Raw genomic sequence first — 70,400 nt, forward strand, 5'->3', positions numbered from 1 at the left:
TGACATCATAAGTGCTATAACTTTTATACGGTACTTACTTGAGTGTTATGATTTTTTTTTTTTATTCGAATACTATAACTTCTAAAAATTGTTCACTTCATTCATTCAAGTGTCGGAAATCCGACATGGCATAACCCTTGTGGTGAACGTTTTCAAATAGTTATAATACTCAAACGATCAACTGAAAAATTATCCGACACTCAAAGTAAACGCAGTACATAAACTATGACACTCCACTCAATTAATTGAATAAGAACTTATGACACTTAAGTGAGCGTCGTACGATAGTTATATTATTTGTGGTATCTTTTTCCTGTACATATGTGTTTTTCCTAAGTTTTGCTGAGTTTCTCCTGAAGTTATCCCCGGCGGAGACGTTGACTTGTTCTAGAGAGAGAGAGAGAGAGAGAGGGAGGGAGGGAGAGAGAGAGGGAGGGAGGGTCGAGGAGGTCGAACGCGGTGATTCGTTACGGGTCTCATGGCGATTCCTGTGCCCGTCCAGGCCGGTGTTCACATGATTCATCCGGGGGTCTGCGGGAGCACGCGCTTTTGGTAAAGAAAACTAGGGCAACAGTTCAACCAGCCCGCGACCAATCAAAGTCAACATTCGAGAAGAAAAAACAAAAGAAGAAGAAGCATGTCGTGTTTAATGTTCTCCACATTGGGGTAGTTTCGTGGGGGAAACGAAGACATGCTTAGCCCGTCGTTCCAATTAATTCAGAGTGGGTAAGCATTTACAACCAAGGCCGAGCTCGCGCCCGTCGCAGCCAACCAAGAAAGAACGAGGACAAAGGAAGTACCAATTTTATGATTGTTGGAATAGAAGGGCCGTGATTCCTCCCTAGTACAGCAGCTATGGTAGTCGCTACCAAGCTCGACTTCGACTCGACTCGACTCGTATATTTAGTGCAAAAACCTAAACTTGAGCTTGATCGAGTATTAATCCTCCCGCTTGAGCTTCACTTTTGGGAAATGGAGATGCTCGTGCTCGGCTCGAGTACGATCAACCTTGAGAAATGAAACTCAAGCTCAAGCTTAATAAGCTCAAATGTTACATATTTTTAAGTATTCTGTGTCAATTTTGAATCGATACTTGAATGTTTTTCAGAAATATATATATTGCAAGTTTAAGTAGGCGCGTTTAGGCTTGCGGGGCCTGACGAGCTAGGCCTGACAAGCTCGAGCTTGACTTGAGAAAATATCCGAGTGGCTTGAACTTGAGCTCGGCTGAAAATATGCAAGTTGATCTCGAGTTTGGGGAAATTGTCCAAAAGATCACAACCTAACTGTATGGACAATTTAGCTATAAACTTTTTAATTATGAAAATTATTAAAAAATTCTTAAACATATTGTATTTGTGCCAATTCCTTCATGCCCTTTTCAATTTGACTAATGTTGTCATGTGTCTTTTGACAGTTTACCAATTGGGTCCATCCGGCCAATTTTGGCAAGTGGATTTCGGTTATCTTACATCACACGGCCAACATGGATGTGGACAATTTAAAAGATCTTATATTTTATTTTCGAATTTCTTATGTTCCTTTGCCCTTTTTTATTTGCTTGCTTTTCCTCGTGTTGTCTACGGGCGAGGCTGCCCACGCCCGGTCTAGGCACAACCTTTGTGGCCGATAAGGGTGGACAACGGCACAAGGAACAAAAGGGAAAAGAAAATAAAAAGTTCAAAATCTTAAAAAATATATATATTCAAAAAATTACAAAATTATCTTTGTTAGTGTCGATCACGCTCATATAGGACAACTAGTATCGATGTGAGTGATTTTCAATCGAAATTGGCCTAAATGATTCAATTGACAAATTGCCAAAATGTTTAGGATTAAATAGGCACAAGTACAATAGATTTAGGACTTCTTTGGTCATTTTCCCTTTTCTAATTTGGATAATATAGTCCTAAACCTTTGGATAATTTTTTAGTGTATTTGGGCCAAAAATGGCTTGCGTAGTGGTCAAATCGGCGTCGGCTATCCTACATGGCACGATTGATAATTGACATAGATTATTTCTTTCTTTCTTCTTTTTTTCCATATTCCATCACTGGCGGGCCGCATGTGACCCTCACCCGATGAGAATTGTGATGTCCAGACCTGGATGAGGGTCACGCTCACCTAGATTTGAGCAAGGGCCATGATGCCTTGCCTAGATGTGGTCGAGGGTCACTGTCCATTACTAAGGCCTTGATGACCTCGCCCACTGGAACTTGCGAAGACGAAGGATTAAAAGAAAAGAAAAGACAAAAAAATTGAAAAATTTTCTCAAAATGATGTTGTTTTGACCCTCATTGGACATGTTAGCGATTTCTTACCTAAATCGGCCTGGAAAACTATATTGAAAAATTGTTAAAACGTTTAGAATTATATTTGTCAAATTGAAAAATTTATGATTGAATTGATTGCTATACAATAAATGTAGAACTTTTTGGACAATTCTCCCTCTCGAGCAGTCATCCAAATGACTCAAGTAATTCACCAATAGCTTCACTCAATTTCACCCCATGCATATATAATCTCACTAGAGATGGACGCTAGAACTTTTGGATCCCGCAGACCCTAAGAAAATCAACATGGTTCAGTAGGTTCCAGGGGAGTTGTAAGAGCTCGTTTCATGTCCCAAAATTTTAAAGCGAATAAAGGGTACGCCCTAAAGTTTGGTGCCATGCCACCCTTTTATTTGTGTAGGGTACCCTGTAGCATGGTATACGATACCATGTATACTACTCCTTAAGTAAACATACAAGTACTTAAGTATCGAAATAATTAATGTGTAGAAGCTGATTTATATCATTTTTTTCACTTTCTGCGTCAGTATCTTTTGATGATTATATATATGCAATCGATAAGTAATCGATCTATGTTTTGGTTAACCGTTCAATGTGTTAATGACTTTGCAAACTTTTATTGAAAATTAGATTTTTTTTTCTCTTTGGAAAAAGTACAAAAGAGTATAGGATGCCTTGAAACCCAATAGATATCAGAGACGGGGTCTGGTCTTCCACAGATCCGATGCTGAGGCGTGGGAGAAGCAAATCGACGTCTTATAAACAATAGCCATAAAAATATTCAAGCCCCAGTGTAATATATATTCAAGATTGGAGATGTACGTATACAACCCGTCTCATCTTTGACAATCCTTGAATAATCGATCAATCTTGAAGCGATTTCGATCACCAAGTACGTCATTCTTGTTTAGGAAAACCATTACAACTATGCGGTCGTAGATAAATCGTGGGTCGCTAAGTCAACTACTATAACTTGGTTGGAAAATTGAGGCGCCCGAGCTCGGCTCGAGTAGGATCAACCTTGAGAAATGAAACTCAAGCTCAAGCTTAATAAGCTCGAATGTTATGTGCTTTAAGGATTTTGTGTCTATTTTGTATCGGTATTTGAATTGCTTTCAGAAAAATATCGAAAGTTTAAGCAGGCTCATTTAGGCTCACGGGCCTAACGAGCTAGTGTTGACAAGCTCAAGCTTGACTCTAGAAAATATCCAAGTGGCTTGAACTTGAACTTGAACTTGTCTGAAAATATGCAAGTCAATCTCAAGTGTGGGAAAATTGTCCAAAATGTCACAACCTAATTGTATGGCAGGCAATTTAGCCATAAACTTTGTGGTTGAGAAAATTACCAAAAAAGTCTTAAACATATTGCATTTGTGCTAGTTTCTTCATATAACTTTCAATTTGACTATATTTTGTTATGCACATTTTGACAATTTACCAATTGAGTCATTCTGACCAATTTTGACTAAAAATTGTTGAAGTGGATTTCGATTGTCTTCCGTGGCATGGACAAGACCGACGTGTACATTTTTGTAAATTCTAAAAAAAGAAAATTGATTTTTGATTTTTTTATGTTTATTTTCCTTTTTTTTATTTGCTTGTTTTGCTCCTTGTACCATCCGCAGAGAAAGATGGCCCTTGCCCAGTCTAGGCATGGCCTTTGCGGCCGGCAAGGGTGGCCGGTGACCTTTCATGGCACAAGAAAAATAGAGGAAAACAAATATAAAAAATGCGATATTGCAAATAAATGAATCATTAGTGAATATTAAGAAATTACACAAATTATCCACGTCAAGACTGACCGTGCCACAAAGTGTCCATGTTAGCTAGTTTCAGTCGAAATTGGCCAAAATGACTTAATTGGCAAATTATCAAAGGTTTAGGGCTAAATTGACACAAGTACAATAGGTTTAGAACTTCGTTGGTAATTTCCTCCTTTCTAATCTGGCGAATATAGTCCTAAATCTTTTGACAATTTTTCAATATAGTACATCCGGCTAATTTAGGCAAAGAATTGCTAACGTGGTGGTTCAATCAACGCCAACCATCCCATGTGGCACGATTGGTAATTGACATGAATGATCTTTTCTTTCTTCTTTTTTTTTCCTATTCTAATGCTCATATTCTTTTTTGGCGGTCACTGGTTGCCGGTGAGGAATGCTGCAGCCATCATCGACCATAGGCGATCCTCACTTGATGAGAGCCGCAACGCCGAGATCTGAGCTATAGCTGCGCTTACCCTAGATTTGAGCAAGGGTCGTGATGCCTCACCTGGATGTGGGAGAGGGTCATTGTCCATCTCTAAGGAGGACCTCACCTGTTGGAACTCAAAAAGATGAAGGATGAAAATTAAATAAAAGATAAAAAAAAATGGAAAACAAATTGTCAATATAATGTCTTTTTTAGCCTCATGGCTACATTAGCGATTTTCATAATTGTCCAAGAAAGCTACATTGAAAAATCTTTAAAATGTTTGAAGTCTATATTGGTCAAATTAAAAAGTTTAGGACTTAATGGACCATATACAATAAGTTTAGAACCTTTTTAGACAATTCTCCCTCTTGAGTTGTCATCCGGATGAGCCCAAGTTATTCACGTGTAGTTTGATTCGGTTTTACCTGTACGTACATATAATCTCACTAGAGGTGTACACTAGGACTTATGGATCTTGCAAGTCCTAAGAAAATCGACATGGTCTAGTAGGTTTCGGGGTGGTTGCAAGAGCTCACATGGTAGGTTTTATGTTCCAAAATTGAAGGAAACTGAATTCCCAACTACACATTTATACTATGCTATTCTTCGGATTTGAAACCGCTGAAAAATGGATATACCCTAAAGTTTGGTGTCATACCACCCTATAATTTGTGTAGGGTACCCTGTAGCATGATATAAGGTGCCATGTATACTGCTCAAGTAAATATTCGAGTGCTTAATTATTGAAATAATTAATTAGTAGAAGATTATTTGTATCATTTTTTCACTTTCTACGTTAGTACCGTTTTGTGACTATATTAGTATTATATAATTTTATGTAATCGATCTATGTTTTTGTTAAATGTTCAATGTGTTAATAACTTTACAAACTTCTATTCAAAATTAGTTTTTTGTCTTTTGAAAAGGTACATTATAGTATAGGACACATTAAAACCCTATGAATAGCGTCGATTCTTGATCCGAGGATGGTTCCAGGCTAGGTTACGAAAAACTTGAAACCAATACCAAAAATAGGGTAAAACCTTTCCACCTCAAACCTGTATGCTCCTAATTCTCACAAGCAAAATTACTCTCCCGACAATGAATTAGGTTGCGTTTGGGAACGTTTTTATTTCAAGGAACAATTTTTGAGCAGAAATATTTTTTATGATTCTGTTTCTTGGAAAAAGTTTTTGAGCAGAATGATGCGTTTGGTAATTGCACAAAATTTCTATTCCTGAAATAAAAAGAGAACAAAAATGCGTTTGGTACGATCCTAAAGAGTACCATTCTCAATGTTTTTACTTAATTATAAAAAACGTCAATGAAGGAGGTGGGGATCGACGACCGGCGGCCGTGATGATCGGCGACCGGCGTGGCGGTAGGGGAGGTAGACTCATGGGTGTAAAGACAAGCATTAAGTTATAATGAATTTATTTTTCTAAAATGACATCGCTTCTCTTTTTGTTATTGCGAACAAAAAAGTTACTTTTTTTTTTTACTTCTTATTTCTATTCTCGGGAACAGAAGGAATATAAAATCAATTTACATTTTCAAATGGGTTTCTGTTGTTTTTCTGCTCCGAGGAACAAAAGAACAGAAAAATAGAGAATCAGAAAAGCTAGTAAGCGCGCCTTTAGTAGCCATAATTGCCTATTAATAGGATTTCCCTACTCAAAATAATAATACAAAAAAAAAAAAATGTCACAAGCAAGCGATTCCAATATTACATTTTTGTGTCGGCTAGAGCGAATTGTTGTCCAGTTGAGCTTGGTGACATGATGCTGTAACTGGAGATCCTCCCCAACTACTTCTTCAACAGCCCCTTCGCTAATTATGACCTCTACAAAACGATATTTATTACAATTAGTATGCCATAAAACTTATTTAACAAAAATCCCTTTGACAATCTAATTTTCCGTGATTCCCAAGCATTCAGTCCCTTTTTTAATGAAATTTGTGGCACTAATTCAAGATCAGAGACAAGGTCTGGTCTTCCACAGATCCGATGCTGAGGTGTGGGAGAAGCAAATCGACGTCTTATAAACAATAGACATAAAAATATTCAAGATCGAAGATGGAGGCACACAAGTTGTCTCATCTTTGACAATCCTTGATTATCCAATCGATCTTGAAGCTCTTGGGTCACCAAGTACGTCATTCTTGTTTAGGAAACCATTACGGCTATGCGGTGGCAGATCTAATCGTGGGTCGCCAAGTCAACTACTCCACCAGATTAAGGGGGTGAAAAGGATTGTCTTAATAGGGATATTATACACCCCTTCCCTGTTCCCATGTGCTTCATCTTCCATAAGATGAAATGAGCTTTAATACGAGATTAAGTCGAAAGAGCGGAAGATTCTGTCTCGCTCGCTGAACTTGCCGCCCCTAAAATTTCAAACTTACCGCGACGAGCACCAATTTTTTTTTTTTTTTTATCCCCATAAGCTTGGATTATGCATAATGTATGGACAAGAAAATGACTCCCACAGAGGATAAAGATATAGGATGCCAAGACTTTTTCCTCGATTTTTTTTCTATCAAGGTTTCGCTCCCGGGATAGCGAGAACCAACATCTACACACTCCGTGGAAGAACTCAAAAAGACTGGCGTTTTAAGTCTCGAGAAAGAAACAAAATTTGGAGATATTTATTAGATTCCGTTTGGTTCGCGTAAAATGAATAATTCGAAAAATTATATTTTTTAAAAAAAGTGATTGCTTATATCTCTTAAAAAAATAAACAAAGGAAAATGTTTTCATTATTTAAGAAAATGTATAAACAACAAATTGTTGTCGATATTGAAAATATTTTTTATTAACTAATTATTTCAAAAAATTATTTTTGAGAAAATATTTTTCGGGAAATAAATTGAGGCTTAAAGTGCTGATAAATGCAATTTGATGGAGATAGGTCGTAGGATCATACAGTGATGTGATATGTGGAAATGATGTAAATCTTGGAATTTTTTGAGTTTACACGTGTCAGGCCAATCCGCATGAGATAAACACTAAGGGTCAGTATGGTAATATTTCCGTTCTTGGGAACATATTTGGAACAGAAACATTTTTTTTTTGTGTTTCTGTTCTCGGCTACGATTTTCGAGAATAGAAATGCGTTTGGCAAATACAAAAAAAAAAGTACTTTTTTCACCAAAAGGAAGGATCTACAATCGGCGGCGGTGGCGGCGGCTGCCGGCGATCGACAACCGGCGGCGGTGGCTTGCACAAGCTCGCCCTCGAGTTGTTTTTAAAAAGTGTTTCAAAATCTAGAAACAAGTTTTTTTTATTCTTTTTTTGGTTTCAAAAGTGTTTTTTTTTTTTTCAAAAGTGTTTCCCGGAACGCTTTTGGAACATTTTTTAACCATATGCGTTTTTGTTCCAAAAGTGTTTCGGGAATACTTTTGGAACGGAAATACTTTCCAAAGAGTGTCACCATACAAACCCTAAATAGACGGCCTTTCCTCACGGCCATATTCCACGAATAATTCCAGTTTTTTTTTTTTTCCAAAGAATATGATGAACAAGCAACTACCAAGAATGTGGTAATTCAACCTCGAATCATTAATGGGGCACTTTTTTTCTTCCACGGTTACCTTGTCTCCAAGAAAGTCAAACAAGACATGGTCCACTTTGCGAAGCTTCCACCCTAAATTTTTTTTCCATTGATTTGTCAAACCTTTTAGCTTGACCGCGTTGGTTGATCTTGTCTTCCAAGCTGCTGTTGCTGCTGCTCTCTCTCTCTCCCCCTCGACGAGTACTTAAATGGCTCTCCTTTGAAGAAATGAAGCCAACACCAGACGAATCCTCAAGAAACAAAGCTTAGCAGAAACCCAGTTCTCAGATGTTGACCCCTTTCATTTGTGGCGCTTTCCATCCCGAAGAAGACGACCAGCTGTTCGACGGCACGAGCCCGAGGAGATCATCGAGGAGGAGCCACCACCAACACCAGAACAAGGAGAACAAGAACCCGTACTCGGCTCGCGGCCTCGACAAGTTCGAGGCCCTCCTGTCCGACCTCCAGGAGAAGCGGCAGAAGATTTACACCCAGAAGGGCTCCAGCGACATATCCCTCGTCCGGTTCGCTTACACGAGCTCCAACGATTGCGTGCCCATAGTGGTCAAGAAGGACAAGGCTAACAAGACCAAGACCAGCGATCCTGGCGCCACCGGGGACCATGCCGCGCGAAATTCGGACACTCGGGATAAAAAGTTACCTATCGAGCCTTCGAGTGATGTCAAGGAAGTGACTGAAAGGAAGGCGGATGGTCCGGATAAGAAGGCGAAAAACAAGAGCTTCGAGCAGGGATTCATGAGATTGGAGAATTGGAGGCGGCCCTCGTATTACATGCCGGCGGCTATCCTCTTGATTCTGCTGTTCTTGGCCTTCTTTGGGAGGTCGGTCGCGATCCTGTGCACCTCGATCGGGTGGTACATAGTGCCTACTCTCAAAGCCAGGAGCTGGAATAGTTCGCAAAAGCCAGCGACGGCGAAGAAGAAGGAACTTGGCCGAAGATTGAGCGAAAACAAGATGGTGATCAACAACAACAGAAGGTCTTCCTCTCCTCCTACCAATAGGAGCCACAATAATTCCGGGCCAGACAAGTCGCCCGACCGCCACGGTCACCACAAAAGCTGGTGAAGGACGGTCCGAATTCGCTCGATTCACAGTCCCTGCACATTCTTTCTGTTCTTTTTCAGGTGTACAAAGAGCCTTTTGACTTCGCTGATGCATCAACCTTTTTATGCACTCTCAGCTTCATGTCGACATGTGGGTCGGTTTTGATCCGCCCGCTCGAACGGTTCATTCTTCGTTGTGATCTTGATAATCAGTGTAAATTATGAGCATATAGTTGATGTATTAGGACACAGAACACACCCCCATGTCATGTAAGAACTGTAATGGCACGGTGGGTATTGGTTAGAGTCCAGTGAGAAACTGCTGATCATCCATGAATGATGGGATTTTCACCTTTTTATCTTGTGCTTCGTATGTTCTTGTTCGAAACTGAAACTGAAACAAGAATGACAAGAGAGCAAATTAGCGATTATGGCTATGGCATTTCTATCAAGAAAGACACTTCGTGACAGAAGAATCACATTCCAAAGTCAATTATCTTTTCTTTTTTTTTCAAAGGATGGAGAAGGACGATCAGTGTTAGCGACTCATTTCGAGCGATACCATAAGGATCTCGCACCCGTTACGGAATATTCAATTGGATTATTGGTATTTTGCACTGCCGGCAACTTAAACGTTCTAGACTAGGGAGTCTTGTCACCATGGACATAATTAACTGAGTTCAGATATTTCCAATATAAGTATTTGCCTGATATGAAAGGTGGTGATCTGATATGTCTATCCATCTTAGGTTGAGCCGGAGGACAACGATTTGATAAAGCCTAGTTTAAGAGAGGGGGGGACGATTTGTCAATTCCCAAGTGGGACCGTTGCTTCATTATCCTAATTAACAAATGAAAACTAGAGCATACGTTTGTAATTTTGTCAACAAGACACCAAATAAAAGAGGTTATTTTCGTAATTATGAGGGGCTTCTAGAAAGTGGGTGTCTCGTTTTTTCTTTTTGGGGATACACATGGAAGATGTGCATGTTCATTCCCGGAGTCTCTTTTCTAGAACTCCAATGGACTTTCGAGCCAATCGGGTATTACAATAGGCTTGGCGTGGAGAGTTGTGGAAACGACTCTTGACTCGATCACTCCACCTACCAGTCGAATTTTGGCCATTGCAATTGAAATTGGAGGGTTGGGATAAGTTTTGATTTCGATGGAGAGAACGTGCGGAGTTCGTGCCTTTGGGTCTTGCCCGACCAAACTCTCTCGTTGGTTTCTAGATAATTGTCTGTCGATTGTTCAGTTAGCATGTTAAAGCAATTGTTTTGTTTTATTTATTTATTTGTGATGTGAAGATACCAAATGAAGAACGATTCTAGAAGATCACTAAAGAAAGAAGGTTATGACTGAATAATCATGTCAATAGTGTAATTTTGACAGGTCTTGAAGGGCATTGTTTTCACTCTCTCTGCCCATCTCTTGTTGCCGTCCTATCGATACTTGGATTTGTGTCACGTGTTTGCCAACCACCCTATTCAAAAAAGCATCTCTTTCTCTCCTTAGCATGGCCAAGACCAAACAGATAATTAGGCCGCGTATCTCGCTGTCACGCACATCATATCAAAAAATTGGTTGGGTGTGGAGATAATGAATATATTTTAATCGATTCATAACTCATTGATTTAAATTTTTGAATGAAAATAAGTTGATGAACTTAGAGCTTCTCATCAACGAGGGTTTCAAATTCTAACACTGCGCTCACACGTACGGCTGTCAGCAATCTCCCCCAGCAGAGAGTGAGCGTCTGCCCGTGTCAAGCAAGCAATGAGCACAATGAATAGCAGGGGACGAACGTAGTGCGTGGAAAGCGGATTTGGAGAGCCACTCCCAGGAGAATTGAATCGCATGCAGGCCCAATCAGAAGTTCAGGCTCTCAGTTCAATCTCCCAACAGTGTGCCCAATTGGGCCGGTAATTTTCGACCCAGAAAAAGGACAAGCACAAATTGCGATTCTGGCATCAGTTTCTTCACCGTCTTCTTCTTCTTCTTCTTCCTGCGCTTGAACCAGAACATTTCACAGGAGGAAGATAACAGACGTCCAGAATCTCTTTCTTACTTCCCGAGTTCTGAACTCATTCACAGCTTTGGAGAGAGAGAGAGAGAGAGAGAGAGAGCGAGGAAGGACGAAGATGCTCGAAGAATGTGGAAGGAGATCGAGAAGAGAGAATCGGGCAGAGTCCGCCCACGTTCCTTCGCGAACCGGGTCAAATCCAGCCGCGTCGCTTCTCTCCAACTCTCCAATCACAAAGACATTGTCTCTCCCCACAAAGGTTCCGTCAACTCTCTTCAGGTTGGTATTCCTCCCCCTCTTTCATTCGCTCCTCATTGCTGATTGCGGATTGGCTTCTTGTGCATCTTCTTATGGTCGATGCTGGTTCAATTTCGGGGGCTGCTGGTGATTCGACCGAGGTTGACGTTAAATGGAAACTAAGGACTATGAAGAGGTTGTGATTGGAAGTGTTCGTCGCAGAGAATTTTTCTGTATTTCGTAGCTTTGTCTTGTTGAGCTGGAGAACTGCTAAGGAAGGGAAAAGATGTGGTTATAATGTGATGTGATACTGGTAACTTTAGAGCAGCTGCTCGACCCCTCTCTCGTGTTCCAAACTGAAGGGCATTACTGTCGCCGCGTTTCTCGTCTCTGACATTGTGTGTACCCGGCTAATGATGTTGCAATGTTAGGTTGGTCTTGTCAAGATATTAGTATGATAGAATTTATGAGGGGGTTCTATTATGAAAGCAGGTTGATTTGACAGAGGGCCGCTATCTGTTGTCCGGCGCATCTGATGCATCGGCTGCGGTTTATGATGTCCAACAACCACAAAAGCTTGAGGGAGGTGGGCTGATCGCAAAGCACAAACCTATCTTTGTCATTGATAAGCAGCATGAGCACCGACATAAGTATGCAATTTCCTCAGCCATATGGTATCCCATTGACACAGGGCTTTTTGTAACCGGCTCATACGATCACTATATAAAAGTTTGGGATACAAATTCCACGCAGGCAAAGGCTCTTTCTCTTCTTCTTCCGTATGCTTCTTGGAGTTTTTCATCTTGCTTTTGTCTCTCCTATTAATTCTCCTGATAATCTCTGTATCTCACACAGGCGGTGATGAATTTCAAAATGCCTGGGAAGGTTTATAGTACTTCCATGTCCTCATTGGCAACGTCTCACATGCTAATTGCTGCTGGAACCGAAGATGTTCAAGTCCGACTGTGTGACATTGCCTCAGGTGCATTTGCTCACACATTGTCTGGTCACCGAGGTAACCAGTTGTCTTAATCATTTTTTCAACCAATTTCCCTCTATGACAGTTGAACTAGATCTTGTTCCATTCAGGACCCCTTCCAGTTGGTAGTAAATTCGTGTATTGGAGTCAGTTTCTTGTTGTCTTTTTTCTTGTTGCCTATTATCGGGTTACCTGTCGTGAGTATATGGGGTTAAAGAGATACAGTATATAGAAGCTGCCCTCTATTAGTGACCACTCTTAGTTTACCCCCTTGAAGATATGTTCTGGTAGACATGAATCTATAACTGTTTTAAAAGAACCCTCGCCCTTTTCTCTAAAGAGCTAGGTATCTCTCACTGAAACTTGGTTGGTCTAGGATGATATAAGGAGCACACCATTCAGAACCTTCTATAAGCAGGATTTTCATCAAACTAAGACAAGGTGATGGCACCACAGCAAATCTTGCATCACAGTTTCTGAGTGGTTGCTCAAGGTTAAATAAAGGTGTTCCTACGTTTTTACCATTTCATAGTCTCTCTTTCACTGTTTCTGTTAAGTATTTGCAAATTCCATTTATGCTTCACTTTGATTATTGCTTGCATGGATTATCTTCTGGATTTCCATCCTCTCTGCTGCTCTAGCTGTGCTTTGGTGAACCATCTTTAGACAAAAATCTTTATCTCCCTCTAATCTTTTGGCAACTGAAACAAGTACATGTTCATAGTACGTGAATGAATGTTTCTGGTGAAAGGGAAAAACATGTAATGTAGTATGTTGTGCAATAGCTAGGGTACCTAGTGCATATAATCTATCCTTTTCATGGTAGCAGATGGAGTAATGACAGTCCAGTGGTCTAATTCTAGTGAGTATGTACTGGTAACTGGAGGGTGCGATGGTGCAATACGCTTTTGGGATATCAGACGTGCAGGATGCTTTCGTGTCTTAGATCAATCTCACTCTCAACTTGGGAGGCGGCCACCACTTTTGGAGCGCTCTGCAATGACAAAGGTGTTTGTGTCCTGCGTGGTGACTTGCATCTGCATTTTGGTTTGCCTTACTGAATCATAAAGATGACCTTTTTCGTGACAAGTTTTAGGAATTCTTGTGCACTTATTCCTTTTTATGACTATACTACCAATAGAATTGCCTAGAGTGGAGTCCAATAATCCGACATGATGAGAAAACATGCTCGATGCTTATCCTCATATCAGTCTAATATGAAATGTCACAAGATGAGTGCATCAAGTAGTGGGTGTTTCAAATTGAAGAAATGTTAATGGATATCTGACTTAATGTGAGGCTTGAGGAAAATGTCCTTGGTGAGAATCCCATTTTTTTTCATCGTGAGAAAATGATTTTTTATTTGTGAGAACTCCTTTTCAGTATATTGTCCAAATCTTCATTGGAAGAACTGCTCTTGAATTCTGTTTTTAGTTGTTTCTAAGTTAGTTAGCTCACTGCACACTCAATACTCCTCCTCATCACAATCAAATATGAAATCTTACAATATGTGTACATCAGTAGTGGGTGTTCCAAATTGAATAAATGTTAATGGACATCTAACTTGATGGGGGGCTTGAAGAAAATGTCCTTGGTGAGAAATTCCTTTTTTGTTCTCCAACATGGGAAAAAGATTTGTTTATTAGTGATAACTACTTTTCAATAAATTGTCTAAATCTTCTTTGGAAGAACTGCTCTTGAATTCTGTTTTTAGTTGTTTTTAGGTTAGTTGGCAGGAAGGCTGCCCTCTGGATCAAAATTCCTCCTTACCAAGGAAACAAAGAAGGTTTAACATAGTGAATGGATTGTAAATTGCCACAATCACTGAGCATCCAATCAATTGGATTATATTTTGTTTCTGAATTGAAGGAATTAGTCATTTGTGTATTAATCTCAAGCTAGTGGGTTTTTGATGATCTCTATATCTGGTTTTCTTCATTTGATTTTTCCATTTGTTAACAAATTGCACCCTTGCTGGGACATTTGGACAAAGACACTATTTGCTGAATTCTTGCGCAGGGTTCAACTTCTAGATCATCGTCAGGAGGCCAAAATATGTCAAAAGCAACAGCGGTGTCGAGGAAATCTTCCCATGGAAATGGTGCTAAGCATTCAGGTTCAAATAGAATTTCTGCGAAGGGATCTATCAAGCACAGGTTACATCCAGGGATGTTGTCTAGTCAGGATCGTGCTACTGCTCATTATGGTGCTGTCACTGGGTTAAAAATATCAGAAGATGGCATGTACCTCTTTAGTGCAGGTTCAGCTTTGTCCTGTCCCAAATTGAACCTCATATTGCAACTAGCATTAACATACAAGGATTTTAAAGGGCAAGTTGTTTGGTTGGCTAATAGATTTACGATGATATGGTTTTTAAAAAAATATGCCTTCATTCTAAGGTTGGTCATACATTTTGCCATAATTGTGTTTTCTTTGGCGCAAAATGGCCTCGTAGGTGTTCCGCTCTTAAAATTTCTTTCAGAATCAGGTGGTGATCTCTTCTGTATATGTTTATCTCACGTTTTCATGAGTTCTCAGAACAAGCATTATTAATTAGTCATAGAACTTTCTGCTTCATGGGTGTGTTTGATAACGATATTAAGTGCTGAAATTTAAAGTTTTCAGCATGTCATGTCATTAAGTGCATTCGATAATCACTAGCTACACACAACTCAATCGATTGGTTGAAAGTAAAAAATCACTTAATGTGGTAAGTAAAAATGACTGACTTAATTGGTTGATTGATAAAATATATAGTGGAAAGTAAAGTCTTACTAATTATATTGTCAAAACATGCCAATAATGTTCACTATTCCATGTTTAATAAGAAAAAATTTGTTACTTAACTTTCATATGATATCAAACAACTGTTTATTTTTATTTGCAATACTTCAAGACTTCAGTGCTAATTGTTCAGTACTTATTTTTCAGTTTATCAAAAGAGCCAATTAGACATTCACCTAACCTAACTATATTTAATTGATCTTTCTCTCTTTCCCAGGTTCTGATTCAAGATTACGACTATGGGACATTGAATCAGGCTGCAATACGCTTGTAAACTTTGAAACGGTGCGCCTGCAGACGAACAAGCCCATACAGCTGTCAGTGTCCGAGGATTCCGCACTTGTTTTTGTCCCATGCATGACGGTGGTGAAAGTATATGATACCTCCTTTTTCCCTATGATTTACTTGGAGAATCAATGGCACAACTGATTTAAGCTTCCAATTGTATTCAATAGGCATTTGATTTCTGGTCAGGGAAGACATACTTCACATTTCGGGGCCACTATGAGTATGTGAACTGTTGCTGTTATAGCGCACTGGATCAGGTAAAAATGGTCAATCTCTACATTGTCAGTTAGTTGTACCGTATTTGACTTCTTACTCCATTTTATGAATGATAACGTTATCAAGAAGCTGGAATATCCCTTAAAAATGTCTTCTTTTTCCCCTCAAAATCGGCATCTTATCTGCCCCTGTGAATTGCGCCGTGCGCAATTCCTACCTTTTTTCTCCTGTATTAAAGAGAAGTTTTACAGAGATTTTCATTGAACGTTCATTTTTTTCCCCCTTAAGGGGTAGGCATGGCCACGGGCCTTGAACCGCCGGTTCCGGTTCGTGGCCACTATGGAATTGGAACCGAAGGGGCGGTTCCGGGGTGGGGCTCGGGGGGGAGGGGAAAGAGCCGTTGCTCTTTCCCTAATTTTTTTTTTTGGCCGGTTCCTAATTTTTTAAAACCGGAACCGGCCCGTGAGGGGCCGGGCTGGTTCCAGTTCGGAACCGCCAGTCCCGGTCAACGGGCCGGTTCCGGTTCTTCCACGGGCCGGTTCCAGGCCCAAACCGGCCCGTGGCCATGTCTATTGAGGGGTGCTCAATAAAGTATATTACATACTTTCCGATTGTTGACATAGACCCTAATGCCCACAGGAATTATACACCGGCGGCAATGATAGACAGATACTTGTGTGGTCACCATTCATCTCTTATGAAGCAGTAAGACCTCATTTCCAAAGGGTTGAGTGATTAAGTTTGATGGAGCAGTCCATCTGTTATTCACTTGAATAACATACGTGCAGGACGAAGGAACTACAAGGAACGAGGACTCATGGAGCGATTGACATGCATTTCTCCTCTGCCTACATCTGTAAAGACCAGTTCTGTGCATTAAAAGTCTCTGAGTCATGACTGTACATTATTGTAATCTGTGTACATCCAGGTTTAATTTCGCTTTCGTTTATTGCAGCCCATTCTCTCAATTTCGAGGCAGGACAATAAACTTGTCAAAAGTGGAAATATTTGTTACTCTATCGATGATCTTGTTTCATTCTACGATTCATATGCCGGCATCATCTTCAGGGGACTTCCTCAAGTAAATGCCGCATGATGCCCCTCTCATTTCTGTTAACTCAGTTTTCTCCACTGACTTGCCCTTTTTGGTCCCAGTCAAGAAACGAACTTGAGAGGTCTGTTAAATCTAAAAATACTTACAAATGTCGGAACTGTCCAAGAAATAGGTTCCCATTACCTCTCGACTATGATTCTGAAGCTGGCCTGGTAAGTGCCTGAAAGGGCAACATATACATGGATCATTCTGGCGGTTGTGAGTAGATCCTAGGGTAGCAAGAGAGGGATTTGGCAGATGTTTTTGGACCATCCCGAGGATTGTTGACAGATGAATATATCTCTCCCAGTTGAAACGGTAGCGCATCTAATCTATAAGAATAGATGCCGACAGATGGCCTGTTCGGACAGATGCTGTGTGAAAGTGCCCATTGTTTCTCCAAAGTCAAAGGCAAAAAAAAGTCAATGAAATATCTCTGTCTCTGTCTCTCTCTCTCTCTCCATGTGAGAGGGCTATTAAAACTGATTAGACCGTTTCTTGTTCTTGCAGATCTGATCGAAGAAGAGCCGCGCACTGGAGGTGAGTAGCCTCAACACCGACCCGGATCGTCGAAATGGATCCGAGAATCTGGAGCCTCCTGCCCCGAGAGCTGCTCGAGCACGTCCTCTCTTTCCTGCCTCTCAGGGCCTTCCTCATCCTCAGGTCCACCTGCAAGCACTTCGACTCTCTCCTCTTCGCTCCGTCCTTCGTCTCCAAACACTCCTCCTCTCGGTCTCTCTCCTCCTTCCTCCTCCTCTCTCACCCCCACTGCCACCAACACTACCCTCTCTATGACTCCGCCGCCGGCACTTGGCGCTCCTCTGCCCTCTCCCCCGCCCTTCTCCTCCCTAAGTTCAAGAACTCCTCCCTCATCTCCGCCTCCAACGGCCTCCTCTGCTTCTCCCTCCCCAATTCCTCTTCCTTCCTCATATGCAACCTCCTGACCAAGTCCCGGAGAGAGATCAAGTTCCCGTCCTTCCCCTTCGTCTTCGAGCTCCTCAACTTCGTCTCGACCCCGAAGCTCGGCTACAAGATCTTCATCCTCGCCTCCGGATCCTCCCGGGCCGAAGCTTTCCTGTATGACTCCAGATATCACTCGTGGCAGAAGGTCAACTGTTTTGACCGGATCCTGGGCGACACCCACCACCAGGAAGGCGTGTATTTCGATGGGCGCCTGTACTTTGCGATGTCGGAGCCGTTCTCGATCGTCTGCTTCAACCCGGAGGCCGGGATGATGGAGCACTGCAGGTCGGAGCTACTGCCGCAGCCCGACGAGCTCACCTTCGCGAGGCTGGTGAGCGACGGCGGGGAGAGGCTGTACCTGGTGGGGGGGATCGGGACGAACGGGATATCGAGGGGCATGAAGCTGTGGGTGCTGAGCGGAGGAGGAGGAGGAGGGGGAGGGGGTAGGTGGGAGGAGGTGGAGAGCTTGCCGGAGCTGATGTGCAGGAAGTTCATGTCGGTGTGCTACCACAACTACGAGCACGTGTACTGCTTCTGGCACCAAGGGATGGTGTGCATCTGCTGCTACACATGGCCGGAGATTCTGTACTACAGGGCTTCCAGGCGGACATGGCACTGGTTGCCCAAGTGCCCTTCGCTACCTGAGAAATGGAGCTGTGGCTTTAAGTGGTACTCTTTCCTTCCAGAGATATCTGCCATGGCTTGAGGTTTGAGCCGTTCTATATTACTCTGGATTCACATTACGGTTAAGCCTGCTGTTACACCTGTCGAAATAAATCAAAGTCCCAATTTTTGCATGCGAGTTGCTCAGATCAGAATGACAGTGCTCTGTTCTATGGAAATCCTGAGTCATTTCGTGTTGCAGAGCATTCACAGAGAATTTCTTTTTAAGTCCAGTCACGTTTCCCTGTTTTGGTATCATTTGGAGCGAATTCAAGACAGAACTGTAGTGCGACGAAGTTTGATGGAGCGCACGTACCCACCTGGATTCGGCCAACTAAGCTGTCCAAAAAATTCTCGGAGTGCCGGTCTTGAGTGTCCGACTGGACGACCGACTTGCCACGTCTCTTTGCGTTTTGTTTATTTCCGTCTGCTGCGGTTTAAGTTCCAGAGTCCGGCTACGGGCGTCTAGAAATCTCGACTTGTTCAAAGGGTGGCAACTCGTCAATTCGACCCGATGGGACAAAAGCTGGCGTCGGATTAATTAGGTTATGGCGCTCATTTTGCTCTATAGTTAATGTACGCACATTAATCAAACTCTATTTTTTTTCTGTTAAATATGCTTAATAAGCCCCGTCTAGAATTACTGTATAGCACACGACCATTATTGATTGCTGTAACGAACGACAATATTGTCCCTAGCGATCCTTGAAAGTGGAGCAGAAAGTTGGGAATTCCTTGATCTTTATATTATGGAGGCATGTCAGGTATAATTTTATCCAAAGAAAGCTTCGGAATACTTGTTGGACATTCCCATTACGACCGTTTACGATTTCTAATATTTTCTTCTCATGTTATGAAAAAAAAAAAATGGTTGTCCTGCAATTCACAGGAGAATAGAAATGCCCGAGGAGATTCGATTGTACAGCAATCATATGAACGGTTCTATTAGGAAAAATTGTCTGAAAAGTCTTACATCTATTACACTTTTGCTAATTCAATTCTAAACTTTTTAATTTTACCAATTGTATCCTAAACCATTTCAAGTTTTGTGAATTGAGTCCATCCCGCTAATTTTGGCCGGAAATCGATGATATGACCATCAGTTACTCCTACATGGCACAGCTGATACTAACATGAACATTTTTCATAATATCTTAATATTTTTTCGACTTTTTTGTTTTTATTTTTATTTTTTTCTCTTAAAATGGCCGGCAAGGGCAATGAAGCCCTCACCAACCACTAGCGAGGGCCGCGACGCCCTTGCTAATCATAGATGAGGTTCGTGACCCTAGTGGCCTCACCAGGATCCAAGCAAGGCTATCTCACTTGCGGCCAACAAGGGCCCGGCCATTGTAAAAGAAAAATAAATAAATAAAAATAAAAAGTAATAAAAAATGTCAAAATATGTTAACAATTATCCATATCGCTGACCATGTCATGTAAGATGGTCGATGTCCATGTTAGCTCAATCGGACAAAAATTAGTCGGATAGACTTAATTGATAAAATGTGAAAATGTTTAGGATCTAATTGATAAAGTTAAAATGTTTATGAATGAATTGATAAAAGTGTAATAGATTTCTAACTTTTCAGATAATTTTCCCGTTTTGTTATGATTTAGCACAGTGTTTGATTTGTGGAAATGGAAGCAAGTGACTACCTTGAGACGAAGTTCCTTTGTAGGGATGTTTAAAATGAGAGAGAAATAACATGACACAAATCAGGCTCGCTTTTGGATTTCTCTTTAAAATGGAAGGACGTGGAGGGACATTACGGCTGTGTATGGTAACGTTTCTGTTCTCGAAATAACTTTTGGAACAAAAATACATTTTTCTCGTTTCATTCCCGGTAACGATTTTTGGGAATAGAAACGCGTTTGGTAACTGCAAAAAAATTGTGTTTTCGAAACAAAAAAAGAACAAAAACGCATTTGGTAATCGCATAAAATTTCTGGTCCTTGAAAAAAAAAACGTATTTGATAACTACAAAAAAATTATTCCTAATTCTGTTCATTTAATTAAGGGGACTATATATATTAAAATTAAGATGTCTTTATATTTTTAACTTACTAAATCAAATTAAATCTCATTTGTTCAATTTACTAAATCAATATATGTATAAGTAATTTATGCACGATTCATCAAATTACAATATGGACGAGATCAACTATAAAAAAAAAAATGAGAGAGAAGACGAATTGGAATTGGACAACGAGAACATCAAATATGTTTTCTATAGATAGGAAAAATTACAATTATGAGTTACACGTAAATATTCCCAATTAGTTAAAAATATGATTGCCTTTAAACGGGAATCCATAGAAAAATATTAATTCTACTTTGACTGAAATCGGGGATTAAAATGAAAAATATTTGTGCATTTAGGTCATTTTAGTCCAATTGTGCAATTTTTCCAAACATGAGAACTGAAATGAGATGTAAGGTATCAAAGTCTCATGTCATGACTCTAAAAATAAAAAATTTTGGCTAAAATGATTTAAAATGAAAATTTTTTAGTCAATTTAGGATTATGTTCAATGAAGAGGCATGTGGTCCCAAAATGAATTTTTAAAACTTTAAGAGGCCAAAATGAAAAGGGAATTAAAATAAAAATATGGACTATTTTTGAGCATTTTTATGACCATGAATACTATTTTTCCTGATTTTTGGATATTTTTATAATTAAAATAAATCCGAAAAATGTCAAAAATTATTAAAAATATTTTTTGTTCAAATTTTTTTTTAAGGCTAGGCCAAAGCTTCTAAGTAAGGTTGATTTTGTAATTTTATGAGTTTTTTTATATTTTTAATTAATTTTCTAAATAAAATGAACAAAAATCGAGTGTCAACATCGTGTAAAAACAAAATAAAAGAGAGTGTGTTAAAAAACAAAACTGTTTTCAATTGTTTCTAAAAGATGTTCCAAATGTGTTTTTAAAAAGTATTCAAAAAACACATAAGCAAGTTTTTTTTTTTTTTGTTTTGTTTCTCAAAAGTGTTCCAGGAACACTTTGGGAACACTTTTTTAACATACGTGTTTCTGGAGTGTTACCATACGCAGCCTACTTTACCAAACCTTTTGTTCCCAATTTTTATGCTTCACCTTTGAGTAAGTAAGTAAACCAAAGGATCTTTTTGGCTAAATTTTTTTTCCCTCGGGCTCAATTTATTTCATGAAAAATGAATGATTTGAAAATTATTTTTTTAAATTGATTGTTTATATCGCTTGAAATAATTAGTCAATAAAAATTATTTTTCATTATCGATAACAACATATGTCTAATTATTTTTGTGGATGATGAAAATATTTTTCGTTTATTCATTTTTAAATTAATATAAATGATTATTTTTAGAAAAAAATTCAAATTATTTATTCTTCGTGAAATAAATGGAGCCTTGTTTTTTTTTTCCTTTAGTTTCCTCACAAGTTGTATTACCAAATAAAGTGCAAAAAAAAAAAAACTAGGGGCATAAAAAAGGGACCGCCGAAGCCGAAACCAAAACTAGAACCTAACCGAACCAACTAGAACAAAATTGGATCTTTCTAGTTTGGGTTTCCTTTTTTATTCTGGAAGGGTTTCACGTTATAAACCAAAACCGACCAGAAACACATTATTGATCCTATTTCGAAACCAAAACAATTAGAGTAAACAGTATCTTTTGACCAAAAAAAAAAACAGTATTTGCTAAACACATTTGCGAACAAAGAAAAGGAAACCCGATAGCCTGACTCAAATCGTTTTTCTTATTCGGGTTGTGTTCGGGTCAATTTACCACAACGTGTATGTATGTATGCAATAGCAATGGGGTACAGAATCGACCTAGCCCATTAAGGCCCAGCTAAACGTTGACCAAGTTGACAAAAAAAAAAAAGTTTACCAATGCTTCGTTTGTTTTGCGTAAAATAAATAATTTAAAATATATTTATTTAATAAAATGACCGTTTATATTACTTTTAAGGGTGAGAAATATTTTCATTCTCCACATAAATAATAGATATAAATTATTACCTATAATGAATATATTTTTCATGAACATATTATTTCAAGCGATATAAGCGATCATTTAAAAAAAAAATAATGTATTTTTTAAATCGTTTAATCTTTGTAAGACAAATGAATCATGTTGCTACAACGAAAAATGAAGGTGACCGATCGACCCATGAATTGTACCCTAAAGAAATGGCAACAAACTCTTCTTTCTCTTCTTTTTGTCTTGAAAATAGAAATCGAGGGCTTGATTGAGTGTGGATTTGAAAATTCACGAAAAAGTCTGTGGATTGATTGGAGGGTTTTTACTTTGGTGAGCGAATGAATAAAGCGCATTTCAACCTAAATTCCCGATCTAGGGGAACTGTCTCAACCTAAAAGAGACTTGGTTGGTGCAAAAAAGGAGTTAGTATCCATGGAAAGGCAAGATCATAGCATAGGTTTGAAAATTCATGAAAAAGCCTTCTTCTTCTTCTTCTTTTGTGACTTTTTTTGTATGAAAAAGACAGGCTTTTTTTTTATTATAAATTATAAAACAAAGTCAATTGCGGGCATTCGACCAAAAAAATAAAAGAAAAATGGCGGCCATCAGAAACGAAAATATCTTTGGCATGCGATAAGCCGCCTGGCCCCACGTCTCCGTCGTGGCAGGCGAGCTTCTAACTTTTTTTCAAGCCACTACCTTAATCATACTAATTAATATTTATCGTTAGTTAGTGTGTATAGAAAGTTCTAAATAGCTCAAAAGGCTGCTTGATTCGACTTTATTGATGGACAGGTTTTAACACAAAGCCTAAGTATATGACCCTCGTGTCAATTTAATTCTAAATTTTAAACCATATCAATTGAATCCTAAATTTCCCGACAACTTATCAATTTAGTTTATCTGATCATTTTTACTAAAAATCATTGACATAGATGCAAGTTGATTTGACAATTTTTTTTAGCTTTTTTAATTTTTTTTGTTACATTTTTTTTTTGTCTTTTTTATTCTTCTCTTTGTTTTTTTTTCTCCAACTATGAGTTGGCGATAGCCTCGCCCGGGGCCCTCGTTGCTGGCGAGGGTTGTCGGGCAAAGAAGAAAAGTGCGGAAAAATAAAAGCAAATAAAAAAAGGAAAATAAAAATAACAAACTAAGAAAATTTGGAAAAAATTAATAAAAATTGTTCATGTCAAGACCAATCGTGTCATGTAGAACGGTTGGTGTATCCATATCGGCGATGTCCAGCCAAAATTGACCCGAATGTGCTCAATTGGCAAAATTAAAAGTTTTATGACTAAATTGATAAAAGTGCAATAAATTTAATATTTTTTGGACAGTTTTTTTTCCGAATTTCCTCCTTGTATTTCATGTTATTGCCCCGTGTCGAGCTTGTGGGATATAAAAGGACGGCAGGCAATGCCATCAAATGTCATGGGCGGGCATGTGTCACGGGCCGACACTTTCTTGGCAACGGAATAGCCCACGCGGTACCTGTCGAGTCGTTCACGCCATGCCCACCTTTCTACCTCTTGTTGTCCCATAGAATAGTTAGGTGAGTAACTTTTCCTTAACGAATCTTAGCACGCTCGACTTAACACAAACATTCGTTAAATTGAGTAAGACAAGCAAATTACTTTAGGCACAATAATTAATTTCGACCTGCCATGACCTCATCGGGAGAGTAGCATCAGCTCCCAACCAGTTTGTACATGGGAGGCCAACCCCGTTTTCGGAGTTACTAAGGGTATTATATTGTTTCTAACCTAGAACTCCTAACATGAACCATACTGTGCCACTCCCACAAACCAATTGCATCTTCCCCTTGCACCCCTCAGTCACCACGACAACACTATCAACCTCCACTCACAAGGGTATACGAGTGTGGGAGGATTTGGGACATGGAACTTTCGATCCGTTGCATCGTACATTTGTTACGGATGGGAATACGAAACAACCGATTCGTGTCACATGGCTCAACGAGGAACGAAGGTTACGGAATAGAAAGGGCTGGGCAAGGGTGGACGAACTCCGATTAGATAAATTAGAGGGGTTGATCTCGTTAATCATTGCCCCCCGCCATAGGACATGCACTATGTTGTCAAATGAAGACATTACTCGGAGAGTGTTTTGGAACCGCTTATTAAACATGTCTAATGAGAAGATATCGTAAATTTCAAAATATTAGATATGCGTGTGACAAGGACAGTTAGCGTTCCGAGAGATGAGTCTCGAATCGAGTTCGTTTTTGCTCAATCTAAAAAGTGGTGTTCCGAATCGATTGATTTCGAGCGTATTCACAAGCTTTTTGTACATATAAACTCAACGGTACCGTAGTAGAATGCGTGCATTTTTGTGAACCGTTGGAACGGTGACGATGATATTGCTCTGCGAATATGAGTTCACGTATTTATTTGGAGTTAGGGCGTCTGATCAAATCTACTTAAAAGAGAAAATAAAATAACAAAAAGGCCCTTCGACTTCCAAGAAAGTAAGAGCTCCATCGGACTGGGAACCTTCTCCGCACGCGTTTAAAGAGGGTGGGGGGCCTTTCGCACGTGCGCACTATACTGGGGAATTGGGACGGTCTGCACGTGTCGGCTCATCCCCCCATGTCCTCTTCCAGGTGTTAACTACCCTCTCCCCCTCTCTCTCTCTCTTCTAAAACCCCTCTCAAGCCAAGACTCCTAAGCCATCGTTTCGAAACGACCCGAACCGCATCGGGCCGGGTCCAATCACCCGACTTGTTGATTGATGCATTTGGAGCACCGGAATCCGCCGCCATGGAGACCGAGATTCCAGTGAGCTTCCCCTACGTCGGGAGGAACTTCGCCGACCTGAGCGGCGCCAGCCTCGACTCCTCCTCCTCCTCCTCCTCCGCCTTCAGCGACTGCAACAGCGACGGATCCGGCGAGTTCCCCACCGCCTCCTCCCAGAGCCGCCGCCTCCTCATCGCCTGCGCCTCCGACGACTCCGACGACCTCATCCGCCAGCTCGTCGGCGACCTCGACTCCTGCAGCCTCGACGAGCAGAAGCAGGCCGCCCTCGAGATCAGGCTCCTCGCCAAGAACAAGCCCGAGAACCGCGTCCGCATCGCCCGAGCCGGCGCGATCAAGCCTCTCATCGCTCTCATCTCGTCCTCCGATTCTCAGGTAACTACGAGAAAGTATATCGTGGATCGGGTATTCGTTGTCCCTGACCGCGGCGAAGCAGAAGTTTTGAAGTTTAGTCGAATTGGTAACAGTTGGGTATAACCGTAATTAACTGTTGCATAAAATGCTCTGTTGTCTGCTCAGGTGCAAGAGTACGGAGTCACGGCCATTCTCAACCTCTCGCTCTGCGACGAGAACAAGGAGCTGATCGCGGCGTCCGGGGCGATAAAGCCGCTGGTGAAGGCCCTGAGGACGGGGACGCCGACGGCGAAGGAGAACGCGGCGTGCGCGCTGCTCCGCCTCTCGCAGATCGACGAGAACAAAGTGGCGATCGGGCGGTCCGGGGCGATCCCGCCACTAGTGAGCCTCCTGGAGAGCGGGGGGTCGCGGGGGAAGAAGGACGCGTCGACGGCGCTCTACTCGCTTTGCTCGGCGAAGGAGAACAAGGTGAGGGCGGTGCAGGCCGGGGCGATGAGGCCGCTGGTGGAGCTGATGGCGGACCTGGGGTCGAGCATGGTGGACAAGGCGGCGTACGTGGTGAGCACGCTGGTGGGGGTGGCGGAGGCGAGGGCGGCGCTGGTGGATGAGGGGGGGATACCCGTGCTGGTGGAGATGGTGGAGGTGGGGACGCAGAGGCAGAAGGAGATCGCGGTGGTGGTGCTGTGGCAGCTGTGCGAGGACAGCGTCAAGCACCGGACGATGGTGGCTCGGGAAGGGGCGATTCCGCCGCTCGTCGCGCTGTCGCAGTCCGGCACGAATCGCGGAAAGCAAAAGGTAAGACACACATACACACCTGACTGACTCGCTCCTCGGGGTCGGCGAGCACACGGCGAGTGACGTGGCGGGCGTGTTAGTGGTCTGTTTTTCTCGAGGGTGAACTGAGTCTTGCCACGTCAGTCGTCGTGTGGAATCTGCCCTTTTCTTTTTGACATTTCGTAATTTTCCTTTATTTTAGAATTTTCCCAAAACTCTGGTTTTTTTACGTCTTTAAAGTTAACTTTGGACACTGTCCGCTCACGAATATTCGTTGCTCGCCGGAGGGAGTAGGAGCATCACCGACCGTCGACGTAGGTTCCGTCCTAATTAAAAACTTAAGTCTTTCTTATGTCCATCCTTGTCCTCCTCCTCCTCCTTAGCTTCGACATGATGGGAGGACTCCGATGATAACGCGAGGCGACTAAGATTCGACGTCGAAATCGCGTCGCCGTGACCACATATAGCCCCCCCCTCCCTTTCCGGGGGCAAGATACTATCGGCTGCAGGACAGAGGATGTCAGGGCCAAAACAGTCTTTTTGACTGAAAGTCAGTTCGTGGGGCGCAATCCTATTCGTTTTCATCGCACGGCCTACGCCCCGATTGTCCCCTGTTCTTCTTCTGCTTTATGAAACGACTTCGTTGATTTTAGTTGTTGTAAAATAGGGGTTAAAATTGGTGGGTACTGATCATGGTGATTTGGTTTGGGGAAACGTGGACAGGCGGAGACACTGATACAGCTTCTACGGCAACCGAGATCCGGCGACGCCGCTGCCAGAACATCAGAGGTGTCAGACTGAGGGAGGGTGATGTCCCCCCACCAACCGCCACATGCCCACTGTATCTAATCCTTCCCCGACACAACACAAAAGAAAAAAATCATATGTACAAAAGAAAAAAAAAAAACTGTAAATTCGTGTGAGTTTTCGTCTTTTCTTCTCTTTTTTTTTTCCCTCCTCTCTCGTTGATTTGGGGAATCAAAACGACACTGTTTTGTTTTTGTTTTTGTTTTTGTGTTTTTTTTTTGTTCTCTATTTTGAGATGGAATGAGTGGATTTCTGATGTGTGATCTGCGTTTAGTACTGGACGACGTCACTTTGGATTTTCCGGCACTATATATATATATATATATATATATATATGTGTGTGTGTGTGTGTACCGAGAGGGAAAAGAAAAATAATAAAAAAAAGGATGGTGCCTAATCTATTACGTGTGCGCGTAATTTGGGGGGTTTGTTTAAGAGGGGCAAGAAAGGGTCTGCGAAAGGGAAGTTCCACCGGCCACATCTTTCAAAAGTCCCACCGGCGGGCAAAAAGGCGCGCGAGGGGGAGGGGATTGACTGGGATGGCCAAGTCGCGCGCGCGACTTTTCCCAAAGGCAAATAGCTTCCCCCGCCAGACCGGGGACCGCGTGGCGGGTTTTCATTGGTCGGCTCGTTTGCCCCCCCGTACGGTCTTTTGTTATCCATTTGTCGACATCCGCGGGGGGGCGTGGCTGGCTACTGGGCTGCTTCATTTGTCCAATTAATGCTTCGGCTTTTCCCATTACTTTCCCCTCGTCCCGTCGTGAGAAGGGGGCCCCTGTTTAACACAAAGGTGCGACATCGACTTCCCGTAATTGCTGCTGCAACTTAGTTAGAGGCTTTAGGTCCGTCGAAATTCGCTGCGCGGAACCAGTCTTCTTCGCTATCCTTACTCTCGGCCACACAAATATTCTTTCGACCCTCGGTCCCCCCATCTTTTTTCCTCTTTGCCCCCCCCTTTTCAGAGACCGTTAACTCACGCGTTTCGCGATATTTCGCCTAAACTCTTTGGTCATATTTAATAATCGGAACAAAAATCAAGATAGGATATTATTTTATCATATCCGGTATTTGGATTTCTGTTCCAGACGGAATAAAATGGGATACGAGAGAGATATGGCTTGGATAAAGTTACCATCCTATAAAGGAGGTGAAATAATGTGATTAGGATTTCCCTTCTGTTCATGTTGAAGAAACTATTTTTTCAAAACGACAAACTTCTTCCATAAGAAAATTGAAAATAATAATATTCGACGAAAAAAATATTAAAATGATGGTTAAATTTGAACTATATTTGAATTCTAATGTTAAAAGGAAACTCAAAATAACAAAAAAAAAATCATTTTAATTTATTCTAATTTTTATTTGTATATATAATTTCTTTCTACTTTATGATATATATATGTACATACCTAGTAACTATATCATTACGTATTTTAACTACACAGTGTAGTTTATTATATAATAATAATTTTATTAAGACATGATGGAAACGAATAAAAATAATGATAAAAAGAGATTTAAAATTAAAAATAAGTACAAGAAAATTAAGTAGAAGGATCTAGATGTTAAGCAAACGTGTTCAAACTTGAAAACGATCTTTCTAATTCTCGAAGAATGAGGGGCAATTAATTTTATTTTTAAAGGACCTATTGACGTCGCCAATTTTATAAGAGGATGAATATATAGTTGAACCTTGGAATGGCCGTGTGTTTTGATTTTAAAGATTGTAGACGATTGACTTGTTCACTAGTGCGATGTTGACACGGGGTTTGGTAATCCGAGAAGATTTTGAGCAACATCGGCCTTTATAGATATCTCGAGCTTCGAAAAATTCGTCGGTTTACTTGTAAATATCTATCATTCATAGGGAAGTGATGTTCCTCGCAGACCGCATCGCTCTAACGTTAACAAAATCCGGCGACGATTCACGCCGGAGTTGGTCATCTTGGATCGGAACCGAATTCAACGGGATCGTGTATGTGCTTTGCTACCAAGCTGCATATAATTTGGAAACCCCACTTTTGTTGGGTTGTATTGGCTGCCATTTAATATTCCGCAGGGACCTTAATTAAAGGCAACGAAACGAAGTAATAAGGTGGAGCGGAACCATGTGTACTACTAGTCCTCTGGAGGATCTTAATGGTCACTTAAGGTAAAATGAAACGTGCAGTTTGTGCTTAATGATGACTGCCCACCGAGTGATTTCTAGTGCTCCAAGTCCCACTTGGGACGGCGCCTCTCGAGATATTTCTGGATTTGACATGCTAAAGAATTCCTAGCGCTGTTTAACATGGGAAAGATTATAACAGTTGGAAAGTTCCGCACGATCGAGATTATAGGCGCGGGAGATTACAAGCATGTATAAAGAGCATGCCAATTGAGACTGCGCACAAATTGACGCGGAATCCGTTCATACACTATGTTAAAAAATCAAATCCAAAAGTTCAATCCAATAGGTAGAGGGAGACCACGTCTTTATAGAGAGTATTTGAATAGGAAGACCACGTCTATATAGAAAGTATTTGAATTTAGTGTACAGACGATGGGTGTGTTTGGTTCAACTTTTGGGGAAAGTCGATTAGATAATGGTTAATATCATGAAAAACATCAAACTAGTACACATATTTCAAATTTACCATAAGCTAATTTTTTGATCACCAAGAACCCCAAACCGACACACTCGTGATAAATTTAACATTTATTAGTTTTCATCAAATTTTACAATTGAATTGCTAAAATGGATAACATGACGGGTGTACTAATTTGAGGTTTCTATCCTTCGTTTGTCATAGCTGTACTAGTTTGAGATTTTTCACGGTATTAATCAAATTTAATGAAAACTAATGAAAGATAAATTTATCAAAAAAATTAGTTTGCGTAAATTATGTCACAAATGTACCAGTTTGGTATTTTTATAGTAAATTTGTTACATGTATATCGGTTTAGGGTTTTTCGTTGTATTAATCCTTTAAAAAAATGCATAGTTCTTTAGGTTAAAGGGGTTTTTCGAAATGATGGTAGTGTTTGGTAAATTGTAATTTTATAGTGTACTGAGAAACAACTATGATTTAAATAACATTTAGAAAAATCACTTGTCAAGTATTTCAAAAAAATATACTCAAAACTAGCAAAGGACTCAACACCTGTCGGCCTCCGGAGAGGCCAAATCCGGTTGCCGGCGAGCCATATCTGGTGTTGGTAGCCTCGCGTGAGGTCGCGTCTTCGGGGCCGCGCAACCCATACGACTATTGCCCGAGGTCCGAGGACCTCAAGTGTGGCTACCGGTGTTAGAACTAGCTCGTCGACACCACATTTGGCCTCTTCAAATTGTCGGCGGGCAGCCCGTATCCTCATTGTTAACATCGCATGAGGTAGGGACATTTTAAAAATTATGGAAGTTTCGCAATGGCAAAATTGGAAGGAAAAAATGTATTTGCATTTGGGAAATGCTCGAAGCTCGAAGCACCTTCGAACTTGCCTTGAGCCAAAGGGCTGTGAAGATGGAATTGCTTCTCCTAAAATCTCTTCAAAAATTTGTCGAACGCTATTTGTATTTGCCCAAAAGTTCTTAAAGAGCCAACTGTTGTGTTTAGTCGTCTTATTTTTAATCATGATTGGATTGGATAGGATATAATATGAAATTCAGGGATTTTGTCATATCTTATCAACTATTTGGTGAATTACAGTAATAAAGCCGGATATGTTCATATGCTATCATATTCATTGTTCCACATTTACGATATGTCGATGTAAATGGATCTGAAAATACATGAATGAAGATTACAAGAATCTCTCGTAATTGACTACCAAATCTAGTAAGAGAGAGAAAATATAATAATCTATTTTTGCGATTATGAAAAGTTTTGCTTCTCTCACTATTTTTGTTGAACTTCAACATGAACCACAAAGTTACAGAGGAGAAGGAATTTTGACTCTCTTTCTGTATTTATGGACTTTTTACACGAACCATAAAGCTAAGAAGGAAAAAAAAAAGTTTCGACTCTCTTTTCGTTTTCGTAGAGTTTTGTGATGGGCTAAAAAGCTACATATGAAAATGAGATGGAGATGCTAGTTTCTTTTATTTATTATTTTTTTGTCAAGGAACTTTAAAAAAGTTACTAAACACGTGTTTGTTTCAAGAAAAACTTCACGATAAAAGAAAATATTTTTTCCTTTTTCAGATTCGGGGTTTCATTTTCTTAACTTTAAGTGTGTGTTTTTCCTTTGATCGTAAATAATTTTCTGTTGACTGATCATTTTCAGTAAGCCAAGCGCATAAAAGCCCGAAAATTAACTCGTAAAAAAAAAAAATTCTTTCGCTCAAATAAACACGGATAAACACACCCTGCGTTCGGAACGATCGTGGAGCTATATTGCTTCTCAAAACTTTGACCAAGTCGACGTGGAGTCGTGAGTGGGCAGCACAGCACAGCTCAAGCTCCACCTAATCCTCGAAAATTATTCAAAACAGAAGAAGAAAAAGTCGGAGCCTCAACAACACGAGCGAGCAGCCACGGGGAGCAAGAAAGTCGACACGCAAAACCGCTTTCTTGTGCCATGGCAGTCATGAGATTGTAGTCATTATCGACAAAGCTTACGAAAGGCAGACTCGGTTTGCCTTCTGCTTTGTCGTCGTTCGTCCCCTTCGACCCTTTCGAAGTTTGTCCCCCTTTCTTGTTCGACGCATTCCAAAGTCAATAACGTGGAGGCGTCGGGGCTTCGAGATTTGCTTTCTTTGGCTGCGTGTGGAAAAATCAAGCGATTCTGTGGGTCTCTCGATCGAGACAAGCACTGTGATTTAAGATATCGAACCGACGGGTCGTGCGAATGAGGGATTGCCGGGTCTTCGATACATCTCCGATCTCACATCATCTGGATATGGATTGCTCAACCGGCGAATAAGTCTCGCGTAAGCTTAACTTGGTATGATGCGCTTTTTAAAAAGTGACAAGAGCGGGCAATATCTCAGTATTGCTCGGGTGGTGCTGTTCAGATATGTCATTAATCTAACATCTCCTAAATATGATTTGTCGTGCTACTAGATGAGTATTGCGGCTACCTCAGGGTGGACAATGTCGCTTTGGCGGCCCGATGGGGCTGGCTGCAACTATAGTCCAGTGTTGTCTTAACAATAGGAGAGGGAATAGGGACTGACAAGAACCCTAATCTCTAATGCACCTGAAACTTTGAGGAGACGAAGCGTGCAAATGAGAATAGAAAAGTTTCAAAAAAGTCATAAATTTGTTGCACTTGTGCTAATTGAGTCCTTAACTTTTCAATTGTACCAAGTGAGTCCTAAACCTGACTGAAAATTGCTAACATGGATGTTGGCAGTCCTATGTGACATAACCTGTACTAATGTAGACAAAGTTCACGTTTGAAATATTTTTTTCTTTTCATTCATTTTATTTTCTTTTCTTCCTTTGTGTTTTTTTTAATGTACAACTCTAGGCCAACGACCTCGCCAGTCAACCATCACCGGTCCACAGTTGGGAAAAAAAAGAAAGGAAAGAAAAGAATAAAAAAAATGAAAAAAAAAAAAAAAGTAATAACAATTAAGAGAAATAATTAAAAAATAAAATATTATCCACATCAATGCTAGTCATGTCACGTAAGACGGCCGACGTCCATATTAGCGATTTTTTTATCAAAATTCATCAGACCGAGTGCATTGACAAAACGTGAAAAAGCTTAGGACTAAAATGGCACAATTGAAGGGTTTAGCACTGAATTAGCACAAGTTCAATAGACTTTGAATTTTTTTTTATACTTTTTTCGAAATGAGAACCGTTTGGGCAATCAACGAAAAGGAAGTAAGAGGAGAGCCAATAGACTGGGGTCATAATAGTTTCGGTTTTGATCTCGCCTAACAACTAAATTGGGTAAATTACTCGAAGTAAAAGTTGATCCAACAGGCTGGAGATATATAGTTTCGTGGCGGCTTTCATACTGTCAATTTCCTTCGGCGCTGTGCTTTCCCTAGCAAGGAATTTCCCTTTGACCGAGCGACTCTTGTCATAATTCTCGAAGGGATGGATACTCGTGTCGGTTGCCCCGTGTTCATTCATTCTAGCAATCTAAGGAAAAGTGTTTTATTTCTGATTCGATTCTCTCGCCTGTTTGGGGAAAAATTTGCCCAAAAAGTTTCAAACCTATTGCAATTAGCCAATTCAGTCTTAAACTTTTAATTTGATCAATTGAGTCCATCTGGCTAATCTCGGTTGGAAACCGCTGACATAGACGCCAACCATCCTACGTGGCACGACAAGAATTGGCGTAGATAATTTTTAACAAAATTTTAATTTCTAAATTTGGTACTTTTTATTTTCCCTCTTTCTTCTCTATTTTTTCTCTAGCCGATGAGGGTCACTGGCGACCCTCGCCGGTCGCGAAGGACCTCCCCCTAGATCCGGCGAGGGCCTTCGCTCCCTCACTCCCAACCGGCAAAGTTGCGAAGCACTCGCCCGGGGCCATCGCGACCTCACCGGCCGCAATGGGGAGGCTATGATGGCCTTGCCAAGGGCCTTCGCGGCTGGCAATGGTTGTCGGCGACCCTCGCCAGCAAAGAAAAAGAACATAAACAAATGAAAAAAAAAGGAAAAAACTTTCAAAATCAAAAAATAAAGAACAAAAAGATTTATATCTATGTATAATTAAAAGTATCCACGCCAGCGCCGGCTATGCCGCGTAAGATGGTCGGCACAGCGGTCTCTGGCCGAATACTCAATTGGCAAAACGTGAAATAGTTTAGAACTCAATTGGCATAATTGAAAGATTTAAGACTGAATTGACAAAAGTACATGAGGTTTAGGACTTTTTGGACAAGTTTTCGGCATATTCTATTATTCTCAGTACGGGTAATGTGAAATTATGTAAACGGGATACAACGCAGCCTCCTTAAACCTCCTTGCAAAAAGTGCCTATGAAAGTGTTGAATCACGTGTTAATTAAAAACTAAGCAACCGACAAGACCCGTTCCTTCCTTGAGTAATCCTTTCACTTTCCGAGTACATTAAGTGCATCGGCAATGCCATGACTCGTTTGTAACGAGGAAAATCAGAAAAGTGACGAGATAGTATTTTTTAAATTGTTAGTCTTGGTCAATCACTTATAATTGAAGTTGAAGAGATATCATTGCAAGTTGCTTTAAGAAGTTCCGATTTTAACTTGGAAATTATGACTAAATTAAGGTGTGTATCATGATGTTCGTTTCAATAGTTGTCTCAAAACTGTGAAGTTGCTATTTTCATACGACGGAGAATATTTTGCTCAAGGAAAAAAGAGCAAATGGTAATGCTAATAATGCATATAAATTTTACTATTGAGATGAAATTTTCGCATCGATCCGATTTCATGTTCCAAGGTATGTAGTGTAGGTTCTAGATTTCGAAAATTGAAGAATCTATTCTAACGGATAGGTTCTAGCTAGATTCCACTATCTAGAACTTGGAACTTAGACCCTATATCTCAAAACAAATTTTTGTATTATTCTTGGTATATGTTTTCGTATGACCCTATAATATTCTATAGTATATGATGATGAGTGTATAATCTGGAGCCAAACAAATTTTTAAGTTTCAAGTTCCAAAAAATGATGAACCTGTTCCAACGGCTTGGATTTAGGTGCTAAATGTAATCTGTATGGAATATAAAATCGCTCACTTCTACTTCCCCTTAGCTATTGTAGTGTTCACTCTCATTTTACTTAACTAAAAAAAAAAAAGAAATTTGCGGGCTCTCGGGTATCCTGGAATCGACCCCAAAACCGGGGACATGATAGATCTCAAGTTCTAAAAAACGAGGAACCTGTTCAGACGGGTAGGTTCCAGGTTTTAGATGAAACTTGTAAGAAACCCGGATACACTCACCTCGGACGCCATACCAAGTTGAAAGTATTTACCTTATCATTTCTATGCCATACTTAAGATGTATTTGGTTGGCAGAAAACTCCATAGTGAAGAAAAATGCATTTTCAAGAAATTGTTTTTCGGGGAAATGATTAGTTTTCCTGTGTTTGATGATATATGACTGAAAACATTTTTCGGTGTTTGGATCTCATTAGAAAAATAATTTTAATTTCATGACTTTATTGAGGTAAAAAAATTAAATTTTCAAATGTGCAATTTCGTAAAGTGTTTTCATCTCTTTAGATTTAGGAATCACTTTCATAATTTTATGCATGAACATTCTATTGACCGGAAAGTGTTTTCAGTTGACCAGTCATTTTCGACGAACCGGATGGGTGAAAATCTGGAAAACACTTTTCCTAAAACAAACATACCCTTAATATGTAAGGTACTCTTAGAGATGAATATGTATATGAATTGGAAACATTAGTGATTAGAACAAGGAGTTTCCAAAGCAACAAAGAAATTCAAGATGAAAGTGTTTTCACTCGCTCTCCAAGATAACAATAAATTGTAATAAAGACTAAACTAGTGTGTTTCTCATATTTAGAGGTTTATGGGAACAATTGGCCAAATCAGTTATATCGATACGGGGCTATTAGGTGTATATTTTATACACATATTAAAGTAAGTAGTAAAAATAAAAAAGCATTTGTATGTTCCAAATCTAATTCTTATTTCTCTGACTTTTATTTTGCCTCTCTAGAAAGCATAAAAGTCGAATTCCACACCTATTATATTAACGTCTTCACCCCCGATCTCTTACCGGCAAAGTCCGCTAGCCCATTGAACGGTTCTCTTTTCTATGACATGTCGCTTTCATGAAACCCCCCTCCAAAAAAATAGTCTCCGTTGAACGCTTATTCTAACTATTGCAAGATTGCTATTTTGGAAACATCGTGTGATTGTTACGGAACAAAATTGCGATTACTGGTGGCTTCTCTTTTGGTTCTCACTATAGGTATAATCACGATCAACATCACGAGGCTTCCATCCAGTATATAATACCATCTCCACTTTTAACGATTTCTTGACATAACTCTTCTAGCTAAATTTGATCGGGAATAGCTGAAATGGACGTTCCCTGGTTTACATAACACAGCCAACCCTAATTTTTACGATTTTTTTTTTATAAAAGTTATGAATTACTTTGTTTGTATTTTTTTTTTTTAATTTCTCTTCATTCGTCAAAGGCTTCGACAATGGCAGGACGCCCTCGTCGGTCACAGGCAATCGCGATCAACTTCAACAATTGGAGGAGGTGTCGCTCTCGCTCTCTGCCATTACGAGCTTTGTTTCAGCGCCAATGGCGGTCAATTCGAGGATATAGACGTTCAGATACTTTCGACTCCGATTTTCCCCGATCACCGAGAGAATAGAATCCAAGCGACTGCAATCACTCTTTTGCAACAATGCTCGCGAAACTCTCGCAGTCTTCAAGCCTGCTCGACACCATTTCCAAAACCCTAATCACGAGCTTGAGCTCACTCACTCTCCTCTTCGACTTGTATCTGTTGAAGTCGAGCATCCTCGGCAGCGCGCTCGGAAAAAAATTAGATCCACGCGAGGAAATCGCAGTTCTCCTCTCAATTGCTCGCGAAGCGAAAGATCCTCGGCATTGGTACGCCGGTCAATCGTTTATATGAAAAATATTTGTTTCTTCGTAGGTAATGTCTATCTTTCTATGAACCGAAGGGATAAAATGAGACATTCTAATATTGGTTTCTTAGTAGGTAATGCCTAGATTTCTATGAAAAATAACTAATGCGTGCCAAATCCTGCCCTTCGAACTTCTAAGGAGTTGGCTCAACTCTTACGATTTTCCCCGAATTTTGGAAACCTCGACCCCTATCTCTAAAATAAGAGATTTCAAACAATAGAAACGATTATTTTATTGAAAAAAATAATTTATTTTTCGCGAAATAAATGAAGCGTTGAAAAATAATTTATTCTGCTCTTAATAATAGCATTACGAATAGACATTGCATCACATGTATCAAACCAGCTAGTAATAAAAGCCTCTCGATAGTCTATGTACACAGGCTTTGGATTTGGGCCGAAACAGGCTCTAAAGTCAAGTAAGGCTTTCCTAAGTTGGCTGGACAAAGTTTCGACACTATTCCAACTATTTCATCACCCTCTCAATTCGAACCAAATTGAACCAAATTCAATCCGACTTTGCAATATAGAAGATCTACGGTTTGATTTGTGAAATTGAATAGTTTTGTGGTTATTCGAATGGCTTAGTCTGATTTTGTCTTTATTTGGTCGAGAAATGCATGACTACTTAGAAGTCCGCAGAACATCCTAAAATCTCATTTTCCGGTTAAGCTTAAGCTTAAGCTTTTGACCTCCGTAAGTGACCCTGATCTAGAGCAGATCACGCGGCTGGTGGAATCTGTAACGTAGGACTTCTAGTTCCGGAGGTGTTTATTGTTGGATCTGCCTTCTTCTCGAATTGGACCAAGGTGATACAAACGAAACATTCTAAATCGTTGTTTCTTCGTAGGTAATGCCTCTCTTTCTACAAAAAATGACTACGCGTTCCATATTCTGCACTTCGGACTTCTAAGGAGTTGGCTTTAGGACCAAATCATTTGATTTGGACTATAATGTGTTCTTATCTCCTCACCATGTATCACCGGCGACGGGTCATACCACCACATCCTCGCGACTCGGTGAAGATTCAACAACCCTAGTTGGCGTCTAGGAGGGGCATGAGCAATCACGAGCCCTTCATTATCGTTTTACTGTCGTTTCCCTTGACCAGTGACAAACCGATTTCGACCCGCATTCGAAATAAATCCGAGTCCGAAAAAAAAAGCCCGAATAATCTAGCCATCCAAACCTAACTTAATTCAGGAACGAAAGATAAATCGAATGCAAAAGCGCACCTGATTTCGACATGTTCGAACCATAAAAAAAAAAAGTCGAATTTCTTAAACGCGTCGTTAGGAGTTCCTGATAATACGAACCGGTCAAGGCGAGCGAGAGTTAGCCCGATCCATGACTCGATTGGTAAGCCGGAAAATGGATATTTTAAGCTTTTCTAGGGTTGTGGAAAAGGTCCAAACAAATCCCGTGGTGGGGGTCGTGGGGGAGGATTCTGTAACCCTGTATGATAAGAGAAATTGAGAATCATATGGTCCACACATAAGGTGCATAGCAATAGCAATATAGCATCGGGATCTTATCAATATGACCCGTCTTTTCTCGGTGGATAAGAGCTGCTTTCCATATGAGCTACCCCTACCCCACACCTACAACAAATCTACATCTCCAGATGTGTATTTCTACCCAATACTCAACCTATACTCGTATACGTTGTAGGCCTTCAAATTAATACGCCGAAAAATGGTGACATCCGGACGATATGCCAATGCGTTACGAAATGTTTGCCGCCGTTAATCACATTGGGTTTCTTTTTCTTTTTTTATTATTAATTTTTGGCAAAATGATACAAATGGTTCGTGAACTTTGATTCAATCGCAATGTAGTCCCCGAACTTTTAATTTGACAAATACGATCCCCGATCTTTTGAAACTTGTTCAACTTAGTCTCTAAACTACGTAAATATGTTCAATATATTATTCCAAAAGTTTAGGGAGCGTACTGGTTAAACTAAAACTTCGTGGACCACATTGCGCATTGGAGTTAAAGTTTATGGACCATATTGGTCAAATTAAAAGTTCGGGGACTATATTGCGTGTTGGATCAAAGTTTATGGACTTACGTTTTTTGTTTTTTTTAGGGCCCAAAGTAGGAGTGTCAATTTATTAATTTTATAAATGGACGGCTAGAAATATCTCCGGCAAATGGACAGCTCAGAGGTGAGGGCCAGAGAATCTATCAGCCAAAAAGCCCATCAACTTGGTGGGCTCAACCTTCTTTTGTATATCAACAATCAAGACAAAATAAACACACGATTCTATCACAAACCGAAACTCTTCTTTAATATCCCCAAAAAAAGAAAAAGAAAAAAAAAAGGAAAAGGACGAGAGAAGGGACAGAAAGGTCGCGTCGTCACGTGATGGCCACGTGCGTAGACTTATCCTTTCTCTATATCAGCGTCCACAAGTTATTCGCCAGGTGTCAACGTCTCCAGACCCTCCTTATTTTTTTCTTCTTCTGAACTTATCCATGGGCCCCACGAAAACGGCATTAACTCGAGAAAACACACACAAAAAAAAAAAAAAAGAGTCAAAATAATGATAGTCTGCGATCGTTTGTTGGGTCACCGGAGGGCTCGCCGGAGGGCCTGCGCCAGCAGCGCCGGAGCGGAGAGGTGCGGCAAGTGCCCCTCGATGTTGAGCATCTCCACCGTGTTCCTCCCTCCGAGGTGGTTCTTGAGGTACGTCGCCACCGACGCGGGCACCGAGACGTCCTTCGCCGTCTGGACGATGCAGCAGGGGACGCGGACGAGGCCCAGCACCCCCCGCAGGTCGCTGTTGAACACGGTGCGACACGCGAACAGCGAGATGTCGGGCCTCATGTTGAAGAGCGTGCGGCTGAACTCCCGCACCGCCGCTGGGACGTCCGCCCCGACCGCCAGAGGTGCGAAGCCGTTCACCCACGCCTCGTAGTTCGCCTCCATCGCCGAGAACACCGTCTCGATCTCCCCTTGCTCGAACCCTCCGTGGTAGTCCCCGTCATTCAAGAACCTACCGAAAAAAATCCAGAAACACAAAACGCTCACCTCATAGGAAGACCATCTGGTCGGAAAGTTCAGACAACACAAAAGGGAAAGACAATTTGAGGGTACCGGCGCTTTACCTCGGGGATGCCCCGATGAGGATGAGTTTGGTGAAGAGTTCGGGGCGGCGGATGGACGCGAGGATGCCGACCATGGCGGAGAAGGAGTGGCCGACGAAGGCGCAGCGGTCGACGGAGAGGGCGTCGAGGATGTTGAGGAGGTCGTCGACGTAGGCGTCGAGGGAGGTGTAGCGGCGGAAGTCGAAGTAGTCGGGGTTGACGCTGCCGGCGCAGACGAGGTCGTAGAGGATGACGCGGTAGTGCGGGGTGAAGAAGGGGAGGATGCGCTGCCACGCCGACTGATCGGTGCCGAAGCCGTGCGCCAGCACCAGGAACCGCTCGCCGGATCCGACCACCCGCACGTTGAGCGCCTCCATGAGTATGTCGCCCATGACGACGGCGAAAACGAACAAAGATTTAAAAATAAAAAGGAAAACAAAAGCGTTTTTATATTTTATTTTATTTTTCTTTCCTTTTATTAATGGAGGAAAATCAAAGTAGATGAGAAAATAATGAATGTGGGGGGTGTGTCTAGAACTTGCTTGCTGTGCCCTAGTTTATGCATATCGCATTGTCCGTCTCCGGGCGTGCTTTGTTAGGTCGTATTTATATTGCTACGTGTGTCCGTGGTTTCCTTTCCTTTGCTTTCCATTTTTTATATATTTCGCCTTTCGCCTTCGGTGCCGCCAGTAAATGCTGTCGTGACAGGTGTCCGGTTTCGAGGGGGAAATTTCGGATTCCAAATCTTGATCCGAAGGCCCGCCCGCTCCGGCTTGACTTCTTGTCAATTTTTTTTGGGTCAGTGTGGAAAAGAAACCTCATGGGGACGCATTGAATCGAATCCCTTAGGGTATCCCTCATCCTACGTGACGAGGTATCGCTGTCGGAAACCACGTGACGCGATTCTTTTGCCAAGGTTAATGCGCGACTCCCTTCGCCGTTTTGGCCCTAAGCCAGATAAATCTAATTTGCACCGACAGCCTCGTTCCATTGCTGTGCGTTCTCTCGATGCTCGCATTTTTTAAACTTCGCAATGTTTCTGAAAGTCGGTATGGAATAAAAGTCCAACTCCAGAAGCCACGAGAAAACGGGAAATAGAAAAGACCGGGCCATTCCGGGCAGCCATTGCTTGTTTAGGATAATGATGTGAATGCGCCCCGTGCGAATCTTGTCCCTAATTGCTTTTTTCCCCCCTGCCATTTCTTTGGGGACTTTTAAGGGAATTTTTTTTTTTTTCAAGAACCAAAAGCAGTCATTGAAGCTTCCACTTTGATGACTGAGAAGTAGGAGCGTGGAAAAAAAAAACCCTAAAGTGGGATGGATGGAATGGACGAGCATGGTCTCGAGCAAAAGCAAGGCATCCAATAAGACAGACTTCCCTTTGCTTCCGACATCAACTAAGCTCCGTGACTAGGATCAGCATTCCGAGACGCCTTTTGATCCCGGTGATTAGCTTATAATTGAAGGCCGACATTATCTCCATTAACAGAGGATTAAGACACGGGGCACTACTTTTTGGGGGCGGACCATAATTGGATCTCCTTCTTTACATGTTGATCACGCAAGTTAATGGAGCAGCCACATGTGGGAACGTTTCTCTTTCCGAAAAGGGACTCGGGGAAACACGACCCGCCATTCAAAAACATGCACGCAAACGCAAGGTTAGGGTTAGCTTTCCTTTTGTTTTGTGGGTCTTTCCTTTATTGCCTAGCAATTCTAGATGCTGCAGCATCATTCCTGTCTAGAGGTGAGGAAAGATGCCCGGTAGAATTCCAAAGTCAGGTTGGGCGATTCGGTTTCAAGCCGCGGTTTTGAAAATTCGGACCCCCCCGTCGGTCCAAAGAGCAAAATGTGACGACCCGTCGTTAGATCCAGAGGCTCATGGCAACGTCTCGACTAGGTTTCTTTTCATCCGTGGTCTCTTTTCTCGCCCCCCAAAATGCAACGATAGACCTTGCCTGTTAACGATCTAACATTCGTCATGATTCACCGTCTATAAGGTGGTGTATAGATAGCCGAAAACAGAAAAAAAGTAGGCTCGTTCTTGAAATAATCCTCGCTATATAATGCATCCACACAAATTAAAGAACTTATGCTAGACAATTGACTTATCCAACAGCAAACCCTTTTTGTTCGATGCAACGCAAACCCGTTTTGTTCGATGCAATGAATTGCAGTCCACATCTACAGCAGTAACTACATATTTCCATCAATTCGAAAAGTGGAAAAATGAAGAAGCATATCATACCGAGAAAAATCACATAACATGAGAAGTATATTTGAATAAGGTAGGGGTAGGGTCGGGCCGGGGTATCGGATGCAGAATGGGAATAGTTCAAATCCCAGAAAGGAAAAGGAGGAAATATACTTCCACATTGCATCTTATTTTTGCAACCTCCACTGGTCCATCTTTCTCTGTTTGCCGCATCCAAGTTAGCTCATTGGCTGCACAATTGACCAAATTCTCTCCTCTCTCCATCGCCACTCTTTTCCTTCTCTGCCCTGCATTTTCTGGCGTCGCCACTAGGAGAAACTCATGCCTAAAAAACTCTTGCAATCAAAGTACGACTTGATTGAAACTCGTGTCGAAAAGCCCTCCAAACGACAACAAAGAGGGAAGTTTTGATAATCAAAAGTCAGATTTTGTTGGCTCGGACGCCATGTTAAGCGAAACACACGACCGATCGATTATTTCTTCGAATAATGGCGGGTCGCGTTCAATGTGTTATTAATAAGAGAGGCACCCGTGTAATTAACTAGAGAGAGAACAATCCGGGCGGGGGGCATATCCAGGACCAGAGAAAGTGACGCATGCGAGAAGCACACCAGACAAAGTGGGCATCATACACAGCGCCAACCCCAATTCATCGTTTCAGTTGGGGAAGAAACACCAGCATGCACGCTAATATAGCCCTAGGGTTTCATCTTCCTCTTCTTCTTTTTCCTCATTTCCATCGATTTATATTATAAGATAAGGTCATGTGAGGACACAAATTTCAGAAAGTTTCAGATAAGTTAGCCAAAGATTGGGCCCCTTCTCTCGACACTGGCATATCGTGAAAACAGCGACTTGAGAGGGAGGCTATGACTATAATTTTGTGTGTGCGGGAAGGGGGGTGTTGCAAACCCTAGGGGTGGAGTGGAGGCAAGTTCCAATGAAGTCAGAATTGGCATGATGAGTCACGAGGCTTATCTTATCCATTTACCTTTTCTCTTCTTTCCCCTTTGCTTTGTTTCTGGCTTTAAGCATCTTCTTTAGACATAGGTTCGACCTCGTCTAGGTAGCGAAGGCGAGAGAAACAATTTGTTTAATTGTAAGCATTGTCGTCTAGAAGAAGGGTTGCTCTGTGGCAATGCATGCGCATTGGAAAAAATAATGGAATTAAACTAATCAAGCAGAAATTTCCATGGTATATAACAAGTTAATGGGTCCATATGCCTCTACTTATATACGTTCTATTTACGTACGTACGTATGTATGTACTTGTATTTTGTAATTAGATGTATTAATTAATTTGATCATGGTTTTTATGCTCAGTCGGAAGACCGGTTCATCTCACCCACATATGCTGTGAATAGCCATAGTCATGGAGCCTTAGACATGAACTAATAAAGGAAAACAATCAAGAAAACATGAGCTATCCAGATGACATGAAATGGGTAATTGATTGTAGAAAGAATTGTCACATCATGTATACCAAGTACCACCATATATTGCTGACAACTTGTTTCCACTGGAGATAATTCTTGGAAAAAGATCGGGACCAAATTAGGAAAATTCCTGTCGAAAATATTCCAACTCGTCTTTTTTTAAAAAAACTGAAAAATAAGGCATGCCATTTTGAGTGTTTTGCAGCTAAAATTAATCGGATGGACTCAATTGACGACACGCGAAAAGTTTAGAACTCAATTGATAAAATTAAAATGTTTAAGATTATATTAGCAAAAGTGCGATAGGTCTAAGACTTTTTAAACAATTTTCTTGAATTATTAGTGATCTATCCAAAATGCATCACTTTATTAAAGTAAGGTCTAGTCCATATGAGTTGTACATGGTCGAGGTTAATTATAATATGATTGATTTGATACGATATCATATCCTTATCTACTTAGGCGGCCACCGATGTGAAATATTCCACAACGAAAGTGAAGACTTGGTCGCACAACCTCATTTTTATCAAATTAAGTTCTTATAAGTCAGGCCCAAAAAAGAAAAGTAATAAAAAAATATAGGGGGGGACACGTTTATATAGTTTGGACGACGAATCTCTATGTTTCATGATTCATCATTACCTTAGAGAGATTGGATACGAGGGGATTTTCGTTCCAATCATTCTCTCTCCAAAAATGGTTTCCATTATGTCTTAAAAAGCCTTTACTTTCGGCCCTTTTTCTTGCCCTAAGGGCATTGTAAAATGAATATTCGTTTTCATGATGGCGCGTGTGTCAATTCATCTTGTTATATCATTTTCAAAAAATTAATTACACGCTTTGTGAAAACAGTTGATGCATTGATTTCCTAGTATTTACTTTCTAAGTGACCCAATTTCCACATTCTTTTTTACTAAAGCAGACCCTTGTCATGCTAACTGATATCACATTCGCATGATTTGGTTCAATATTCAATAATTAACATTACCCCTTGGCAATTAACAAAATTAATCTCATCATCTCTCTTCTTCACATACTATTGACACCAAAAATAGCTCGTACGTCGACACACGTGCCTGGCGCGAGGGAGGAAATCAAGGCAAATATCATAACATGAGCAAATCAAGTGCGTAGCACATGGAGGAAATCATGCATTAGCTGGTTTGTTAAAGGATGTTCATATGTCAATCGATGATGGCATATATCGGTGAGAAAATCGCCATAGGATCGCATATTCTAAACTAGAGTTTGACTTGACAAAAAGGTTTAAATCAGTAAAATTATATAATTTTATTGAAGTTTCACCCGTTAATTTCCTTATTTTTTGGATCACTCATGTCCAAAATTGTCATAGAACCCCATTTTCTATATTTAAAAGCCGAAGAACTAATTTCGATAAAAGGTATTTCGTCATGGGAGAAATAACGGCGAAACACATACCATATTTGTGCTAAGTTTGCAAAAAAAAGAAAAAAATAATTACTCACTTATCTCCAATGTCCTTTTGAAAAGTTAAAATAAAAGATGTCTTTCACCCTAAGTAAAACTATGTTTCAGAGTTGAAATTTTTGCGATCATGAATTCATTAATTTGTTGAAGATATAATGTTGTCAATTTAAATTGTTAGAAAGTTGTTCATTTATTATTTTAACTAAGCTTCAAGTGATTTTAATGGAAGTCCAAATCTAACTACAGCTTCTTCGCTTTCAAACTTATATCTATTCTTAAAAAGTTTTGAAGGTATGGTTCGTGAGCTATACTAATAACTTTTTTTATGGTTGAATGGTAAAAAAAAAAAAGTTAGTCTTGATCTTTTCCTTTCCTTAAATCTTGATTTTCGCTTTTACTATTTTGGAGGAAAATTCAAATAATTTGCAAGAAAGAGGGGGAAAAAAAAGAGAGAAAATTTCGAGTTAATAAGAAAAAGGAAAAATAGCAACCCATTGATCAGTCAACATAAAAAGGGTGCCGAAATAGCGTCATTCTTAATCAGTCACTTAACAAGTGCCCTAGAGACACTCATCGGTAAAAGTTTGGGAAAAATTCAAATGCAGGACTAAAGTAAGGTCATTTTCCCAAAAGATGGCTTAAAGTGGATTTTGTCTCAAGTAAAAGCCCAAAGTTACAAACTTAGTCTCACATTAGGAGTCGAGTTTACTAAAGGTCAATTCTAGTATACAGTCATGGGTATTTTCGTCTATTTTCTTTCTTTCTTTCTTTCTTTTGTTTTTTTTATTCTTTCTCTAAATTTTTTCATCCCCACTTCTTAAAATTCCTATCTCTAATTATTCGGAGATAATTGATTGTCTAATGATTGATTAATTTAACCCCAATAATTAGCGATTAGTACTTGAGCTGGAGAGGAAAGCAGAAGGAAGCGGGTGCGATTAGATGTTGAAGAAAGCGCACGCGCGACTCATTGAGATTCCTTCATGTCATCATCATCGACCCACTTCGCTCTCGGATTTACTGTTCTATCCGAATATCTGTTTTGCATACATTTGATGCGAATGAGATTCTCGTAAGTGCATAGGTTGTCAACACCGGCACGATCCTCGTGCCGAGTTTCGTTGACCTATCAATTTTGAGGCTGCGCTTGTTCGTCAAGACGAGGAGTGTGATACGATAGAATAATGTGGGATAAAATGTGGGCTAATTCTATCCGGCATTTGGTACACTGTAAGACCAAAAGCCGAATAGAATTAAATTAGAAAACTCGCCATAAGAAAAAAAATGAAAGTGCTTCACCTCCGACTCGATCACCACAATGGAGGCCCTAATCGTGCCAAGAAAGTGCTTCACCTCCTATTCGAGCATCTATGTGAATTCAGGCAGCTCTAACAAGTGCTCCTAACTCGTTTCGAACGCCATCTCAAATAGCCTCCAACGGGATAGATTGATATCTGGTTCTCCAGTAGCATCATGTTGCGACAGATGACCATTCCTGGCTTGCCAAAGATCCAGTCCTCACCCCCTACCCCAGCGACCGACACTGTGATCAAGGCCCAGCCTCAGGCGACCCTGAATCTAGGGCCCCCTAAGGATGGCAACCTCGGATCTCATGTCGTGAGCCTCAAATCTGAGGACTAAAGCTTCGAACCGCATTGATCCAACGAGTCTAGATGGAGAGAGTGTTTTGAGTAAAAGGGGGACCATTGTGATGGGATGGGAATGGCCAGCGAAGGTACGGCAGCTCATGCTAGTATCATGGCCCAAAAAGATCGTCGTTCAAGGATGGGTTCCGACCAAAAAAAAGGATGGGTTGTGACACAACTGACCGGCCGAGCCATGATACATGCCACGGATCAGACCATGGACCAAACCATGAACCGAGGCGGCTGAGCATATGATCCCGACGTTCCCGTGCACGATCCAGTGCATGATCCATACGATTCAGCGCATGGCCATGCACGATCCCTGCACGATTCTGGTCAGCCCAAGAATCATTCAAGGGGCTGTTCAAGTAACGATGATACCCTACATAGAGAATCCTACAAAATGAGGGAAACGAAGAGTCTCACAAGGGACAATTCATATAAGACAAATCATAAAGATCCAACAAGTAAGACAAAGAGAATAGGATAAGAAGGAAAAGACAGAACTGGGAAGCCGGTGAATCACCCAAATGGGTCCCCATTCTTGTACAAATAGAGGTGTTCTCCCTTATTGTAATCACCTTGGACACACAACATTGAGCACTAAACTCTCATTCTCTTCCACAACTCTCTCTCCCTCTCTATCTCTGTGATCCAAGCGGCTAGTGAGCGTGAATGACGGTCCTTGGGCAAGACTTAGCTTAGGAGATCCATCGATGACACGAGCCTAAGTTGCCGCACGGGACTCGACCGAGCACCATCCTGTGACTCTAGCCCATGACAACCCGACACTACCATGTTGAACGACGGTGGAGCTCGCTCGCTGATCCGACACAATGGAGCTCGCGCCCTCTGAGCTCGCCGTGTCCATGTATGTAGCAAAGCTAAGTGAGAGTCGATTTCTCTGGTCTAACTCACCAACGGCTTGATGGGAAAGCAAACAGCCCAAACACAGCAAAGCAAATCCGGAAGAGAAAGAGCCCATTCAGGAGAAAAATGACACATTTCATTTGGGCCATAACCCAAAATGGTAGATGCACTCGAATTCAGCAAAAGGGACAGTGAAGCTACAAAGAAAAAGAAAAATCAAACTATCAATCGACCTGGGTACTTACTTCGTAGGATTTAGTTGAAAACTTCGGGCGCCGATGACAACACTTTTAGAGTAGAATTTCTACTTTAGAAATGCTTCTGGAGCGGAAAACCATTTGGTGACACAACTTTTGGAATAGAAATCCGTTTGGTTACGCAACTTCAATTTTTTTTTATACTTCTAAAGCATCTTTATGCTCCTGAAGTATTTTTAGAGCCCCTTAAAGAGGTAAATATATATATTCTCTCTAGAAGTTAAAATCAAAAAGAGACGCGAAGTCTCTCGAGGTCTATCTCTCTCCCTCAAGCCCCGCTCTCATAAGAAATCTACTTAAGGGGCCGAAGCAAAAAGATCAACTTCTTGCTAGAAGTTAATTTCTAGAGCAGAAGTGTTGTCATGCGTACTCTTCTCATTCAAATATTTTCTTGTGAAGGTAAAAAGGAGCCATTTCGATGGAGATAATCGACATGAATGAAGACGAGACCGAGCCCGCATCATGTTTCAGGACTGCCGTTACGCGAGCCCATGTACGTATACAAAATGCTCCATGATGAACTAATTGATTTTTTTTTTTTTTTGTGGAAATGAACTACTTGATTGGAGATTGCTTTTGGGCGGGAAAAACGTTATCTTTAACGCTACTTCTTCACTTCCGAGACGATATATTTTGGGGGTTTCATGGGGGATAACGTGCCGTCGTGCACCTCCTGCCTACACTAGCAATAAATCAAAGGAAGTGGCTAGCATAACCGTCCATTGCTCAATGACGTTTAACCGTGCACATAGAAGTAACCAATATATATATATACACACACACGCGAATTGTGAAAATCTTTTTGTGGCTTGTATAGCACGATCACGCTATCTTTGAGCAATGTGACCGTTATACAAGCATCTCCCTAAAATCGAATAAAAATGTCTCCTTTTATTCGTCCCGGCTTTCTCCGCAAGATCTTTGGGGGAGAGAAGGAAGCCCATCCCTCCCCATGTCTATCTCTCTCTTTTAAGGAAGATGCATCTCACCAGCCAAAGGAACAAAGAAAAGCAAAATAGCACCAGTAGAACTAGAAGGTGAACTCGCATAAAGTGAGGTCGATTTCCTATTCGTATCGACCGAAAGGAAAAGATCCAAAGAAGAACGCCAAAGACATTTACTAATGTGTTAAAAAGTATCATTTATAATCTTACGTAAAACGATACTATATTGTTGACACCTAAATTTTGATTATTTAATAATTTGCATAAAAACTAGGGATTAATTTTAGTCCCCACAAAAATATAATTAAATCATCTTGCATATAATTTGCACTTAGTTCATTTTAACACATATTCACATTTTACATTTGAGTCGGACCGATGTTGGATGAACTTGATTCAATTCGGATTAAGTCAATATTATTCTCCATATGGTGAACATCGCGAAGGACTTCGCAACAGAACGTGATCTTTGAGGGGTATGGACAAAGAAAGGGGTACGAATAAAAAAGAAAGAAGAAGATGAGTCCATACAGTTAAAGATATTCAAGCGTCCATATCTGCAGGGGAACGAAAAAGGAGATTCTGGCATGATTTGGTGGTTTGAAAAGTGGGTAAAATAACAAATGGAGATTTCAACGGGATTGTTTTAAAAAAATCAATTCTCCCACCCGCTCAGATAGCGCACATGTGCGTCGGCTATAAAGGGGAGCAACTCACTTGAACAGAGGAGCTTCGTTGAAAAAGGGGGACGAATGCAGAAAAGTTGAGGGAGCTTCACAGTACCACACGTCATAAGGTAGAGAGAGAACGCGAAAGCTTCGTCCAGGAAGGTTCAGAGAGAGAGAGATAAAGAAAAAGCGAGAACCTGATGAGGGAGGGGCACTGAGAGCGCTTCGTCCAGTGAGGTCTAGAGGGAGAAGAGAGCATAGGGAGAGCTTCACAGTATGTCCACAAAAAAGTGAGAATGGGTTTTGAGGGGGCTTCGTCAAAAGGGATGAGAGGGTGAGAAAGAAAGTACGACACAGTAGAAAAGTCAGAGGTCTTTGACTGGTGATCGGACAGCAGAATAGTAGAGAGAGTGCAAAGGGGTGTCAGACTCTCACTCTGAAAAATCAGAAACTCACGTTTGGGAGCAAAAATTGTAATCGAGAACTTTTCACGGACAGCAGAATAGTAGAGAGAGTGCAAAGGGGTGTCAGACTCTCACTCTGAAAAATCAGAAACTCACGTTTGGGAGCAAAAATTGTAATCGAGAACTTTTCACGGACAGCAGAATAGTAGAGAGAGTGCAGAGGGGTGTCAGACTCTCACTCTGAAAAATCAGAAACTCACGTTTGGGAGCAAAAATTGTAATCGAGAACTTTTCTCGGATTGCTCTTCATCACCATTCTCGGTGGTCTTTTCTCTGCACGCACGAGAATTTTATTGTGTTTGGCCGAGTCTTGATCCATTATGGCTCCTTGCATCTGACGTGTGGATGCATAAAAAGTTGAAAAGAGGATTTAGTCAATTCCACAAATGTCCATGAAGTTGCTGCCGTGATACTTCAACCACAAGTGATATTGCATTGAGAAGCCCAGCCAATCCGAGTTGCTCATTGACGAATTGCTTGGGTTTTCTTAACCTGCACCGAAGTAGTTTTTATTGCTCAATTCAGTGGGCCTCGACTCTTACCGAATTCGTCCTTTAGTCGTGAGACCATCCCACGCCAAAGGAGTTTCTGCCGTAAGCAAGTCCTCATCGAGCTGATTTGATCCGATCCAAGCTTGGAAAGCTTATCTCAAATCCAAGGTAAAAATTCTTATCTTTATCAATCGCAACATTTACTTGCCTGTTTTGTGATTTGTTGCATACCTTTGCATATTTTTTTGCATAGTTTAGCTTAGCATGAAATATTTTGCATCTCTTAGAACATTGCCTATCTAACCATGCAAATTTGATTAGGAAATTTTATTTTCCTAATCCGTAACTTGCTACACGAGCAAGGATTTGAATTCAACCGTTAACCGTAAGATTATGGATTAAAGATTGGATTCAGATATTTGCGAAATGTTTTCAAAAATCGGTTGAGATATCCACTTCCTTGATTTGATTGACTTAATATCTTTAGAATGAATATTCTCTTGCGTGATATTTAAAATTCTAAAAGATATTGCATTGCATTTTAGATAAAAAAATTACATTAAAATCATGTAGATATTTGCACGTTAATTTACTTTTTAGAACAAGTTAATTTAGATTTGCATTCTAGGATAGAATATGCATATTAGCATTGATTTTCATGTCTAAAATAATTTATCTTTAATATGTTAGGAATTAGGCAAACCCGAACCTTAAAATATGAAAGATAATTGTCTTTAGGCATATTTTTAGTTAGGGTCGTTCATTAATCAGAAAATACAGAAAAATAAAACAAGCTTGCCATGTCATTTGCATGCTAGGTTTAGATCATATAGAATTTGCATGTTTAGGTCTTCAATTAATTCGTAAGTCATGTAGACATTTTAATTAGACCGTAACATCATTTGTACATTAGTTTCATTTGATTGCATGTCATCTAGGTTAGTCATGTAGTTAGATTAATTTCATATGCATGCTTAGGATTTCTCTGCATTTAATTTAATTCATTTGCATCTTAGATTAAATTCATGCATTGCATATAAGTTAGTCTTTATTCCATTAAAAAGCAAAAACTCAAAAGTGAGAACAATTTGTCTTGGCGTATGCTTTTCGCAATTACCTCGACTTCTGGATATTCAATTAATTGATTGTGCAATTGCATGATAATCTTTGTTAGTAACTTACGTTAAAATCAATTAATGTTGCCCGACAAAAATTTTTCATGAAATAAAATGGTACCGAAAGGGCGTTAGAGTAATCTAGCGTAATCAAGTCCCCGGACTTAGAATCTCCGGTTCGTAGAAGTAATTTAGTTCTCCCGCTAATTTACTTAGGTTTTTAATCGACCTACCAAGAATGATTAGTGGTGACTCCAATTCAAATATATTTGCATGTTAAGTTGCGATTTGGTATGGACTTGGGAGAGTCCGAGTTAGGTTAGTTAAATAATTAACCCGATAATCCATTAGCCTAGAAACTTGATTTTTAGGTCGCGACGACTTGGCGACTCCACTGGGGACTACCTTGATTTTTTTGAAAAAAATTTGATTAATTAATCACTTTAATTTTCGAAAGAATTAAAAGGAACCTTAGTGGACTTAGGCCAATAATTTCATGAAAAATTGCATTTTGTTTGGCAATTGGACTCCGGGTAAGTTCTTAACCTTGTGTTAGATGGTTTTGCAGATGGGAGATATAAGGGGCGGAGTGTGTGGCTAACCCCTTGTTTTGCGGGATTGGAGTAACTATACGATAAGAAAAGTCAATACTATTATCACACTATCTTCGTTAAATGTAGTCCACTTGTTTGGATTGCTTGTCACTAGAAAACGCAACACACATCGCGTGTATACAGAGTTATTGACATTTGAGCGACCAAGTCCAATCACTTTACTAGGAAGTATTTGGACAATCAATAAAACCTCGAAAGAGAAAATTATTACGAAGAAATTGTATAGATATTTTCGGAAGATAAAGATGTTTCAAAATGTGTACCGTCCTTTTAAAATTTTCGTAGGATGAAGATGAATTGAAGTTTAATGTCGAAACATACGAGCGATCAAATAGAATCATCAGCTTACGCATTTGCCCCTTTATTAGCAATATATGTGATTTGGAAACTACGTAGTTTACATAAAGATTGAGTACTGAACGTCATTTTCGTTAGAAGCACATAAATTTTTTGGGAGTTATCACGATAGTATCATTTGGCAATCGTCGTTATTTTACATCAATTGCATTAGAAGCAAGAAAATCTTACTCTTCCATATTGTGACAGGAATGTTTGATTTACGAGATTTTACAAGGAAAATCGTTTCTAATTTCTCAGTTTTGTTACTAATCCGCGCTATCTACCGATAAATCCCAAGAATATTACGTTTGTTATTCGGATAAGATGTAAAATAATTGTACTCTCGACATGTCACATTATTTATTGGTCTAAAGAAACGACAGGAAGCGACTTCGTGATTGAAGTGCTTTTACCCAAGTGTAATACGACAGGTGTTCCGTGAGTGTAATTCGGTCGGCTCATGACAGACACACGTGTACTTTACGTAAAAGCACAGGTACAACATAGATTTGTCCGTGAATCTAGTATTTATAACATAAGTAATTAATGATGTATGAGTAAGGAAAAGGGATAATGTCGTCGTCAGAGTCCTTAATTTTGACCAAATGTATAATGTGATCTCTGAATTTTAGCATAATGTTAATGTGATCCTTAAAATTTTAATTTGTTCGATGTGATCCCCGAACTTTTACTATATATTTAATATAGTCCTTAACCTATATGAAAACGTTCAAATAGCTCTTCCATTAACCTAAGATGAGAGACAATATTGAACATCTTCATATAGTTTATGAACTAAATTGAATATGTACCAAAAATTCATTGATCACATCGAACAAATTAAAAGTTCGAGAGTCACATTACACATCGAGCCAACATTCCCGGACTATTTATTGTCATTTCCCTTAAAAGAATGATCGAGATCAATCTCTTGAAAGTAAAAGATCGTCTTTACTTTATATAATAGTTTAGACAGTTACTCCATGTCATGCCACTTGCAAACTAATAATTTTGCAATACGTTCCAAGTACGAGGCACCTTACCTAGTGCTGTTCAATGTTCGTGTATATAAGCTCGGAAAAATACGAGTGCAATGTTGCAATAGTAGTTATAAGAATTGAGGAATAGGGCTTGACTCATTGCACCCGTTAAACTCATGTTAACTTTCAAACTGAATTTTCTTCTTTGGGTCCCTGCAGATTTCTCCCATGGCTATAGCATCAGATTCTCATCTCTTTCTTTTGTTGTTGTTGAAATATAACGCGCGAAAACTAATCCAGATCTTGCAAATAAATCAATGGGAAAAGCCCGGAGAAATAACGATAAACGATAAAGGACATCAGAGATTACGTGATTCGGTCCGAATATCGGTACCTACATCCACGGAAGAGCCAAGAAGAACAATCCACTATGATCGGAGAATCGGAATTATAATCGCTCAATACGCTCGTGTTTCCCGCACCTAGATTATATCCAAACTCAAAGTGTTCACAAATAAATAACTTAATTGGATATAATAAAACTCACGAAGCACAGACCAATCGGTGTTCAAGCCCAAGGCAATAGCTCGCGCACGACCGAAATACCAGAACGTCCCTTGCGTTCTTTTCTCTTTCTCGCACGGCTGCTCTTTGCCCTTTTTTTCTCTTGTGCGGCTTCGGTCTTGTTCGGCGCGTCGTCCTCTGCGTCTCAGTTGAAAAACCCCAAGCCCACAAAACAATTCCTTATCTTTTATACGTCTTCAGCAAGTGATAAGGGCAAAGAGAAAAAAAAAAAAAACACTTATTTTTTTTTACTTTTTCCTCTAACAACTGCTCGGCCCCACTTGGTTTCTTTTACTTTTTTTTTTTCCTTCTGTCATAGCAGGTCTAACAAAGAAACTTTGACATGGGCCCACTATGGCTTTAGGAGTGACGTGCACCGCACGCCTTCGATAACACCACGGTAGCAACCCTTGATCCGTTAAAAGATTTTTCTTTTCCCAAATCAATTTGACACACCAAAATACATTCGTTAGCGATTTAAACTCGAGACATAATATAACAGTTATTTTTACCCAAATTCCAAAAGAAAAACTGTTGATGATTATAATTGATATTTTGTTATTTCGGATAGTAATTTTGCAAAAATCTATAACAATGCATGTGTACGGAAATATATGTCCTCCTTTTCATATCAATCATCCACTTGGTATCGGAGCCATCATTGTTACCTATAGAGTGTAACATTGAGTATTTTTGTGCATAGCGCCACCGACATCGGCTGAGTTTTTCTCCAAAGTGATCATCACGACACCAACCACATCGGCCGCGTCCCTCCCATTTTTCGGCTAATTCCAAAGCCTTTAGTTGCTATTCGACACACTTCCGGCGCTCCTTTGGGAAAACAAATAACTCATCGGACTAGCCGCTCTAGGACGAGCCAGACCTTGAAGTTTCGTCGTCAAAGGACATTGGACGACGCCACTCGCACCGCCACGTGTCGGAACCGTCGAGCTCGCTATTGGTCGGTGCCGATTTGGATACCTTCCGCCGCTTATTTTGAAAAACGAACGACACCACCGTCTGAAGAGCCACCTCGTGAAATCTCTCGGTCCACCACCACCGGACGCACCCACATGCGCAGCCAGAAGTTCCTACCCTGAGAACTTCTTGTCCAATCCACTGTATTTAAGCTAGTCCAATTGCATATAATGGGTAAATTTTGTAAGTATTGTCAACGACGGGGTCATATGGCATCCAATCTCTATCAATTACGACTCAAGCAACCTACCAAGCAGAATAATCAAGCCTAAAACCAAGGTTCACATGCACGTCCATCTTTCATTGCGCCTCTTTGTGAACCTCGCACGTAAAAAGATGGTAATGATCCTCATTGAAAGCAAGTAATGGCAGATAAGTAGCAAGTTAGGTTGATTTGTCTCCCAATAAGTCCGTTGCAGGTTGTAAATGGATATAAGATTAAAACAAAGGCGGACAGTAATGGGGACCGCCACAAAGCTCAGCTGGTAGTGAAATATTTTACTTTGGAACATAGAGTTGACTATGAAAAAACTTTTGACCTCGTTGTACGCCTTACTTCTATTTTCAGTCTTCTTGTCGATGTCGCGGTTAAGCATTGGTGTCGCGACCTAAAAATCAGGTTTCTAGGCTAATGGACTATTAGGTTAATTATTCAACTAACCTAACTCGGACTCTCCCAAGTCCATACCAAATCGCAACTTAACATGCAAAGATATTTGAATTGGAGTCACCACTAATCATTTTTGGTAGGTCGATTAGAAATCTAAGTAAATTAGTGGGAGAACTAAATTACTTCTACGAACCAGAGATTCTAAGTCCGGGGACTTGATTACGCTAGATTACTCTAACGCCCTTTCGGTACCATTTTATTTCATGAAAAATTTTTGTCGGCAACATTAATTGATTTTAACCTAAATCACTAACAAGGTTATCATGCGATTGCACAATCAATTAATTGAACATCCGAGTCAAGGTAATTGGGGAAGCATATGCCAAGACAATTGTTCTCACTTTGAAGTTTTGCTTTTAATGGGATAAAGACTAACTTATATGCAATGCATGAATTTAATCTAAGATGCAAATGAATTAAATTAAATGCATGGAAATCCTAAGCATGCATATGAAATTAATTTAACTACATGACTAACCTAGATGACATGCAATTAAATGAAACTAATGTACAAATGATGTTACGGTCTAATTAAAATGACTACATGACTTACGAATTAATTGAAGACCTAAACATGCAAATTCTATATGATCTAAACCTGATGCAAATGACATGGCAAGCTTGTTTTATTTTTTTTTTGTATTTTCGGATTAATGAATGACCTAAATAAAAATATGCCTAAAGATAATTATCTTTCATATTTTAAGGTTCAGGGTTGCCTAATCCCTAACATATTAAAGATAAATTATTTTGGACACGAAAATCAATGCAAATATGCATATTCTATCCTAAAATGCAAATCTAAATTAACTCATTCTAAAATTAATAAACGTGCAAATATCTACATGATTTTAATTTAAGGATGCAATTTTATCTAAAATGCAATGCAATATCTTTTAAATTTTAAATATCACGCAGGAATATTCATTCTAAAGATATTATGCCAATCAAATCAATCAAGAAAGTGGATATCTCAACCGATTTTTGAATATATTTCGCAAATATCTGAATCCAATCTTTAATCCATAATCTTACGGTTAACGATTGAATTCAAATCCTTGCTCGTGTGGCAAGTTGCGGATTAGGAAATTTTCCTAATCGATCACGTTTTGAAAGATTTTTGATATCTTGAGTATCTTGGATATATTCAAAAGATTTTTTTTTTCGAATTAACCAGGTTATCAGGAAAATTTCATAAATATTTCAATCAAATCACAAGATTTATTCAAAATTCTTGATTGCTAAATTCAACGTGCAAATCTTCCAATCAAGGCAACCGAATATGGAATCTTGCAAAATATCCTTCAAGATATGCAATCCTTACATTTCAAGCACACAATTTCCGAATTAAGGGTATGCTACCAATTTTTAGATGCTCTAATTGGATAACTTACTTGATAGTGCAAAATATGGCATCATTCAAATAACATGCAATCGAAGCACTAAATCAAGCAAAAACGAGCAACATAATTTTTGGAACATCAAATCAAGAGATATACCTAAATTCGGAAATTAGCTTTCGGATTTAAAATTCGCACCGAAGGCTTGTGCGTCAAAGCTTGTGCTCGACGGACCAATGGCTAGGAATCACCTTGGCACTTGCAAAGCTTCTGGGAGATTCTTCCTTCCCCGCACGTATTGGACAGATCAAGCCCAAAATCACCGCTCTGCCTCCTCTCTTTTTGATCTCAGGCTCTTTATGCGTGTGTTTTGTCTCTTTGTGGCCTCTTTTCAAGATATCCCACTGAGAATCCTTCCTCCCACGTTGGCAAGTTGACTCTGGAAAACTCCTCTGCCAATTCTTTTAGCCACGGCAGCACACCCTTTCGTTCGGTGAGCGTCGGGTTAGCGAGCAAGGGGGTGTCGAATTGGCAGGGGGAGGCTCTCAACTGCAACTTGGGGTGTATTGTGAAGCCTTCCTTCTTTTCTCTTTGGACCTCGCTAGACGAAACTCACCTTTTGAAACAACCCCACCCCACTGGACGAAGACCCCTTCTCTCTTCTCATTTTTTTTTCTTTTCACTGGACCTCAAGCCCCTCACTTTTTTTTTTTTGACTTTTCTGAACGCAGCTTCCCCCTCTCACTCTAGTCTTCACTCTTCTTGGACGAAGCTTCTGACTCTATTTCAACGAAGCCTCTCCCTGACCCTCCTCTGTGTGTGCTGTGCCGTTCTCTAGCCCCCCCTTCTGTAAAGCGTTCCTTTATAGGCTGAGAACCTAACAAACCAATCACCTTTTCGATTTTTGCTTTGATCAATTATCTCATTCGAATGTTTATATCCTCTGAAGATTCTGGACAACCACTCTAACAATCATTTCATTTCGTTGTGGGTTTGGCCATTTTCATCCAGGCTTAGAACCATCATTTTAAATTCATCGCCACGGTTCGATCAACGTGATGCCTAAAATAAACCATTTTATATGAAGAATGATTTAAATATTTTCTAAGGACTAAGGGTGTCTTATTTTTATGCAAAAATTCATGACTAAAAAGAATAACCAAAATTTTGGTGTCAACAATTGGTCTTAAAATGCATTCCCGAATGCGCAATCTCGCTGATCAAGTTTACATGGTGCCTCCACCTGGATATACGCATCCTCCAACAAAGTGCGCTGATTATGTCGAATATTATATGGTCTAAAATAGGCTCCTCGTACATGATATTTCAAGATTAGCTCAACCATGGAATTCTTAGCTCCAAACCCAACACTCATGAACATGCTCTGTTTGTTTGGCGCATAATTCACGGGTATGTTATGTTGCTCTTATACGTGAACAACATTGTTTTTACTAGCGATGGTAACGTTGGCATTTTAAAACTCAAGCAATATCTTAGTAAAAGTTTGAAATCAAAAGATTTTGAGTGATTTAGCTACCTTTTGAGCTTTGTGGGTTTTCATTCACATCCCTCTGGTTATTTATCTTTCACAAGTTAATATACATTAACCAATCTTATTTATCGAGTCGGACTCATTGCGCTACAACTCCTATTGAGATCAATGCACGTAAAGGGTACGTTTTTTTTTATGGCTTTCTCTTTTTTGCTCGCTCTACTTTGGTGCTGACAAACTATTCTGACGTGGATTGAACTTGTATTCATTCTATGTTGTGCGCATTTGACGATGGTTCCACGAAGCGCGTTGACGTCATGGGAAGAACACGGAGGCTGCAAAAGTGCGAAAACGCGGGACTCGGCGCATTTAAGGACGAGGGAACGTGGTCTCCACTACCACGTACGACGGCACTCTTTACTGAGCAATGTTAGGGGTGACATGATCGATCCGGGCCGTCCAATAAAATAGATGGCCCGGATTAATCTACATTACTTTTTTCAAAATTTTAAATTTTCCTTCCATTTTTAAAAATGATGTGGATGAATTTGGGCATTTGAATGGATAGTCTCCTATCACCTAATTTGTAGATCCTTTTGTGGACGTTGGATTTCTCTCTCTCTCTTTCTCTTATCAGCCCTTCTTCCTTCCTCACTCTTGCTGGCGGGACGGGGCCGCTAAGCCACGTGGGACAACCTCATTGGTGAACATTTCCACTTCACAGGCCTCCAGACCAATCACAGCGTCTCTCTCTCTCTCTCTCTAAGTCGTAACTGACAATAACGCGTTTTTCTCACCGCGTCGAACGATTTTCCTCACGGTACCCGAAAGGTTTTTTGTTTTTGTTTTTTTTAAAAGGACTGGTCAAAGCTCCACTCCTCTTTTGACCCAAAAAAATAAAAAACAAATAAATAAAGGAGTTTCCCCCTTTGAGCTTCCTGGGAAGTGACGTTTCGAAATAAAGTTTTCCTATTGTCATATATACGAATTAATACTAAATCGATACATTATGATAAATTTACTTCAAATTAATTCTAAACTTGTATATAGAAAACAAATTTACTCTCTTTTTAATTTTTTTTTAAAATTTTATAGTTAAATTGCCTAATTAGATGATATACGGCGGTTGGCGAGTGTATCAAATTGAGATTTTTTGTTGTGCTAACATAATTTGACGAAAATCAAAAGTGGGTAAATTTATTAAAAGTATACAAATTTGTATTTTATAGTTGTCAAAAAAATAATTCTTGATAAATTTGTCACACATTAATCAATTCGGCATTTTTTGTAATATTAGCCCTACATATATTAGAAAGAACTTATAATATTGATAGAGGCAAACGCAAATCCTACTCTGGATCAAAAGTAAAATGGGTGAAGAGTGCAAGCCAATTATTATTATTTTTTTTTGTTACAAGGAGAACGATCAATCTTTCACAATAAAAAAAAAAAAAACCGGTGGCCATTAAAACTAAGCAACTTAATTAGGGCAAAAAAAGATTAGGGCAAGCATCTTTCATGCTTTGTTTTATTTTTTTTTTTATGGGTGAAAAGCAACTTTCCTACTTAATGATGCTGATAAAGTTAGGAAGGTGCGTGGAAAGTGATGTGAGAATAAATTATTGGGGGGTCACTTTTACACTTGTCAATGTCGAGCAAAGCGACCACGGAACTTAAATCTTTGAAAACCGACCAAGACAAGGACTTGGATATTTCAAAAACACTCAAGAATCTCGTGAACCATGCCCGGGGTTCAAAGTCCCCTAACGCCGGTCGTTAACTTGTAAGGAAAAAATAAAATTTAATAATCAGTTTGAAGTACCCGTGTTTTCACGAGAGGGACACGAAGATTTCTTTTTATGTATATCTCGAATTAGTAAAAACGTCTCGACACGTATATATGATGGACGGAATATGATTAAAGCACTTTTATGTAATTCTAACTTCGAGGGTTCGAATTCGCGTTATTGAAGTATCGAATTAACTCGTTCGTATAACAATTTAAGATCCCGAAAGGACGATATCAAGTTTAATTATTTCTTTCATTTGACCAATCCAATCACATACTTAAACAAAAAAAAAAAAGTTAATATCACGAAAAACTTCAAATTGATATACTTGTCACAAATTTATCTAAAACTATTTTCTCGACCACAATAAATTTCAAACTAATATACTTGTGGTAAATTTACGAAAAAATATTTTTTCAATCACAAAAAATCCCAAAGCAAGACACTTGAGATGAATTTATCCTAAACTATTTTTTTTATCACAAAAAATCTTAAGCCAGTATATCTGTGACAAATTTACACTTCGTTAGGTTATGCTAAATTAGATTAATATCACGAAAAATCCCAAACCGATACATTTATCACAAAAAGATGGTTAAAACCCTAAAGCGATATACTCGTCAACCGTCACGTGTCATACAAGTCAGCAATTTGACGATATAATTCAATAAAAACTGATGGAGGGTAAATATGTCGAAAGTATATCAATTCGGAGTAAATTAATTTGAAGTAAATTTGTCACGGGTGTACCAGTTTGAAAATTTTTTTAGTAAAAAAAAAAAAGCTTAGAATAAATTTTTCATGAGTATATATGGGTTTGAAATTTATTGTGGTCTAAATGTGCCAGTTTGAAATTTATTGTGGTCGAAAAAATAATTTGAGATAAATTTGTGATAGGTAAATTAATTTGAGGTTTTTCGTTATATTAATTAAGAAAAAACCGTGAACGATCGCAAAGTTTTCACTAAGCGATATATATATTTTTTATGTAATTCCCACTTAAGGGTTCGATTTCACTTAATTAAAATATCGAATCGCTTGTTCGTATAACAATTCAAGATCTCGAAAGGACGGTATCAAGTTTAATTTTTTAATTTATTTAACCAATCCAACTACATACTTAGATTAAAAAAAAAGGTTAATACCACAAAAACCTTCGACTATATATCCTCCAACGAAACGTTTATTTTAAAGAAGGGAAAGAAAATATCTAACAACTACGAAGCACCTTCCTCTTTAGGTCTACAAGGTCAACGACGTGTCGAAGGGCTGCTCCAGACCCCCTTCGTTTTCCTCCTAACTTTCCTCGCTCCTCCCCTGCACCATCGTCTTCAATGGCGTCCCACTTCCCTTGCAGCCGCATTAATACTCGCTAAGATTTTGCACTTCACAAATCTCACGAGACCTCCGTCTACTGCTTCGTCTTTTGAAGGTCCACAGAAGTCGGATTTGCAGGCTTAGAAGGCCAAGCAATCCTTTGATCGAATCAAAGTTGTTTGGTTCCGTTTCCTTCTTTCCTTTTTTTTTTTTTTTGAATCTTCCGCAGTCAGGTTTGGTCTCCAGCTCGATTCACTGTTCAGATCGAAGCTTTTAGTAACGTTTCTCCACGTCCGATTTGGTTGGATTGTAGAAACCTCAGGATCTACTCGTGTTTTGCTGATCCTCCTCGAGCTTGGTTCCGCGCTTGAGATTAGGTCGGGTCAGGGCTTCTTCCGTGTACATAGAAGTTGCCATTTGTTAGCTGAGTAGGAGTGAGGAGGTGGTTAGGAGACATGGACAACTATCTGAAGGAGAACTTCGGAGATGTGAAGGCGAAGAACTCGTCGGAAGAGGCGCTCCAGAGGTGGAGAAGGGCGTGCTGGTTGGTGAAGAATCGGAAACGGAGGTTCCGGTTCACGGCCAACCTGTCCAAGCGATCAGAAGCTGAGGATATTCGTCGCACGTTTAAGGTCGGTCTGTCACTGTTCTGTTTCCTCTCTCTCTCTCTCTCTCTCTCTCTCTGCTTGTGTTGAGGAACTTGAGATCTTCCGCTGACCCTAAGCGCGTTGGTTTCTTAAATCAGGTCGATGTAGTTCTTGCATCGTTTGCCTGCGCAATTGCTAAATTTGTTCTATATGACTATCTTGAAAATGAGCTTTGTCAACCAGCGATGAGTTAGCTGATGAACGGACAATCGAGAGATCGTCTTGATTTTCCTGCTCTACCTTGTAGTTTTCTCAGCTTAAGCACGAGATCAATTATGGTCGAGTGCTCTGCGGTCTAGATTTCCTTTTTGGATGTTCTGTCTAGTTCTTACCCGTATTGAAATTGTCAAAGAATTAGCTGATCCATCTCACTCCACCTCATCTCAAAGATCCATCAATTTCTTTTATATCTCTCAGCTTTCCCTGTTTTTGGGGTTTGTTTTCTCAATTATGTTCTTCATTTTGAGGAACAAAAAAGAAGAGAAGAAGAAAAAGATGAAGAAAGCACGTAGTGAATGTCTAAACTTGATCTAAATGATATTTTTATCCCCATTCTATCTTCATAACTACGAGTTCTCCTAATCGATTGTGAAATTTCTGCATTCTTGCTGCATTAGCATATTCTCAGAGCAATGGAGCTTGGAGAAATGGGGGATTATGGATAACTTCCAAAATTGAAACAGAGATTGGCAAGAGTTCCGGCTACCAAACAACACATTCTAGTAGGACACTTGCTTCAATTTGTGTATTATTATACAAGAGAAGACAAGTGGCGCTGGCAGTAACAAATTGAATGCTAATTATTTGAGGAACCTTTTAAATGCTCGTTGGGAGTTGGATGAGCTGTTTTCTAGTGGAATGTTAGTTTGGTTGAATGTATCAGACGTGTAGTTCAAAATTTAATTAAACTTTTTCGAAGAATGCCTTGAGGTTGTACTTGGAAACTCATGCTTAGTATTTGGCCTCATTATATTGTTATATTGAGTGATTGCTCTTTGAAATGGCTCCATCTTGTTAGGTACCTGTTCTTGAGTAGATTAGGCGAGTGATTGCACCAGTTAATGGATGTTTGTGTTCCTGGCTGTTAATTATCATTTACATTCTTTTCTAATTTCATTCTGATTGCTGCAGGGAAATTTTAGGGTTGCTGTCATAGTTTCACAGGCTGCACTTCAGTTCATCCAAGGTGATGATCCTTCAATAAAAGTAAATCCTTGTTTTGTTATTTTTTCTCATGGTTAGTCATACCTGGATGCCTGCAGGCCTGAGTGATTACAAAGTACCTGAAGATGTCAAGGCTGCAGGATTTCAAATTTGTGCAGAAGAATTAGGATCCATTGTTGAGGGCCACGATCCGAAAAAACTAAAAAGTCATGGGGGAGTTGAAGGTATTGCAGACAAGCTCTCGACATCAGTTACCAATGGTATTTCTACTTCTAGAGATTTAGTCATTAGAAGGAAAGGAGATCTTTGGAATTAATAAATTTGTGGAGAGCCCAACCCGTGGATTCTGGTTCTTTGTCTTGGAAGCTCTCCAAGACATGACTTTAATGATACTTGCAGTTTGTGCCTTCGTCTCTCTAATTGTTGGTATAATTATGGAAGGCTGGCCTAAGGGTGCTCATGATGGACTTGGAATTGTGGCTAGCATTCTGCTTGTTGTATTTGTGACCGCCACGAGTGATTATAAACAATCTCTGCAGTTTAAGGATTTGGATGCAGAGAAGAGAAAAATTACAGTTCAGGTGACCAGAAACGGTTATAGACAAAAACTATCTATATATGATCTTCTTTCAGGCGATATTGTCCATCTTAACATTGGGGATCAAGTGCCAGCTGATGGACTTTTTATAACCGGGTATTCCCTCTTGATAAATGAATCTAGTTTAACTGGGGAGAGTGAACCTGTCCATGTTAGCGTCGATAATCCTTTTCTTCTCTCTGGAACGAAAGTTCAGGATGGATCATGCAAGATGCTTGTGACCACTGTTGGAATGAGAACACAGTGGGGCAAACTAATGGCCACTCTAAATGAAAGTGGAGATGATGAAACCCCACTGCAAGTCAAACTCAATGGTGTGGCCACCCTCATCGGGAAAATTGGCCTATTCTTTGCTGTTATAACCTTCGCTGTGTTAGTGCAAGGATTGTTCACCCGAAAGTTGCAAGAAGGATCACACTGGTCCTGGTCTGGGGATGACGCAATGGAAATGTTGGAGTTCTTCGCAGTTGCAGTTACAATTGTCGTTGTTGCTGTTCCTGAAGGGTTGCCATTAGCAGTGACATTGAGCCTTGCTTTTGCAATGAAGAAGATGATGAATGACAAGGCACTGGTCCGCCATCTTGCTGCTTGTGAAACAATGGGATCGTCCACGACAATATGCAGCGACAAGACTGGAACACTTACTACTAACCACATGACTGTTGTGAAAGCTTGCATTTGTCAGAAAACTAAGGAAGTCTGTAGCCCTGAGGAAGCTCTCAGTCTCTGCTCTGAAATTCCCGATTTTGCCAGGGGAATCCTACTTCAGTCGATATTTACTAATACAGGGGGAGAAGTTGTAAACAGCGAGGAGAAAAAATATGAAATACTGGGAACACCCACTGAAACAGCTATTTTGGAATTTGGCTTGAAGCTCGGAGGAGGTTTCAACGCAGAAAGGGAAAAATCAACAATTATAAAGGTTGAACCCTTCAATTCTTTGAAGAAGAGAATGGGGGTGGTAATAGAGCTCCCTGAAGGAGGTCGCAGGGCTCATTGTAAAGGTGCTTCTGAAATTATTTTGGCTGCATGTGACAAAGTCATAGACGCAAATGGGGATGTGGTTCCCCTTGATGTTTCTTCAATGAACTATCTGAAGGAAACAATTGAAGAATTTGCTAATGAAGCTCTTCGAACTCTATGCCTTGCTTACATGGAGGTTGGGAATGATTTCTCTCAAAAAGATGCTATTCCTACCCGGGGATACACTTGTATAGGAATTATTGGCATTAAAGATCCCGTTCGTGCCGGTGTCAAGGAGTCCGTTGCGATTTGTAGGTCTGCTGGAATTGTCGTCCGTATGGTCACTGGAGACAACATAAACACAGCTAAGGCAATTGCTAGAGAGTGCGGGATCTTGACTGATGATGGTATAGCAATTGAGGGGCCAGAGTTCCGTGAAAAAAGTGATGAGGAACTGCTTGAGCTGATTCCTAAAATTCAGGTGCATATGCATATTGACCTTCACTATTCAGTTGATATTAGGAGGAGTAATATGGAAGCTCAATGAGAATCATAAAATGCATTTTTGTTCTGATATCTGTTGCTTCGCAGGTGATGGCTCGATCTTCTCCATTGGACAAGCATAAACTTGTGAAACACTTGAAGAATACTTTTGGAGAAGTGGTTGCAGTGACAGGTGATGGAACTAATGACGCTCCGGCACTTAAAGAAGCGGATATTGGGCTGGCAATGGGCATTGCTGGAACTGAGGTACCTTTGCTTGTTTCACCCTCTTTGCGTGTGCTTCTGACAGAAATTTTTGATGTTAATGATCTTGCGGCTGTAAAATAATAATTTTTTCCCTTAACTTGTAAGTTATGATCTCTTATATGTTTGGAAGCCTTCTGCTTGAAGCGTACCTTCTTGAGCTGCTTGTCTTGAATAGTTCTGTGTATTATGACACCATGGAACTCGTTCTTCCTCATAATGATCTATCAGAGTCTCAGGATCATCTTTTAACTGGAACTTCTTTGCTGCCTCCTTGAAATCTTCTCTTTCTTCCCCATTGGATTTGTGCTTTGTGCTTATCTTATGACAAACTCTTACACCTGATGAATGCTTGTTACCTTAAGGAAGGATTGCATTTATGCCTGTTCATCTTTTAATTTTCATGTGAAAATACAAGTAGAGCTGGTACGAGAGTCCATGACGCAGATTGCTTATTTTAATTGCGCCTGGCAAGATGGCGAGTTCATATTATTTATGTTGTCATCAAACGCTCGACGTGACCCTTAAGCTCGTATCCAGACCGCTCTAGCTTCAGCTTCATTATGTTGATGTTGAATGTCCTAGTAAAATCATGACCAGTCAAATCTCAGTTGCCAGTTGTCATCATCTTGTAAGCATGCTTATTCCTACAAATCTCAAGTGTTCTAGTATTCAAAGGTTTTTTCTCATATCAGGTTGCAAAGGAGAGTGCTGATGTGATCATCCTAGATGATAACTTCTCCACAATTGCGACAGTGGCTAAATGGGGCCGTTCTGTCTATATAAACATTCAGAAGTTTGTCCAGTTTCAGCTGACAGTCAATGTGGTTGCCTTGATCGTTAACTTCTCTTCAGCATGTTTAACTGGTAATTGGATACTTTCTCAATCTCCTAGATAGTTTTTGTGTTTACTTTTATACTGGGAATTTATTCTTCCTCCGCGCTTATGATTGAAAAATTTGTGTGTAGGGAATGCTCCCTTGACTGCTGTACAGCTTCTGTGGGTCAACATGATTATGGACACTCTGGGAGCCCTTGCGTTAGCAACAGAACCTCCTACTGATGACTTGATGAAGAGGCCACCAGTTGGTAGAAAAGGGAATTTCATCAGTAATGTGATGTGGAGGAATATCTTGGGGCAGTCCTCATATCAATTTGTCATCATATGGTATCTTCAAACGAAAGGAAAAGAAGCTTTCCATCTCACCGGTCCAGACTCTAACTTGATATTGAACACCATCATCTTTAACTCGTTTGTCTTTTGCCAGGTAAAGTTTAAAGTACCAAGCTATGCATTGACGCTCGAACAATAGCATGCTTTTATTTTTTGCCTCATTTTACGGTGCATTAGAAGTGATCTTTTAATTCTGACTGTATCTGGAAAATGGGAAAGGAACAGAATATGCTAGAAGTGGCTGCAGCGAATGTTTGTGTCAGTAGTCATAATTAACCATGGTTTCGCATGTTCACAAAGTTATATGGAATTAGGCGTTTGCTCTTCAATTTTTTCATTATTTGACAAATAGCTTTGGCTTTCAGTGTACTACTGGTCATTACATGGTAATTTGAGCTGTTTCTTGCTAGGGAAGTCAGGTGGTGGAAATTGTGTTTTATTGACATGAATAGGGCTAGTATTTGATTCATTAACAGTTGCTTGCAACTTGTCCAATCCTGTGGGCTTACACTACATGGCATTCCATCGATCACAGGTTTTCAATGAAATCAGCTCCAGGGAGATGGAGAAGATAAATGTGTTCAAGGGAATACTGAAAAATTACGTATTCGTGGCCGTGCTCACTTGCACCGTTGTCTTCCAAATCATAATCATTGAATTCCTGGGAACGTTTGCAAGCACATATCCTCTGAGCTTGCAACAGTGGTTTGTCAGCATCTTACTTGGGTTTCTGGGCATGCCAGTTGCAGCTGCTTTGAAGATGATCCCTGTGGGATCAGCTTAATGTAGGTAGAAGAATCTAACCTTGTGTAATTTTCGACAATGAATCTGGGCCATAGTTTGGGCCAAGAACTAGGACCTTATTTTTTATCACTTTGCTTTCGTTCTTCCTTTCCTGGGTCGTCAATCTGCGACTTTGTCTGAGCTGACGGTTTTTGATACTGTAAATTTTCTGAAGCCACCAAAGTTTAGGGATCAAGTTACTGAATAACTGTGAATTTTGATATTCGATTTCCGACTTTCATGAATGATGATGGTATTTTTCGGGTTGCACCCCCAGTTTTTGCGACTGAACTCGACCATCTATAGGAATCGTCCTCTTCCAGTCTAATTCTCATTAGGAGTTACTCAGTGAACAACATAGCAATCGACACTTTGATATTGCGCCGTTCTGTCTGAAACAAAGCACAAACATAGTGCAATTGTTACAAACACGGGGATGGACCTAGGGAGTTGAACCTAATGGAGAAGAACCTCAATTCGACTCTTCAAAGCATTTCGCAATGTCGCAGCCCTAAGTACTCTTGAATAAATTAAGCTGACCATGTGTATCGTAAAGATTTTAGGTGTTGTGTGCATGGCACTCTTTTGGCAGTTGGGATGAGACAAGAGCAAAGACAAGCTGATTTGCAGTTTTCATTGAAGGGAAAGGTGCTTCTACAATGCCCTGTTCCTTGTTAAGTTTTTTCTAGGTGGTTTCTTCTCCACACGACCGATCAAAGCACAGGTAGCTAGCTAATCCATGAGAGATTGCTTGCCAAAATCATCCTGAAAAAAAAAAAAATTAACAGATAGACTTGAATCCTGAAAATTCAGCAATTACATGAACTGTGCTCGCTGCAATAAGTGGGTGGATGCTTATTTATTTCTTCATTCATGGCCAATTGTAGTACCCCTTTACAGTGAAACATGTCGACCTTGACCTGGACAAAAATGCATCCTGAGCTTGAAGAAATGTCCTGGAGCGCCACCCGATTGTGGTTCCCACGCGGCCACTGGATCACCAGCTGCAGAGACAACCACGGACGACAAGACCCGAGGTAAGACTAAAAGTCAAGAGAGGGTAGCTAAGGAGGGTATGTGCGAAATTATACACATCCCAACTAGTACAAATTGCCAACTGTGAATGAAAGGGGAGGTGGTTGTTAAGCGTTAAAAAATGCCAGGGGGAGTACCTACGTACTTGGTCTTTTGACTGCACAGTTTCTTTGTCCCACTTTTTTTTTTTTTTTTTTGGGGGGGGCCCAAAATCAAACGTTGCCCAACTTCATAACCCACTGCATCATCAATCGACTACGAACTACCCACCTTGCAATTCCATAAATCGACCTGAACTTGGGTGTCCCATTTCGTCCTAATCACTGTAGAAGAGATAGACAATCTAGGGCTTTGTCTGGACATTTTTTTTTGTCTTTGTTGGGTAAATTTGTTCTACGTTCTGTTATGAGAGTCATATCATTTTACAATATAACTATAAGCAGCGTCGTCCAATAGCATGCGCTCCATAAGTGGCTAGACATATCAGAACATTATTGTATGTTCTTTCCTTACTACTATAGTTTTTGGCTTATCGTATCTTCACCATTTGATAAGTAATAACAATAACAATAAGATGCCATTATTTTTTCATTTGAGGGAAAAAGTGTCGGAAAAATCCTAAACCTATTATATCAATGTCAATTTAGTTCTAAACCTTTTAAGTTAGAGCCAATTCAGTCCTCCAGGTAGTTTTGATTGGATATTGCTAAAATGGAAGTCGGCTGGCCTATATGGGCATTTTTTTTTAGTAATATACAGAATTTTTCCAATTTTTTTCTTTCTGTTTTTTCGATTTTTTTTCTCCTCTTTCCTCTGGTGGCTGGTGAGGGCAAGTGCCAACGAGGCCGTCCTCGCCAGATCCGGCAAAGCTAGTGGTCGTCTGGGCGAGGGTTGGCCTTGCCCTAGTCTAGGAGACGCCCGGCGAGGCCGACCCTCGTTGGCCATAGGAGGTAAGAGGAGGACAAAAATAGAGAGAAAAAAGAAAGAAACAAATTAAAACATATTAAAATATTATTTAAAAAATGTCTATATTAGCACCAGCCGTGCCACGTAGGCCGGCCACGTCAACAATATCCAACTAAAATCAACTAGAAGGATTGAATTAGCTCTAGGTTAAAAGGTTTAAGGCCAAATTGGCCCAAATGCAATAGGTTTTGGCACTTTTCCGACACTTTTCCCATTTTAATAAAATAAACTTATAATGATGACTATAACATCAATATGTCCTTGTAAACAAAATCATAATTTTAACAGAACTAATGATAGAAAAAATAGTAATTATACTTGCCGGTATCGATTGTTTGTAAAATCATCATGGTAATGCTATCATTCATCATTTTCAAATTTCCAGGGAACAATTCTATAGGTCTCGCTTAAAAGGTTTAAAAGTTACAACACCTCAAAATTTCTTGGAGCGGCTTTGTGAGATTGGTTTGAAAGTAATGGAGGCTGGAGCTCCATGCGAAGAAGCTGCAGCTGAACTTCTTTACTGAACCGCTTTAAAGGCCAAAGGCGTTGTAAGTCGCAACCCTAGAAGCCGTGAAAAAGCTGCACCAAACGCACGCTAAGCAAATCGATGCATCTCGAACCAGCAGAATCCAATAAATTTGCAAACTAAACATAGCTCCCCTCCTATCTCATGGCCAACTTACCGGCATTGCACATTTTCTTGCTGAAGGGTCCTATCCATGGCCATGAAATTAGTGAACCAAGGAGTTGAACCCCAAATCACTTGCAATGAATAGTATCTTCCTAATCCTCCCTTCCCAAATCTCCCATGGAGGAAGGAATTTACGTTCCCAAAGCAAGTAAAACATCTTTCATTCCCCTGCCGCCTCAGTGACGAATTAACTCGAGACTGAGACGCTACAGACATTGCTCCTCCCTACTAGTTAGTGAAAGTTCAGACAAATAAATTCCTAAAAGACACACCTTGCTTGCTCGGTTTGGCCTATATCTAC

At 40.2% G+C, this 70,400-nt stretch overlaps 6 protein-coding genes across 10 annotated transcripts; 5 read left to right on the plus strand and 1 right to left on the minus strand.

The window, feature by feature from the left end:
• The first annotated feature begins 8,234 nt into the window (after window positions 1-8,234).
• Window positions 8,235-9,463, plus strand: LOC115746291. 2 transcript variants are annotated; one of them, XM_030681994.2, is made up of 2 exons: window positions 8,235-8,680; window positions 8,717-9,463. In XM_030681994.2, the coding sequence occupies exons 1-2, from the start codon at window positions 8,330-8,332 to the stop codon at window positions 9,125-9,127; spliced, it is 762 nt and encodes a 253-aa protein (XP_030537854.1). In that variant the 5' UTR covers window positions 8,235-8,329; the 3' UTR covers window positions 9,128-9,463. The 2 variants fall into 2 exon arrangements, with proteins under 2 accessions (XP_030537854.1, XP_030537855.1); XM_030681995.2 differs by having other exon boundaries at window positions 8,235-8,676; window positions 8,713-9,463.
• A 1,609-nt stretch (window positions 9,464-11,072) lies between these two features.
• On the plus strand, window positions 11,073-16,674 carry LOC115746350 (WD repeat-containing protein ATCSA-1-like). 2 transcript variants are annotated; one of them, XM_030682074.2, is made up of 9 exons: window positions 11,073-11,407; window positions 11,858-12,118; window positions 12,221-12,380; window positions 13,174-13,391; window positions 14,364-14,604; window positions 15,346-15,500; window positions 15,584-15,673; window positions 16,272-16,337; window positions 16,421-16,674. In XM_030682074.2, exons 1-9 carry the CDS (start codon window positions 11,258-11,260, stop codon window positions 16,460-16,462), a joined length of 1,383 nt encoding a protein of 460 aa, XP_030537934.1. In that variant the 5' UTR covers window positions 11,073-11,257; the 3' UTR covers window positions 16,463-16,674. The 2 variants fall into 2 exon arrangements, with proteins under 2 accessions (XP_030537934.1, XP_030537932.1); XM_030682072.2 differs by having other exon boundaries at window positions 11,116-11,407; window positions 13,174-13,352.
• Window positions 16,675-16,887: 213 nt separating this feature from the next.
• On the plus strand, window positions 16,888-18,526 carry LOC115746351 (F-box/kelch-repeat protein At5g43190). Of its 2 annotated transcripts, none has more exons than XM_030682076.2 (3): window positions 16,888-17,142; window positions 17,234-18,395; window positions 18,440-18,526. In XM_030682076.2, the coding sequence occupies exon 2, from the start codon at window positions 17,300-17,302 to the stop codon at window positions 18,392-18,394; it is 1,095 nt and encodes a 364-aa protein (XP_030537936.1). In that variant the 5' UTR covers window positions 16,888-17,142; window positions 17,234-17,299; the 3' UTR covers window position 18,395; window positions 18,440-18,526. The 2 variants fall into 2 exon arrangements, with proteins under 2 accessions (XP_030537936.1, XP_030537935.1); XM_030682075.2 differs by having other exon boundaries at window positions 16,888-17,136; window positions 17,236-18,395.
• Window positions 18,527-23,408: 4,882 nt separating this feature from the next.
• LOC115746370 (probable strigolactone esterase DAD2) lies at window positions 23,409-40,178 on the minus strand. 2 transcript variants are annotated; one of them, XM_048275294.1, is made up of 3 exons: window positions 39,711-40,178; window positions 39,126-39,598; window positions 23,409-23,424 (listed from the first exon to the last, which is right to left on the minus strand). In XM_048275294.1, exons 1-2 carry the CDS (start codon window positions 40,079-40,081, stop codon window positions 39,172-39,174), a joined length of 798 nt encoding a protein of 265 aa, XP_048131251.1. In that variant the 5' UTR covers window positions 40,082-40,178; the 3' UTR covers window positions 23,409-23,424; window positions 39,126-39,171. The 2 variants fall into 2 exon arrangements, with proteins under 2 accessions (XP_048131251.1, XP_030537965.1); XM_030682105.2 differs by lacking the exon at window positions 23,409-23,424 and having other exon boundaries at window positions 38,888-39,598; window positions 39,711-40,176.
• Window positions 24,995-27,082, plus strand: LOC115746368 (U-box domain-containing protein 4). Its single transcript, XM_030682104.1, has 3 exons — window positions 24,995-25,470; window positions 25,615-26,244; window positions 26,947-27,082. Exons 1-3 carry the CDS (start codon window positions 25,102-25,104, stop codon window positions 27,022-27,024), a joined length of 1,077 nt encoding a protein of 358 aa, XP_030537964.1. The 5' UTR covers window positions 24,995-25,101; the 3' UTR covers window positions 27,025-27,082.
• Window positions 40,179-61,225: 21,047 nt separating the features above from the next.
• LOC115746331 (calcium-transporting ATPase 1-like) lies at window positions 61,226-67,649 on the plus strand. Its single transcript, XM_030682054.2, is given in 8 exon segments — window positions 61,226-61,960; window positions 63,107-63,161; window positions 63,238-63,434; window positions 63,436-65,181; window positions 65,292-65,450; window positions 66,143-66,314; window positions 66,417-66,715; window positions 67,157-67,649. Coding segments are annotated over 8 exon segments (3,054 nt in total). The 5' UTR covers window positions 61,226-61,783; the 3' UTR covers window positions 67,406-67,649.
• Window positions 67,650-70,400: the final 2,751 nt, after the last annotated feature.

This window comes from Rhodamnia argentea, chromosome 2, assembly GCF_020921035.1.
Source record: "Rhodamnia argentea isolate NSW1041297 chromosome 2, ASM2092103v1, whole genome shotgun sequence".
In the NCBI taxonomy this organism is placed as follows: Eukaryota; Viridiplantae; Streptophyta; class Magnoliopsida; order Myrtales; family Myrtaceae; genus Rhodamnia; species Rhodamnia argentea.

Coding starts and splice junctions, on each gene's coding strand:
- LOC115746291 (XM_030681994.2), top strand. CDS start 8,330: ATGTTGACCCCTTTCATTTGTGGCGCTTTCCATCCCGAAGAAGACGAC. Junction 8,681..8,716: donor ACCATGCCGCGCGAAATTCG/GACACTCGGGAT, acceptor ATCGAGCCTTCG/AGTGATGTCAAGGAAGTGAC.
- LOC115746350 (XM_030682074.2), top strand. CDS start 11,258: ATGTGGAAGGAGATCGAGAAGAGAGAATCGGGCAGAGTCCGCCCACGT. Junction 14,605..15,345: donor CATGTACCTCTTTAGTGCAG/GTTCAGCTTTGT, acceptor TCTCTTTCCCAG/GTTCTGATTCAAGATTACGA. Junction 15,674..16,271: donor GTTATAGCGCACTGGATCAG/GTAAAAATGGTC, acceptor TAATGCCCACAG/GAATTATACACCGGCGGCAA.
- LOC115746351 (XM_030682076.2), top strand. CDS start 17,300: ATGGATCCGAGAATCTGGAGCCTCCTGCCCCGAGAGCTGCTCGAGCAC.
- LOC115746368 (XM_030682104.1), top strand. CDS start 25,102: ATGGAGACCGAGATTCCAGTGAGCTTCCCCTACGTCGGGAGGAACTTC. Junction 25,471..25,614: donor TCTCGTCCTCCGATTCTCAG/GTAACTACGAGA, acceptor TTGTCTGCTCAG/GTGCAAGAGTACGGAGTCAC. Junction 26,245..26,946: donor CGAATCGCGGAAAGCAAAAG/GTAAGACACACA, acceptor AAACGTGGACAG/GCGGAGACACTGATACAGCT.
- LOC115746370 (XM_048275294.1), bottom strand. CDS start 40,081: ATGGGCGACATACTCATGGAGGCGCTCAACGTGCGGGTGGTCGGATCC. Junction 39,599..39,710: donor CTCATCGGGGCATCCCCGAG/GTAAAGCGCCGG, acceptor TTTTTTCGGTAG/GTTCTTGAATGACGGGGACT.